This window comes from Aspergillus bombycis (genome assembly GCF_001792695.1).
Source record: "Aspergillus bombycis strain NRRL26010 chromosome Unknown contig00072, whole genome shotgun sequence".
NCBI classification, from domain to species: domain Eukaryota; kingdom Fungi; phylum Ascomycota; class Eurotiomycetes; order Eurotiales; family Aspergillaceae; genus Aspergillus; species Aspergillus bombycis.
Genome location: NW_019170074.1, coordinates 1 through 54,521, shown reverse-complemented (window position 1 = coordinate 54,521; position 54,521 = coordinate 1). Strand labels below are relative to the sequence as shown.

The window sequence follows — 54,521 nt, the reverse complement described above, 5'->3', positions numbered from 1 at the left end:
CCTCGTAACATAGTCCTACCATAAGCCTCGCATCTAGCATCCAGCATCCAACATCCGAATGAACTTTTAACTGGATCCACAGGAGGGGCACCAAGATTTGAGTGGAGGACACGTCAGCAGTCTTGGGTGAAGATTGGTGGGCTTCAGGGCTTCAAGTGCAGGGAAAGCGGCAACGGGTGCTAAATCCAGCAAGTCAGAAAGAGCGAGTAAACACGGACCTACAACAACCAACTGGGACTCGTCGATCACCATCTGCGACACAGTGGATACTGTCGGGGATATCGCTCTCCGAGCGAATCAATGTCAGGAAAACCGCAATACTGCTTCTTACCCTTGAAGGCGCGTGCTGAATATTCGGCTTCGTTGTGGTCGCATCTCTCCCATCGCACTTGATATTGGGGCTTTCCCCTGGGGATGCACAAAGCTACCCTTCTTTACATTTTCTATTCTAACGTACCACCGGGATCCACTACCTCAGGTACAGGATTAAAAGTCTTTTGGAGCCACATAGATAGGTGAAATGTGCTTAAAGGTTAGGTTTCATGGTCCAGATGCGTAGACGCTAAGCCTGATCCGGCTACGCTGGTGCCACCCGCAGAGCATTATATTTTGCGCAAAAGCAATGGAGCTACAAATTACCTCCGTACTTATTCTGCGTAATTGGATCCGTGGGCAGGGTCGATATTTAGAATAATGGTATTCATTCCTTGGGACTGCACCTCCTTCTGAAGTGTCCTGTTAGCCGCGCGCGGGCTGAAACTCGATATGTTGCGTCCAAATTCATTCATCGAGCAACGACGACCTATCAATCGGGAAAAGCAGGACTCTTGCAACGCGTCCATGCAGATCGAAGTGAAAGATCTATACTATCTTCTTTAGCCATTAAAAACGTGTTTTCTTGAAACATCGTGGTCATCATGTCTGTCGAAACAGTTACCTATAATGTTTACCGAGTTGCCTTTAGCCAGAGACGTGGCCCAGACCACGAGGGTATCGCTCTGGTCCCTGCACAAAACGAAAGCCAAGGTGCTGGTAGATCTTACCATGTCACAGGAGATGTTGGTGTTGGTATGGATTACAACTCAAGACCGGCATACCGTTTCAGCGACAGCAAATCCTACAAAAGCTCCACTCTGCAGTTTCAACTGCCAAAGGCCCAGCTTTCACGTTTTGAAGAGATATCGCGGAAACACCCTCCTCCCCACGATCCTAGAGTATTGACAGAAGCAAGCCCCGACCCACCGGCGCGGAATTGCTCTAACTGGGTGGATGATGTCTTGGCGGAGGCGAAAACACTGGCATAATCAAAAGACATGTTCAAGTCCAAGTTCGGGTCGATACATGAAAACGTTTGAATGATTGTTTTGACACAGATTGGGATAGGAATGTATTGAGAAATAACCATGCGTTGCGACACTAGTGTGAAGGATTGATGGCGGGCATGTGAATTACAATCACCAAAGTGTTTCAGTCAAAAAAGAATGGACTGCATATTCGGAATAGTAGGGTTGAAGAACCCGTACCAGGTAGTCAATCCAATCATTTTGCCACTTCCAAACATAAAGAGCTTTCGAGAACTCCCAGTATTCTGGATACCAGCCACTAAATTCCCAGTCCAAAATCCCACTGACATGTCCGTCGTGGACCATAATATTCTGAAGGCGTAGGTCTCCATGGGTAAACACAATTCTGTGACGCTTCTGTGAAAGCATACCGGCCAAGAAAGTCCTGATATGACGTTTTGGTGCCTTTGATTGATATGCCTCGATAATTGTATTATTAAAATCTTCTTCGTTATCAAACGGCCCTTGTCTGTATTAGCTTTATTGAATTTTCTGGTGTAGATACTACGAACCCTTAGTGTGATGACTTTCCAAAATTGGATCAGTAACGGGGCCAAGACCAGCCGAACCGATGTAGTTCCCGTCGTTAATTTGGCGAAGCTGGCTGAAGTACCCTTTCAGTTGACTAGTAATATAACTTTTCGTAAGATCATCATAAGTCTCCCAAACTTTATCTAGGCTTTGACCCTCGACATAGCTCATAAATATATAGGTATCGAACAGGCTGCCGTAGTCTTCGATATCCCGGTATAGTGGACCGTACGAGTAGCAGGCAAAGACTTTTGGTACCGGTATAGCTTCCGTGTTTTGCTCGACAAATATCATATTCTTCGCCTCGCTGGGTGTGACATGGGATCCGAATTTCACAACAACATCAGAAGATATCTTTGCTATCTTCACACCACCCCAGTTAAAGATCGTATTACTGGAGGTAACCTTTTCATTGACACGGTCTGGATCAGGCACCGCAAACCCTGGAACTGAGCAAAGAATATTTACTTGTGGCTCCGAATCCATAATGCGAGTGGTTTGCTTATCTTCTGTATCAAGCATCCTTTTAAGACGAATCGGGTAATAGATCTTAAGAGGGCGTATGCTGAAGACAAGCGAGAGCACGGAGAGTGGAGAGTGGAGATAACCGTATTCGACAATATAATGAAATGGTGCGGGATATGGAGGGGTAACAAGGAAAACTGAAAAAAAGAAAACAAAAAGAAACGAACAGCGAGATGTCCCTTAATATGTCTAGGTGTGTATAGGCTTCAAGGACGACGGGCCTATCGGAAGTGTCTTGGCACTGAAGTAATAATGCTAACCAAATTTGGCAATTCGAAGCTCGCCGCTTTACCAATTATGATATCTAAAAAAGGTGAGTTAGCTACAGACCGAATAGGTTCTAGCTGCTTGATATTCGTACAGACCTGAGATATAACAAGCAAGATAAAAACAGAGACACAGCTCTACACTTAGTATCTTTTAGAGTTACCCGATCGAAGTAAATAGAGTAGTAAGCTGTCGCTTTTTGTATTTGATGACGTTCATTCCTGAGGTAGCCAAGAAGGGTCGGGACTATTAGTAATCCTGGTCACGAGGCAAAAACTTAACTGTCATTGTGTAAGTGTGGCTAGTAATGTGGCTAGTAATGCATCCGCGGCAAATCCGCTAAATCACGTGTCTGTAGACTTCGTAAAGGGATGACAGCGTGCAATAAGGATACTTCACTTTCTTTTGGTGGATATTGTCTTCTATTATCTCTATCTTCCCGCATGTATTCCTGTGTCATGGTTAAACTGATTATTGTCTCTGCACATGTTATATCCATTGATCCACTAGTTTAGTCTCCCTTTCAGTAGCATTTCTACTTTGCATGGGATGTTATCTGTGCACTGAGTACCGATAATGATCTATCTCTCTCGGGCAGAAGTATCAAAAAAAACATCCCATAGGAGATGGATTGGATACCTTTCGACGCATCTTTGAGGAGTTTTGTGCTAAGTCTAATATTGTTAGGTCTTTCACCGCGGACGATCTGGAAGATAATAAAGGTAGGGAGCGTGGGGGGTGTCTCTCAGTATATATCTGATCTCCGTAGGGTTCAAGAATCAGCTTGTCGAATTAAATATAACTCTGCAAAGTCTTGCTGCAACATCGTATCTATTATCAGTTGCTGGGCGTGAAACCTTCCGAAATAATCGTCGCCAGTTTATATCAGTAGCCGACTCATTGAAATTTGAAGTCTCACGGCTTTTCGCTCTGCTAAACGCAATACTTGACCGACAGTCAGATGTAATTATCTGGGATAATGGCTACGCTGCTATTGCACAATCCACCCCTCCGCCTAAGTTGACTCCTTATCCTTTCCAAACGCCTCAATCTCTTAACACGAGCACTTTTGTCAACTCCTCTGAGAAGAGAAAATATGTCGATGCAGTGTTGGAAGAAGAGCTGGGATCAATATACGTTGGTATACATAACTTTGACGACGTATTTTTCTGTATTGAAGGCTTAAACGAAGCTACTGCGGCTGTGTTCCAACGATGTCAGGAAGGTGATAGCCCATTGTTTGCTGCAGATTGCGGGTGGCAGAACTGGCCCGAGAGCGCGAAGGAAAGGGAGGTTTTAGACTGGCTGTCTACTTGGATCGATAAAATCCGCAGTATGGCAAGCAGCGAAAACAATGCCCTAGAGTCGTCTCGTACAATTTTGACACAACCCAATCGGCCATTAGAGGAATCCACAGCGGGGCGCAAACTCGACATTGGTATTGTCACCAATTCAACAGATCAGGAAAAGTATGACTGGCCACGGGTCTTGGTTCTTGGAAAGCTAAAGAGCAATTCGAAAGAAGACATGGCGTGATCTTGGACGCTATGCGAGAGAGGTCTTTAAAACCCAAAGCACCCGTCGATTCTCACTTGGCTTCACGCTGTGTGGATCTATTATGCGACTCTGGGAGTTCGATCGACTTGGCGCCATTGCATCATTACCATTTGATATCAATAAGGACGCCCTTCGATTTATCACCGTGATGTTGGGTTTTTTTTTGCCATGAGCAATAGCCAGCTAGGGTATGATCCAACCTTCCTTACTTCGTCGGATGGGAAATATTTTATTGAGATCATGCGTGGTGGGCAAACAGAACGCCTGGTCATCGACGAAATTATGAAACGCGCTCCGTGTGTCGCTGGTAGGGCTACAACTTGTTGGAAGGCTCATAACAGCATAGGCGAGGCTTTTGTTGTCAAGGACTCCTGGCAATATCCGGAGCGGGAATTGGAAGGAAGTCTTCTCCGCGAGGCCACCAACAAAGGGGTGATCAATGTGGCCAGGCATTATATGATGAAATAGTTCAAGTTAATGGTAAGGCCGATGATGTCCGTAACAATATCCGAGTGAGGCATTGATATTACCCAAGCAACAAATTATAAATCGATACAATCCGGGTCGAATTTGGGCGCGGGCGCGGGCGGCACGTGCCGGCAGATACAACAAGAATGGGCCGCTCCAGAAGTCAGGCAAGTCGCAAAAGGTCCTCCAGTCGACTAGGGACGCCACTGCCTCCAAGCAAGCGTGCCTGTTCTGGCTCCCCGACAAAAAACAAGGGCGGCTCACAAACTAGAGAGCATCGTCGGGTTATTGTACGTGACTATGGGATCCCTATCTATGAGGTAGAGTCACGGGTCTCCTTATTATCTGCCCTTCAAAATTGCATCATAGGTATCTCTGATATGTCCTGCGCCTGAATTTCACTAAGAGAAAAGGTTATGAACCACTGCATTCAAAGACAGGTCTATTGCAAGGCGATATCTCTATCGGGAATCGTATTCTCAACAATTCCGACGCTGGACATTGGCCGGCCTTTCTCATCGATTTAGACCTTACCATCCGGGAACAGAGAGAAATGTCATCCGGAGCGACAGGGAAAACAGGGACAAGAGCATTCATGGCTATTGGATTGCTGTTTGGTGAGAAACACTAATTCACCCATGATTTAGAGTCTTTCTTCTGGGTTCTTTTCAAGATCTGTATGCATGGAGGCTCTGGCGAGGTAAACCCTAAGTGTGAAAGATGGGATGACCTCGATACGGAGGAACTGGCTTATCAGAAATTGGGAATCCTATCTGATGAAACCGTTTTTGAGCATCCAGGATAGTTTCTTGGACCACTATAAGCCATTGATCCCACGCATTTTGGATTTGCGGAAAGCAGTATTCCCAGGGCGGGAAATTCCGAAGGAAAGAAGACCAGGAACTTTACTCGCAAATACGTCAAATCATTGACAACGCACGGAAAGACCATAGAGTAATATGCTGAAAGTATAGTGCATGAAGGTTTCTGGCGCGGAAACGGACCGGGAAAGGGTTGTAGTTATTGTTCATCGCTCACAATGCAGCGACGTACTGTGAATGTCATCAATGCCGTGTCTGATGACCCGAATATGATCACAAACAACCCCTCTCTTTTGACGAAAGGAGAATCACGTGTACGATGACTCGACAAACCCCCTCAGCTTGTTTCGTGACGAGTCGCCCAGACGGGATATGCCGGTCAGCAACCCCGTCTAAACGGCACCCACGCCAAGGACGCTGGAGGGCGCGACATTGACCCCCAGCGACCTACTAGTAGTAGTGACCGCGCATAAGCCACACGCCGGGAGGTTGGTCGTAGTTGGGTGGGTGACCCCCAGCGAATCCCTCCTGTTGTCGTCTTACTAGACTCGCGGTTTAATAGCAAACATAAAATGCATTTTTCGTATAAGCACTAAAAATACAGACTCGCAATACACCATCAGATGCTGGCAGTGCGTACGAAACCATGTCTCTTGTAGGGTTCAACTTTTTTGCCCCTGCTCATACCAACTTCCGCAGTACTTTTGACAATTTTTAGGTGTTTTTCAACAACTGATAAGACTTTTGAGCCCAATGGAATACTCACAGAGCAATTACTATGATTTTAGAAACCTACACAGGAATTGCGAAGCCTTCATGTAGAACGACGCCTTCCTCCGAGGCAGGCATGATCAAGTCATCAGTGGCTTCAGCCTGGCCGCACCCGAATCTCTTCAAGTCCCACTTTTCCACCCCTTCCACTCCCTTGAGCTCATTTCCAAAGGCTTTGAAAATATCGGTATTCAGCGTTTCGTATTCCGAGTACTCCTTCGGCCAGTCTCCCAAGCGCTCGACAGCGAGTTTGAGCAGTCGTAGATGCTGTCGAACGTACTTGCCTTCGCTTTCTGCTGCATCGCCGGGGCTGCTGACACTCGAGCCACCGGGGCTACTCGTGTCTCCGAGGCTGGAAGAGAAGTACGATGAGTCAACGAAGGATCGTAGGGCGTTCTCATGTAGCACTGCAGCCTTCTTGTAGTACCGGAACGCCAGGTCGCGGTAGTCCTTCTGGTTTTGGTATCCCTGTGCCACGCTCGTGTACATCTGCGACAGGAGCACAGTCATCTCGACGGTACTGGGGTGTCGTGCGCCATGCACACGAGCACAGTTATATACAATGTCTTCGGCCAGACGGATGGCATCCACGTGGTGGTCAATCATGTAGCGCGTAATAACAAGCATCCGGCCAAGGGCAAGAGTGTAGCGGTGCTGTTGCTGCTCCGTGCTGCGGGTTTCGCGAGCATTCCAAAGGGAGGTAAGCACGCCAGCCAAGGTGGAATATTCCTTCTGTTCGTCCAGCAGCCCGATCAAGCGGTCCAAATTGACATTGTCCAACTGAGTTAGATCAAGTTTCAATTGCTTAAACTTGTCCAGAGCTCCCTTGACGATCTCGACCGATAAACCAAGCATCTCCTTTCGCACGGTGGGCTCCACAAAGGATTTGATGTCTCGGCTGGAAATCGCCAGGCATAATTTAAATGCCAGCTTAACAGCGGTCAATGAGGCAAAGCCGTGATGGGCCCGAAGGTACTTGAATGAGACCGACGCCAAGTCAAATGCTTTATGATACTCCTTGGAGGCCAGGAGTTGGGCTACGCCGTTGTAGCTGGCGATGGCGACAGAGCTGATATAATCGCGTGATGAATGAGATCTAAAGTACTCGAGAAGCGTGGTGACAAAGACCTTGCCCTGGACAAAGGTGACATCGACGGTATCGCTCTCGGCAGATATGAAATAGTGGGTGAACTTCTCGATGAGTCCGGTCGCGGTTGACTGACGACCTCGGGATAGCAGTACACCATGTAGGCGGTGGACGATAGACAACGTGCTCTGGAAGCTACTGGTCTTTGACTTCATTGCAGTTCGAAGTTGGTCAAAATAGACATATTCAGTCACCAATGACGTGTAAATCTCGTTCATGGTGATAGACGAGGCCTCCCGCTCCTGGAGACTGTACTCGAGCTGGGCTAGGAAAACAAGGGCTTGACGCTGGTCTGTGGACAAGTCAAAGCTGATAGAGCCAACTTCGATATCCCTTGCCACAATCTGCCGGTAGATCTCCTGTGCCATTCCTTTGCCGCGTTGGACCTGACACGAGGTGATAAAGCTGGAGGCAATACTCTGGGCTGCTAGGCACAGATTGACCGCCGAGGTCTCCTTCGAGAGAACTTGGGATGTTGCTTCTTGCAATAAGGAGAAGGCCGACTGGAATTCATTGCGTCGAGAATAGAGCGATACGAGCTTCTCCATCTGGGAGAGTGATTCCTGGTGAGCCCATCCGTGTTTGGATCGTGTGGCCTCGAGACGTCTCCTATGAAGAGACACCACCCTGTAGAACTCTACGGTTGTAATGGTCTCCATATTTGAAGTCAGTGTAGCCTCCTGTTCCTCGTACAACGCATCTAAGGTCGCTGCGATTCCATCATAGTCGAGATCAACATGGCTTGCTTTGAGCTTCAATAACTCCTCATAGAGTGCGATCGCCTCACTCTTGTATCCATAGCTTTCCTGGCAAATTTGTGCCAGTGTAGTCGTGGCTTGCACCGTGATGGTCGCGGTAACCCCGAAGAGGGATCGACATGCCTTCCGGTACTGCATCGTCACATCGTGAATAGTGACGGTGTCAGCGCGAGTCATCCGTAAGCAATGCACATAGCGCTCGTAGGTAAGCTTGACGAAGGCCTGATCTTTCAGCTTGGGGTTGATATGTCGATGCTGCAAGGTGCTGAACAAAGTCTGGCAAGGCTGCAATGCCTCAGCAAAGCGTCCTTGGCTGAGAAGCTCGGCGACCACGATAAGCAGCGGCTCAAAGGCGTCCGGGTGACAGGTAGTGGTATCCTTGTTCAGGATCTCCACAATCTGTCCATAGTAATCGACGCAGACAGGGCGCAGGTGGGTCAACGTGGCCAAAGCCCACAGCTCCTTGAGCACAGTCGGATGGGCCTGCCCATGCTGCTTCGTATAGTCGTCTAACACTTCCTGGTGGATACTGATGAGTTCGTCGGTTTTGGAGGACCGTTCATAGAAGCGCAAAATTGCGGTCGTGGCGCGATCACGGAGCTTGTCACCACAGGGTCGGTCACGTCGGGCAGCACGATAGACCCGAAGACGAACGTTTTCCTCTTTTACTGATCGCTGTCTGGCACGATAGCAGTTACTCAAGCGCTCAGCCAGCTGAACACAGTAGTCCACATTCTTCGATGGAAGGACAACCTCTTCGAGCGATGGGGCGAATAACGCTGGCCAGATACTCCGCAAGACCCGCTTCATGGCTTGTGTAGCGTCGTGCCATCTACGCTGAGACAGGTACATGTTGATCAGAGAAGTGGTGGCCTTGGTTGAGAATTGCTTTGTAGTAACGGTGCTAAACACAATCTCCTCAAGGGTTGATTCAGTCGCCGTGGACTCGTTCTCTATCACATACTCGGAGGTTGACTGTATAGCTTGCTTGAGCTCCGCGTAAATCGAGCTATGCTGATTGATGCTTTGAGCACAATGCTTCAGAACCTGCAGTGCCACGGTCTCCAGCTTGACGGATTTCATAAGTTTTGCAACTTGCATTAATTGCGATACAACTGCCTCTTCCAGAGTGGAGCCGGCCTGTTCATATTCTTGCCAGAAACCCCAGAGAACGGCTGCGACCTCACTCTCTCGCTTTTGCGAAATGAGGAACTTCGAGTAGGCCTGAGCAGCCTTCATCTTTCTTAGCTCCCACTCTAAGGAGCTGTGGAGTCGGGACTCCCAGCTGCTGCGCTGCCAGATTTCAAGGTAAATGAGCTCGGCTGCTTTATGGTCCTCAGCCTTTGCATACTGTTCTGCTTTGCTGAGAAGTGATTCAAACTCGAAAGACCTGCTAACCTCCATATCCATCTCAATCTCGTCCAGCTTGAGGTTTGCCCCTCCCTCTATGACTTGCGGCCGACCGATAAGGTGTATGTGCAGCGAGTGATCGGGCAATTGGGGTTTGATCGGATCTTGTGTACCTCCTGGATGACGAGTACCGATGGAGACTCTAATCTCCTCGGCTTTGCGCTCTTCCTTGATGTAATGATAATGTTCCGCAAGCTGGGTGGAAGTGGAAATGAACTTATCGCTTGCCGATCCATAAAGAACCTTATAGCTCTCCACAAGGAGGTGCAGTACTTCAATTCGCTTCACCATGGTCGTGGTCTTTGAGGTAGTCACTTGTCTAGTAGTTATGTCCAAGAAATATTGTGCCACCGTCATCGTGATACTGTGTTGAGCCGAGAGTAGCTCTTGGCAGATCTTGATGGCATTATAGAAGACCTGGTCAGCTTGAGTTGGGACCTTATGGATAGTCCAATAGAAAGTCACTTGACATAGTATTGTCTGAAGAGTGGCTGGCTGTTTGGAAGATAGGATCGACTGATAGAGGCGCGTCTGGGTATCGTGGAAAGACATCAGGACTGGAGCCTCTTTGTGCTGCCAAATAGCCATCTCCAGCCTGGAGAAGGTTGTGCTACTCGGAAGTATATTGCGAATTTCTTTCGCAGCTGCAGAGATTTCGTGGTCTGTATTGCAACCCATTGCCATCCTCAGGTGGTCCATCCAGTAACGGAGTGCAAAGTCCAACAAAGGGTGTCTTTCGATGAGGTCGCGGGTGAAATTCGATTCCAATGGCTCCAAGGCTAGCTCACGTCCATCCGGAACTACAAGCTTTGCATAGAGCAATAACCGCTGGGCTAGATCGAGGTTTGTGTTCTTGACTGTAGGAAGGATATTGCCATGGTTGAAGATCTCCAGGATCGAGTCGCGGATTTTGGCGTGCCGCAGGAACACCAAGTTGTTTTGAACAAAGACTAAAGACGCCACAGGCTTCAGAATATGAAGTGGACTTTCCCTGTCCTGCTCTATGATCTTTTGCTTTTCTTGCTGAACAGATAGCAGAGCAGACAATTCTTGGACCTGTAGCGGCCGACAAGCGGTGGCAAGCCAAACAACAAGTTTTATCGCTTCTTCGGTCATATTCGAATGTAGCGTGCGATGGATGATGTCTTTAATCGTGTGCTTTCTACTGACAAGATTGTCAACTGCCTTTATCAGAGCCTGCGTGTTGGACGGGGCCTCGTCCCGGAGTTGTTTCGAAGCGAGCTTAGCCCACAGGAAGGAGCCATTAGAAGCCTCAGCAATCCGAGTAACTTGAATTTCCCGTCGCTCTTCAGGAGATTTGGAGAAGCCGTCGCTACCCTGCAGGATACTCCGCACAACTGCCGAAATATCATCCAGAATAAGCTCTGGCGTAACGCGTACCGTATCCTGTCCCTCCTGGGAGGTCTTGGACTCCTGCTGCGAAGTGAGAAGGATCAGCCTGGTACTCTTTGCGTTATGGGTAGCATGCCGGAGCCTCTTCAGTAAAGCTGCTTCGCCACCGTTGGCTTCGTCCACGCCATCAATGATCAAGACTAGTTCCTTCGCGTCTTTCCGGCTAGCCTCAAGTGCGCTTTCGATCACTCCCCAGATAATGTCATCGTATGCTTCACTGTCGAAGGTCTCCAGGCACCGTCTGTATGTATCCGAAAGAACGCGGTAAAGGCGAATATTTCCAATTTGCTGGTCGAAGAGCTGGGATAGAATGGTCTTTGCAATAGCACGAGGCATGGTGTTTGCCAGGACCCTACTGTCTGCAGGCACGGTTAGCAGAAGGATTAATTAGTTGTCATGTCATGAGAGAACTCACTAATTGGCACAAAAATGGTTCTGTAACTGACATCTCCCACGGGATGCTGCAAGTGATCGTTGATCACAGTCGCAAGGATGGACTTTCCTGATCCAGGATTGCCAGAAATCGCGAATGTTCGCCGGTTTCCTTTCAAAAAGCGATTTAGATAGGACATCATCCACACACAGGTGGATTCTTCTCGCTCTTGGGCAAGCTGGGCCGTGGCCTCGACGACGTTGGCAAGGACAGGATCCTCCGGTTCGAGCCAGCGCTTGATTGTCTTCGTGTCAGTCACTGGTCCATTTGGATCAGTATTGTAGCTCTAGGTGGACAGAGAGGGTTATAGTACCTTTGGCACTGTCATACCCCTCGCGCTCCAGCTGGTATTTCCACATCAACCCGGAAATACGCTCACACCGACTGCGGAAGTTATGAATTTGGTCCGAAAACTCGCAGTAGATATCAATATGCAAGTACCCTACTGTCGGAAGGGTTTTACGGAAGTGCGTTGCAATCCCCACAATCAAGGTTACCAGGTCGGCAAGAGCCAGACTGAGCTGGTCCTTGATATCGCTAGAAACCTGGAAGAACTCGGCTAGATCGAGAACGCTCCCCAAGCCCGACGAGCAGCGATAGAAGAAGCCGAATAGACTCATTAGGGCACAAGAGTTCCCTTCTCCGAGCTAGAATACCGTATGGCACTACTTAGATTGCTTCTCCTTCTCGACTAGAGGGCAAACCCACCTCTAACAGACTGGCACAATGGACGTACGCAAGCTGAGCCGCCATGTGGCTGTCTCCCGCGAATTCTTCGATTGCCTTATCGAACGAATGCAGCCGCTCTACGAACAATGCTGCCCATATTAACATCTTGTCATAGCTGCTTCCTTCAGCGGGAAGCTTCTCCATTCTCTCTGATCGAATCCATTGTAGAACTGTTGCGTAGTCGGTTTCCAGGATTTTTGTCGATATCATCGCATCACTGCTGCGACGAGCGAGCATGTCAACAACATCAGCCAGCATTGAGTTTTCCCCGTCAGACTTAATAGAGCTCTTGGAGATAGTGCTCTGTCTGAATACACTGTTGGAAACACTCCCGTTGTCTGTCCCAAGACTCGTGTTGGTGTATAGAGAGGACCCAAAGGGGTGAGAGACATCAGGTTTCGTAAAAGTGGTCATTGTGGTATGAATTACTCAAAAGGAAAAGAAATGCAAGTATGATGAATGGTGAAGGTGGCTCATATGATGTAACGATTAAATATTAACAATATGTATGCGCAAATGAATGATAAAGAAAAGAAAGCAGAGGCTCTGTGCCAGATGCATTGCATCTTATATATCCAAGCTCGCAGGATCCTCGACTCCAGGCTATCATAGAGTAACCCCACATCATGAAGCGCATGATCAAATAGAGGAACTTGCATGTCATCTTGTTCAGGCAACATGCTACGAACACTCATGTGATGACGAAATATACCATCTTCCTACCCAATTGACGGCGTGCATTCGAGTCGGCGTTACCGACGAGTCGTGACAAAGAGGGCCTTGCCTACATGAATTTCAGCTACAGCTATTCCATATTCGTACTCTTAGCATCTAGGTATAGTCACTATGCACAATATCCGAGTTCCTATTCAATTGAATACTCACTGATGTCGGGGTCACCGAAGTCGTGAGGAACACAACCTACTTGAGCAAAGAGCAGTATTGTACTACTATCGTCGGCGTCGCCGAAGTAGTGATGGACCTTCTAGTATTCATAGTGGGCCGGCAAAAACCTAGACACAAAGAGTACCTATCTCCCAAAGATCGGTTCTTGAAGGAATAGTGGGTACATGCATCCATGGACAGGGGTCTGGATAGACGCGAAGATGAAAATATCGACTAACTAACTGTGATGTCGATCCGAGAGTTTAAGTGACAAGATCGACATCCACGGTGGGTAGCGGTAGATGGTTGATAATCAAATCGGCATCACGCGGAAAAGTTATCAAGTTAGGGTTTCCGCATGCGGCCTGTTCTGAAGCTGCGGGTCTGCCATGAGGCCCAACATGAACTTTGGTACGCCCACAAGACCTCTGTCTGTTTCGTCTGTTTTTTGTTTTGAGGGTGGACAATGTTTCCGATAATAACTCCAGTTCAGCTCGAGTATGGAGGGCATTCGGAGCCGATAAAGCTTGTTGCATAATCGACTACATTCCAGCCTATCCAAAAAGTCTCCACTCCCAACGCAGCGACTGGTTGCCTTGCCAATGATTACCAAATCCCCAATCAAATTCCTCGATATGTGGGTCTGCATCCGCTTGAGGAAACAGCCTGGCCGAGCATCTCGACCTTTGGAGCCTAAACTTACTCGTGTACCCATTTCTGCCAGTTTCATAGGAGCCATTTAGTTTGTCTACTTTCGAGGGGCTTTGGCCGCTCGGCCTCTATAATCGAGTTCACTATGGTCGAGCAAGGTCCTCTCAAATATTCAAGTGTGCAGCCGGGCGGGGAGAGGGAGATGAGGACATGGACTGCGAATATATCCTCTTGCTCAGACCCGAAGAGCAAGCATTACATTCCGTCATCCCCACCGAGCCATTTGGAGCCTGCACGTAGCCATGAAGGTATGCACTATGATACGGCCAATGGACCGCAATCCCCGGCCTGGAACCGCAACGAACGCCCGATTAACTCAGATCAATCGATAGGCCTGGGTGTCCACCCCACTGAATGCAAATTGTCCCATGAGGCTGCTCTCGAAGCGAGTGGGCCAGAGGCAGGACCCGCACCCAGCGCCGAGAAGGCCTCGTTGAAGGCATTGTTAGAAAAGATCCGACAAGAAAATGGGACTGATCAAGTGGATTTACTCACCTTGAGCTTCGGAGAACCTGGGGTCGACCTTAATGTACACATTCAAGGCGATTTTACCGTGACTTTATTGTAGGCCTTTTTCCTTATCTTTTCGGACCTTTTGCCCTCCACTCCTATTGCAGGCGAACAGTAAAACTATATGCTAATGAACGAATAGGATTTGATACGAAGTTTAATCCACCAAGGGTATGTCGTTGGGTGATTCCTCGGTACACTGCGTTGTGTAGCTTCACTATATTCCGTTCTGCCCTGCCACATTCATTTCAGCTAGGAGGCAATCCACCGTTCCCTTCAACAGAGTGTAGGCAGAGTGAAGTACACAAACCGGTTAGAGTCAAATAGGCTTTGTCAAACCTAGCGAAACCAACAATATGATGAGAGATTTTGACCATGGATACGTCATGTCTGTACTGGGCTACAGAAGTTCCAAATTACACCATTGATCGAACACCCCCTTGGATTTTCACTATGGTTCTATCCTTCATTGAGGTCTTTAGCCATCTGGAACTCTAGGATGTCATCGCTACCCGTTCCGTACTACGTATCTACTTATTAGAAGAATTGCTTGTGCATGTACCAGTAGATGTAAACATAGTTATATATATATCCACAGACTCCTGTCATTATTCAATCTGTCTTCGCAATCCAGGAGATTATAGCAACAGTCTTACCATAGGAATACCGAACCATCTATGGACACCAAGGGGACCTATCCATTAATTGAGTGCTCTTTCTCTAATGTAGCTGAGAATCATTTGAACATTATTTACCTCTGCGAGCCGAGGCGTCCTACCTACTGCATAACTGGCTCTGTATTGCTTATTAAAAGCTTACTCAGTAAACAACGTTCTTTGATTACAGCCTATGGAACAATATACTTAATAGATCGAGGTCTAGCTTCATAACTATCGATTAGGAATGGTGTTCCCATACACTAGAGAATTACGCTCCTCTCCAGAGTCTGAGCTTGCTTGCTTCTTGGGGTAGAATTCGCTCCGACTGTGGTGGTGGCCGGCAATATCCACACCGCCTACTAAACAAGGCTGACTGCGCCACACTTTCAAGCGGGAAACAACATAGCTTTGGTTATTTTACGGTATCGAACAGTAATCCAAGAATACAACTTGCAGCATCTCGGAAAAGGTGCAACTAACCGAAGAAAGATCTTGTTTTGCATCCTGTCAACTTGCGATATACCTTGTGAATTTCATATATAGGAACTCCAGACTCGCACCCCAATAGGTCCCAATTCCAACACACCAACTAGGCACCCCACGTAGTCAGCTCATCTCATCCACATCTCGGGGCTCGTCGCTTCCCGAGTAGTCCGAAAATCGCGAGACATATTCGGGCAAGCCGAATCTTGAAGGATATTTAGGGAAGGCACTATGCTAAAACCACGATGCTGTCAGTCCATGTACATACATCGAGCGTATCAAACATGAATAGCTACGGTGATCTCAACATGGCATGCACTTCGCGCTCCACTATGGAAGAATTGACCAGAAGTCTGGTGAACGACGTCGAGGTACTGAACAACCACCTTGTTTCTACTGGCCATCCCCGGCCTTCGTTCAATCGCCATACACCCACAGTCGTGCTACCCGCTGGCGCTTCGCCGGATGCTCATGCTGCAAGGGAGCGAATCCTGGACAATGCCTTGCGCCTCTTCCAACTTGCCGCAGGACCGAGTGCGTATTTGTTGAACTTGCAGACAGGGGTAAGATAGCAGCACCTGATATAAAAAACATTATTGTATTAAGTCATAACTAGTACCACTATGCGTCTTGCTTGCGATGGCTATGTCACTTTCGGATCTTCCACCTAGTGCCTTTAGAGGGCTCCATTGCTTACGCTGACCTTGCCATCCTTGCCAAGGCACCTGAGCCTCAACTCAGAAGCGTCGTTCGCATGGCCATGACTAATGGTCTTTTCCTTGAAAGCCCATCGCATCATCTCACACACTCCGCCACATCTGCTTTGCTGCGCAATGATGCTGATTTCCATGATTGGGCTGTCATCATGAGTGATCTATCCGTACCTACGGCTTTTGCAATGGTGGAAGCACATGAACGGTGGCCAGATAGTGTTGAAGGGAATCAGACGGCATATAATATCGCGATTGACACCGAGTTGTCCTTCTTCAACCATTTGGCTGAACAGCCAGATCGACAACGCCAATTTGCCGGCTTTATGCGCAGCATGTCGCGCATCCAAGGGACAGATGCCGAGAAGCTCGCGCAGGGATGGGATTGGGCCGCCCTTGGACAAGCTTGTGTAGTTGATGTAAGTGTTGTTACACTCTCCCCGGGACATTAGATTCTGATGAGGATAGGTGGGTGGGTCCACCGGCCACACTTCAGTTGCGCTGGCCCGCAAGTTTCCTGACTTGAACTTCGTTGTGGAGGACTTACCCAAGGTAGTGGCTGAGGGTCCCGAATATCTCTCCTCCTTGGATGATGCCCAAGACCTGAAGCCACGTATTGGCTATCGAGCACACAGCTTCTTTGATCCACAGCCCGTGCAAGATGCTGACGTATACATGCTGCGGATGATACTGCACAATTGGTCGTTCGATGACTGTGTGCGGATACTGTCACGTCTCGTCCAGACTCTGAAGCCTGGTGCACGTATCATTATCGTCGACGTTGTGTTGCCGGATCCGGGTGTGATTCCAGCATCCAAGGAAAGACTGCTGCGCGCCCAAGACCTGATAATGCAACAGGTGTTCAACGGCATGGAAAGACAGCTGGAGGAGTGGATGGATATCTTCAAAAAGGTTGATGAACGGCTGAAAGTGAAGATCGAGGAGCCTGACGGAAGTTTAATGTCAGTGATTGAGTTGAGTATGGATGTATAGAAACGGATATTATCTTCATCTAAGTGCTTGATACTCCGTATATAGATCTAGAATATGAAGGGAAATGTACAGATGTTGTAATTCTTAGATATCTTCACAATATTCATTGCGAGCATGTCCCTGTAAACCCCGCTATGCTAATCCTAACTGACATGGATGCATGGAAAAGCTGTGTACAATTTCGTTTGGATATCTACAATGGCCTGTAGAAACGTGGTACCCCATCCTATGTCGGCAAAGATTCTGTAATGCTCCTCCTTTTGACAAACACCATTTCCCACTTCTTCTCCATGGGATCGTGCTATTCGGGAAGCCTGGCAATGAGTGGACCAAATGATCTACTTGTATATAGGCTGTGTTATACATCTACTCCCAGCTCGGCTTCTAGAAGGTAGACTTGCGAATCCAGCAAAACTATATGAGCATTAACAGCAATGGCAAGGGTGTCGGGCCGCATTCTTGTCTATGGGTGGCCGTAAAACAAAACGATGACAATTAGGCAGTCCATAGGAACTACCCCGAGACACTTCGCTGGTCACTGTTGGGGCCACGTCTCGCTATCATCGGATTCACGGGGCCCATCGGAGTACGTCGGACGTTTCGGTATCTTTTTGGAGGATTGGGTGGATTCCCGAACGATGCCAACACGGCACAGCCTCACAGAGCCCCGGTGATGAGTATGTTGCTTTACCTACTATAGATTTATATACAACAATGCGAACTGTTATTCCAAATGTGGCTCAGTATTCACCACCTATGAACACTAGCAAATATGGTCGCTATTTACCTTTTCGGAGATCAAACTGTCCGCGTAGACGATGCTCTCTACAAGCTATTATATGTGAAGAATAACCCGACATTAAAGTCCTTTCTCGATGACGCCTTTGCTGCTTTAAGGAAGGAGATATCCTCATTACCGGCAAATGAGAGAGCCTCGTTGCCAGACGCACACACACTCCCCCTTCTGCTAGGTGCCGTCAGAAACGGACGACGCCATGTTGCCCTGGACAGTGCATTGGTTTGCCTCTACGAGATAGGACAATACATTCAGTGAGTGGTGTTATATATGTATCGATCCTTCTCATACTCATCTATACGCAGACTCTTGCAGACTACGGATCTTTGCCATCCACCAACCGGCTCCGTCCTAGTTGGGTTTTGCACCGGGTCACTCGCAGCCGCTGCCGTTTCTTGCGCACGAACCAGCATTGACTTGCTTGTCCTTGGCATTGAGGCCGTGGTGGTTGCATTTCGGGTTGGCATGCATGTAGCTCGACGGGCTAATGCTTTGGCCGGAGAAGACGGTTTACAGTGGAGACCATGGTCACTCGCAGTGGCAGACATGTCAGAATCAGCGGCTGAAAAGATGCTCGAGGCATTTATTGGTGATAAGGTAAGTAGCGGACACACAGACAATACACATAACACTCATACGGTAGCATAGGGCGTCCCGACGATTATGAAGCCGTACGTCAGCGCTGCTGGAAGCAATACCGTTACGATCAGCGGTACCCCAAAAGTGCTTGAGGCATTAAAGAACTCTCTCCACTTTCGAGGTGCAAAATCATTGCCGGTGTCAATCTATGCACCGTATCACGCGGCACATCTATACAGCGAGGCCGACGTAGACAGTATCCTCTGGCGCAAACCAACTGAACGATCTCTGTTTTGTCGTGAATCGAACACATCCCTCATATCCTGCGCCACGGGCGTGGTCCTGAAGGAGAAGACATTTGGCGACTTGCTTCGAGCACTGATCATGGAGATCTTGACCTGCCAGATAAGATTTGACAAGGTTGAGGAGAGTATTGTTCAGCATAGCCCTGATGCCACCGCTCAAATTGTCCCTATACATACGAATATCACGTCCAGAATGAAAACATCATTAACTCAGGTCGGCATCGAGGTGGAGTGCCTGAAAGTGACGGCAACCCAGGGACCAGAAGCCGAGACTTTGCCAGACTCGCCAGGCAATGAATCATCCAAGATCGCCATTATTGGCTTTAGTGGTCGATTTCCGGAGGCAGACGGCCTGGACGAGTTCTGGGAACTATTGCAGCAAGGGCTGGATGTCCATAAGCCTATTCCCGCCGACCGGTTCGACCGTGAGGCTCATTACGATGCTACACTGCGACAGAAAAACACTAGTCGCATCAAACACGGTTGCTGGATACGAAATCCTGGCTCATTTGACGCGCGCTTCTTCCAGATGTCCCCACGCGAGGCATGCCAGACGGACCCTGCCCAACGCCTGGCTCTGCTCACGGCTTACGAAGCCATGGAAATGGCTGGATTTGTCCCGGATCGCACCCCAGCAAGCCAGCGGGATCGTGTGGGTGTATACTACGGCATGACGAGCGATGACTGGCGCGAAGTCAACAGTAGCCAAGACATTGATACCTATTTCATCCCAGGAGGTATCAGAGCTTTTGTTCCCGGCCGCCTCAATTACTTCTTCAAATTCAGCGGACCGAGCGTGACGGTGGATACAGCATGCTCGTCCAGCCTAGCAGCTATTCATACTGCCTGCAGCGCTCTACTCAACGGTGATTGTGATACCGCCGTGGCCGGTGGCACAAATATTTTAACGAACCCTGACAACTTTGCCGGCCTTGACCGGGGGCATTTCCTCTCCTCAACTGGGAATTGTAAAACCTTCGATGACGCTGCGGACGGATATTGTCGTGCGGATGGTGTAGGCACCGTGATTCTCAAGCGCCTACCGGATGCAATAGCCGATAACGATCCGATATTTGGCGTGATCCTAGGAGCACGAACTTCGCATTCGGCGGAGGCAGTCTCAATAACCCGTCCGTTAGCTGATGCGCAGGCACATCTATTCCAACAATTACTGGCAGAATCTGGCATCCATCCACACGAGATCAGCTACATCGAAATGCATGGCACGGGAACACAGGCGGGCGACGCAGTTGAGATGAAATCGGTGCTGGACAGCTTCGCCTGGGATGATAGTCGGAGCCTGCATAGGCCGTTACATCTGGGATCTGTCAAGGCGAATGTTGGCCATGGCGAGTCGGCGTCTGGTGTGACAGCATTGATTAAGGTGCTGCTGATGATGCAGAAAAGCAGAATTCCACCCCATTGTGGCATCAAGGGAAGAATAAACCGCCACTTCCCTACAGATTTGGAGCAGCGCAATGTTCATATTGCGCTCAAGGAAACTGATTGGATGCGTCCCGGGGAAGGAAAGCGCCGCTCATTTATTAATAATTTCTCTGCAGCCGGAGGCAATACAGCAGTGTTGGTTGAAGATGCGCCGTCGTTAGAGGACTTTCGGGCTGGTCTTTCGTCCGACCCACGGAAATACCATGTGGTCACCCTCTCCGCTCGGTCATCCAGGAGTCTGTCAGAGAATATGCGTGCTTTGGCCGAGTTTATTGGCCCAGAAACCTCCGCAGCGCTCTTAGCACGCATCGGATACACGACTACCGCTAGGCGCATGCACCACTCCTACCGTGTAGCCTTTGTAGGGGATGACCTGCAAGAGATTAAACGAAGGTTGCTGGACACAGATGTGACACAGGATACCAAGCCTTGTCCATCCAAGTCACCTGGAGTAGGCTTCCTATTTACGGGCCAAGGTGCACAGCAGACAGCTATGGCACGGGAACTATACGATAGCTTCACCTCCTTTCGCGCGGACATAGCCGAGTTTGAGGCTATCAGTCGCGGGCATGGGTTTCCCTCAATACTTCCTCTGATCACAGGAGCGGTTGATGTTGCAGAACTGTCCCCGATTGTAGTGCAAGTTGGTACTGTGGTGGTTCAAATAGCAATGGCACGATTATGGCAGAACTGGGGCCTGGTACCACAATATGCGCTCGGGCACAGTCTTGGTGAGTATGCAGCCCTGCAGCTGGCAGGGGTGCTCAGCATCAGCGACACGATCTACTTAGTTGGGTCGCGGGCTGCCTTGCTAGAGAAAAGATGCACATCCGGGTCACATGGGATGTTGGCAGTCAAAGCGTCGATTTCTGACATAGAGAAGGTTCTCCACGGCGTACAGGTGGAGGTATCGTGCAGAAATGGCCTGGATGATACGGTTTTGAGTGGTACGACTGATGAGATTGACCGAGCCTCGAAGATATTATCCGACCTTCAAGTGACTTCCAAGAAACTGATTCTACCATTCGCGTTTCATTCGTCACAGGTTGACCCGATTTTGGACGAGTTGGAATATATTGCCAGCCAAGTGACGTATCAACCACCGAGGATTCCAATCGTGTCGCCCACTTTAGGCCATACTATCACGGATGAAGGAGCTATTGGGGCCCAGTACATTCGTCGACATTGTCGCGAGCCCGTAAACTTTGTCGGTGCCGTACAGGCAGCTCAGGCCTCTGGTACCTTTGACTCTGCAGGTCTAGCAGTCGAGATTGGTACCCATCCCATCCTCATGCGCATGATGAAGGCTGAGGTGGGCTCAAGTGTTAGGGTGTGCCCAACGTTATCCCACCGAGAGGATACGTTCAAAACCCTCGCGGGATCATTGTCAGTATTCCACTTGGCAGGCGTGCGGCTAAACTGGGACGAATACCAACGTGACTTCAAGAGCAGCAGCCAGGTCATCACGCTCCCTGGATATAGTTGGGACTATCAGAACCACTGGATTCAATACCAGAATAACTTTTGCCTAACCAAGGGGTGTCCTGAAAAGGCAATGAGTGCCAATGCTATTCAACCGATATCTACTCGGTTGAGCCCTTCCGTTCAGAAGATTGTTGAAGAGGTGGTAGATGCCGCACGGGCAATGATTATTATTGAATCTGATATTAGTGACCCGGAGCTACTGCCAGTAGCACTGGATCATAAGGTCAACGGTGTAACGCTTTGTCCATCGGTAAGTGCACAGTGCAGACTCTGGCTTTTTCGGTATACTGACAAGAAGCTCCATAGTCTTTATATGCGGATATTGCCCACACATTAGGCACATATCTGTTAGGCAAAAAGGAGGATGTACCAGATTATAACATAGACGTTTGTGACATGGTCGTCGAGAAGGCGCTAGTCGTCAAAGGAACTGGACCACAGCTCTTCCGTGCGTCTCTTGACATGGACTGGAACATGCTGCGTGGGGTGATAAAGGTGTACAGCGTTGACAACACGGGCAATCTCACCGTGCAGCACGCACAATGTGTCATAGAGCTCCGGCAAGCTACCAACTGGCAGGAGGGCTGGGACCGCCAGTTGTACCTAATTCAACGCAGCATTGAGCAGCTCAAAAGGGGTGTTGAAGAAGGGTGGACGCACAAAATGCGCCGAGGTGTGGCGTACAGACTCTTCTCGTCAATGATGCAATACGGGCCCTCATATCAAGCCATGGAGGAAGTGATATTCGACAGTTCTGGGCTGGAAGCCACGGCCCAAGTGCGTTTACAGTCGACCACAGGTCAGTATTCGTTGAATCCTGTCTGGTCTGACAGCTTCGGCCATCTGACTGGCTTCGTCATGAACTGCAACGATTCTATTGATCTAACCGAGCACTCGTTTGTGAACCACGGTTGGGGGTTCATGCGCTGTGTCGAGCCTTTCTCCCCAGACACGGTTTACCAAACTCACGTCAAAATGCAACCTGTCCATCACAATAAGGGCCTTTATGTGGGGGATGTTTATATTCTCAATGAAAACCGCATAATCGCTCATTATGGAGCAGTCACCTTTCAGAAAGTGGCTCGGCGGGTCATGGAAATGTTACTGCCCGCCACGAGACCCAAAGGCGGCCCTTCAAACACAGGACCAAAGGCTGTTTGTACTTCCCGGACTGCTGCTAGGACCCAGAGTAGTAGCCAAACTCAGCTTCCCCAGGTTGAGGATCCATGGCAGCGAGTGCTTGAGATTATTGCCCCAGAGATTGGGGTGGACCCTGGGCAGCTCACCGAGGATGTGAACTTTACTAACATGGGAGTTGATTCGCTTATGTCCTTGACTATCATCGGTAAGTTTCGGGAGTTTCTGGGGCTCGACGTACCATGGTCACTTTTTGAAGACTGTCCATCTGTGCAGTCACTTCGCGTCTACCTCAATATGCCATCATCGTCCGAATCTGATAGTGGCGAGACAAGCTCTTATCCAACCCCTGATGGATCTACGACAGCCAGTATCACATCGCCTAGTGGAAGTGACAGGGATGTTGTGGAAAACACGGTATTAGATGGTGTGGAAACTACGGTGGGCTTGGTCTCGTCCATACTAGCCGAGGAGATGGGTGTGTATCTCACAGATCTCACCAATGCGGATGACCTGAGCGAACTTGGCCTAGATTCCCTCCTGTCACTCACAACTCTTGGAAGAGTGCGTGATGAGACGGACCTGGAACTCCCGAATGACTTCTTTCTGGAGCACACTAGCGTTGCTTCAATTACAGCGGCGCTGCGAACAATGTTTCAATCCACGAAGCAAGGTACCGAGCAGAGTTTAGTGGCCACTCATCCACCCGCGACGTCGATAAACCTCCAGGGCAACGAAAGTTGTTCACAAACCCTTTTTCTCTTTCCTGATGGGTCTGGGTCCTCCACATCCTATTCAACGCTACCCGCTATTTCCAGGGATGTACGCGTATATGCCATGGACTGCCCATACTTGAAGCGGCCGAATGAGCTTGCGAAATGTCGAGTTCAAGACCTTACCCCAGTCTACGTGGCTGAGATCCGTCGACGTCAGCCGCGCGGTCCATACAACCTCGGGGGTTGGTCTGCAGGTGGGATTGCTGCATATGAAGTGGCACAGTATCTCGTTGATCAAGGGGAAAAGGTTGAGCGACTACTACTGATAGACTCTCCGAATCCTATGGGCTTAGGGAAGTGTCCACCACACTTCTACCGCTTTCTTGAGGAAGCAGGGGTCTTTGGTATTCACGGCGGGCGGAAGCCGCCGGCATGGCTCTTGCAGCATTTCCAAGCCGTCAATGATGTTCTAGACCAGTATACACCTGCACCCTTCCGCCCGGCTGATGCGGCCCCTCGCACTACCATCATCTACGCACAGGATGGCGTATGCAAGTCGCCAGGGGACCCTCTCCCGGAACGATATCCGGATGACCCAGAGGTCATCTCCTGGTTGCTAGAACGCCGGGAGAACATGTCATCCAACGGATGGGATCAACTGCTTGGGGGAGCTAACATTCGGTTAGAAACAATACCTGATGCTAATCATTTCACCATTGTTCGAAACCCAGCAGTCAGTCGCCTGGCTGGATTAGTGCGGACAGCGATGTTACAATGAATGTTAATAGATATGTTTGATTGTCTTTTCAAAACTAAATGTTTTGTTTGCTACTCAGAGTCCTACGTATGGCGCATATGTGTTTGTCTCCACTGTAATGAGATGCGGATTTGTACATGATATTGGACCCAGTTCCACAGGGCTAGAAGTCAGCCCAATCCACCATAGAGCCGACTTTGAGCACAGAATACTAGTATGAACCCTACATATCCAATGCAGATTGTATCGTCCATGTAAAACGCCTTTCACTCATAACACCAATCGAAGTTTACAACCCCAAACATCTACTAAGAAGTGACCTACGGCGTTCATAGATCGGTTGGTATACGGGCTGTGAAGAGGCGCAGTCCCAACTGATTAGGGCTGCCCAGAACCAACAAAAGAGAGTCCGAACAATCCCGTGGCGTTAGTGTAGGTTGGCCAATTGATATACCCCATGGTGCGGGCCTCAGTGGGGCCACACATGGAATCGAGATCGACACCGTCGGGAATAAAAGCACCACAGCCAGGACATGTCACAGAGGATATCACTCCAAGGGCACTATTTATTTGCCACAGGCCTTATCCGCAGAGATAAAGATAATTAATACTGCAGGAACACTTCCTCGTGCACCTATGAGGAGCGGGCCTGAAGGTATTCACCCTCCAATGACAGATGCAGTATGCATCAAAGGTATTTTTGGACTGAGACTTGATATGATCCCCTAAGCATAATCAGTCGCCGTCGGGGGGCTTCCATGGTTGACGCAGGATTGGGACCCTTGGGGGATCCATGGTCAATTCAGCCCTGTACCTTGACTTACAATCGATCCAATAGATATGTCGTGACGCGAAGGGTGAAGTTATTCAGCTGGGACAGGTTAAATACAATCCCTTAACTGTTAGCTCATGCTCCTCTGACCCTCATACTTGCCTCTCTTCTCTCATACTTTCACTATTCGTCTCTAACCGCGACTATCTACCCTGACGTTGAAATCGATCATACACCCTCGAGGTTGGCCCAAGACAACATATTCAGCTACTGTTTGACAATGAGTACCACAAGGACGCCGAGCCAGCGATCGGGAAAGCCTGTCAAGCTAAGGGCTAGCTGTGATTTCTGCGCCCTATCGAAGGTCAAATGCGACCGCGGTCAGCCGCATTGCGTACGGTGCATCAAGAGCGGTATTGCCTGCAACTATAGCGAGTCTCGTCGCATCGGCAAAGCCTGGCACCACTGCGCATCTTCGAGGTCTAATAGTTTTACCACTCAAGACACACGGCGAAAGCAGGAGGCAATATCTCAGCATCCACAAAAGGGGGGAACCTACCAAGATTGTCGAACCCCGAGCACCTCTGACAATGCTATGTCGCCATATGACCCTTACCAGTCATCTAACTATGCGACACCCTTCAGCATGTTCCATACCCTGCCTTCCCCAGCTTCCGAGTCAGCTATAGGATCTCAAACTCACATTGGACCTTACCCTTGTCTCGACGGAACGGCGGCACCGTTTCGAAGCCCTGAGTCAGCTGACATGTCTCTTCCTGATCTCCTACACGTGGCACGACTACAAACGAATGAGATGGGAGGGGAATGCCCTGCAGACCCACGCGGCAATCCCTCGTGGGATGCGATTATGGCAGAACATGCTATTGGTGTCGGCGAGAGTGGCGACTGCATTACACGCGCAGCCTCAGTCTTGCAGAGCATGCGTGGCCCGCGGATATCCTGCATGCGATCGAGAACTCCCCCGCTGAATCATCCACAATCGTTGGATGCGACCCTCGATGACGGTCGTACGGCAATGGAAACAGTGAAGGAGATCTTGGCTTGCCCTTGTGCTCAGGGACTACGCATCGCTCTCTTGTTGGTGCTTATCATACAGCAGGTTTTGGAATCCTACCAAACCCTCCTGACACAGCAACATGAAACATCACAAGATGAGTCACCCCTTAGCATGGGCCTGTCTACCTATGATACCCCGATGGCTATTGGCAGTTACCTCCTGGACAATGAGCTACGCTCAAAAATTATTGCCCAGGTTCTTTTGTCTGAGCTGGAGAAGATCGGATCAATTCTGAACGTGTTGGCCCGGCATGCACAAGGCATGGCTCATCAGTCCGATCAGCTAATCTTAAGGACCTATATTGACTCATTGCAAATGTCCCGAGAAAAGGTTTTCGAGTCGATTCACCAGGAGGATGACTTTTAGCAGACGCATACAATTTAAGTTTTACGTGGTTCCCTCTGGTATAAATTCTCGATTTTGTTTTCTTCGTTGTTTCTATTGTTTCCTGTATATTATTCCGGTACAATTGTTATCCAGGGAAAGCTGGAGACTTCACCTGAGCCATACGGAGCACCGTAAGTCGCGCTAGATCAGGCCGTCTCACATGCACTGGAATTGATGGTTTTTGGGTCTCATCAGCCATGGTGCAGAAGGATTTTGTCTCGCAAGCCACTGGTTTCCTGACGTAAACGACAATATCTAGCGAAACGCTACTCGTGGATCATTCAGCCTCAATTGTGGGACCGAGGTGAGCTTATGCTGCCACCCAATGAGAATGACTGAAGGCAACTATAATGTAACCATACTACTATGGTCCCAAATCACAGATACCAATCAACGTTTGCCCAGTAGTGGAGTATACGACATGGCTGCCGTAAGGCCTGCCAACGTCCACCGGATCGACCTTGCAATATGCTTATAATAGAACAGTGGTACTTACAGCCTTGACCTGCGCGAATCATAATATTCTTCCTGTACCGGCGCTTGAACAAAGCCTCCTGCCAGTTCTGTCATTCTGAAACAATGGCACGCCTATTTGGATCGAGAGCGAGCGCGTAGACGTCAAGTCAGACTGCTTTGGGGGCACTCTAGAATCCCTGAAAGATTGATGCAAAGGGCTCATGGCACGTTGGTGTACTGTAACACGTAGTTAGTTTCCTAGAACCGCGGTATGTGGGCCGGCCCGCGAAGAGAAAACGGTGAAGAGTAGCAATTTGTGCACAGCCATCTAGGGCTGTAACACTTCAGGGTATATCGGGAGCTGGACTCATCCTTCTCTTGTTAACCCATCCAATACCCACGATACTAGGATAAGCAGGTGAAGAGCAGGAACAATCTCAGGAAGGTATATCTCCTCTCTCCGGTGGAGGAATTTTGCATTGTCCACTAATTATAATGGAACCGTTCTCAGTAGGATTCAATATTCAACCTCAGAGTTATGGAGATGTTAATAAAACTCAGGTGTCTGGCTGTCAACTCTCGATCTTCTCATACATCACATCGGACCGCATGGTATACTTCACACCCCGAAACACATCATCCCCAGCATGGCAAAGCCCTCGCTGCTGAAAGACCAGCACCGAGCCTGCCTTTGGAAACACCCGTACCACCCGCTCCCCAGCGAAAGACTCCAGTCTAAACGAGGTCGCACCTCCGAGCAGGGTTTGCTCTTTTCCATCCTCAAGATTTGTGTCCTCTTCCTCTGACTCCATATCCTCATCCCCATCTCCATCTCCAAATACCACTCCCCAGTCAGAATTGCCATCACTACCACCAGCATCGACTCGTTCCCGTCTCGCGATCGCGCTCTGGAGCGCACCCTCATTCTGCTCTCCCTCGCCATTCAAATACAAATGAACTGTGAGCAGTGACCTCTCTCGTTCATCCGGGGTGACATAACACCCATCAGTATGGGCACGAAAATACTCCCCACCCGTGTATCTCAAGAACCGTAACTTCTCGTTCAGCCGTGTCAGCTGAAAAGTCTCGCCGCGAGTCGCCGGTCCAGCCCCCGTCACCAGGGGCTGGTTGAAGATTTGCACGACATCGCACTCGCGCAGAAACGGTAATAGTCGATTGAGTAATCTATCTGCGATTTCTGGCGAGTCGTATAGGATACGTCCGCAGTTGCGGAAGCCGGGGGCGCTGATCTGTTGCCCGTTACCGACATTCAGCAGGGCGCGGTCCCAGGGAATTCTCCCTGGGTGTGCATTATTTGTATTTTGGGATGTTATGGATTGCTCGGCGAGTTGAAGGAGCGATTGCACTCGGCTGGGGTCAGGACGTTTTCGATTATGGCGGCGAAATGGTTCTTGTACGCGGGGATGGGAGGAGTCGTTTTGGTGAAGTCGAGCTTCTTGATAGTCGCGGTCGGAGGGGCAGGAGCTTGGAGGAAGTCTTCTGGAATATCCATTGTATGTGGTTATATCTTTGGTATCTTTGGGCTCTTTGTTAATGATGTGGTTATCTACAACATGAGAGTTGAGGATGCTTTTGGAGGACGAGTGACTCATTCAGCCTTGCGAGGCTGTGCTCAAATACCATACAACACGACGTATCATAGGAGTGAGCCTTGGCTGATTTATACTCGTACTGGATGATGTAGCTGTCTATCCGATACAGATGGGTACCTACGCAGGGGTCCAGGATCACGAACGTCAGTTCGGACCCTATCCAAAGCATAGAGCAATGTAATGCTAACAAGGACCAGGCAACGAACATACACAGGTCCAACTCCACATTGGACCTGCACCCAATCAGACGCAAGGGATCTTCCAGATAACGGGCTGATTGTGTCGGTAAGTCCGAAATGCTAAACCTCGAAATAGGTGGGTCCGTTGGTACTCTACACAGTATCGGATATCCTTGGGAGATAACGGACAAGTCAGACTACGCGGATAATCAAACATGAGCCTATTTGTATGCCTACGTGTGTTGGTACTGTTATGATCTTTTTCTGGCGTGGGATCTTGGTCCTCTTCACTGTCCAGCTAGAACAAATCACTGCATGGTCGTACCTTCAGTCGAGGGTTAAAGGTGATTATCTCCGAGATGAAGAACCGGTGGGGAAGAATGCGGCAATAACTTCTACCGGATCAAGCTACTCCTATGAAAGTCGAAGAATGAATCCTATTGCTCCACCTCGATTGCCCCGGTCTTGTTATATCAACTGGTTCGCATCCAAGAACCTCCTACTCTGCAAACAACACCTTAATCCAACACAATATCAGCCCATCCATAGTCAATCATGTCGCCAACTCTCCCTGGCGGAGGCAAGACGTTAGTCTATTCAACCGTAGATGGACATGAGATTAAGCTAGACTATTACTTGCCCCCTAGAGAAGAAGGATGTCTACCAGCTGTGATCTATTACCACGGCGGTGGAATGACAGCTGGCTCGCGGCGGGGTATGGGTTTCCCACACTGGTTATATGGTGAGTAGATCTGCATGCGACCCGAAGGACTTTCGCACGACTAACGTGGAGCGTGACAGGCGACTGCCAAGCAAAAGGCTACATCTTCATTGCAGCCGATTACCGACTCTGCCACCCATGCACCGCCCTCGATCAGATCGAGGATGCAAAAGCTCTTTTCAGGTTCCTCGCAGGTGAGAGCTTCCAAATGGCGCTACCAAAGCTCGTCTCGCTCGACACAAGTCGGATAGCCGTGACTGGCTTCTCCGCCGGCGCCTATTCCGCCCGTGCGGCGTGTGTGTACGCCACTCCGAAGCCAACAGTTCTTCTGACGGGCTATGGATCGGCGGGCGACTGGCTGTTGGATCACTGGACGACTGGCCGGCCACCCACGTCTATCGCCAAGTTCGTTGATCTCCACGAGGTCCCCAGGTTACTTGCGGACAAGACAGTTGTGAGCGAGGATTCGCCAGAGAGGGGCTTCATGTCTAACCGCTTTGCTCTGACCGTCCGGTGGGAACTGGACGGTACGTTCCTCGATGGCTGCCTCGGCCGCCCTGGCCTGGGTGCAGAGCTGAATAAGCTGGACTATGCACAGCGAGCTGCAGCGATTCCGGAGGACTTGAAACCGGCGTTTCTCCAGTTGTTTGTGACGGAAAACTACCCTCCATCCGTGTTGGTGCATGGAACTGCCGATGAGGTCGTCCCGGATCAGGAGAGCAAGCATCACCATGAGCAGTTAAAGCAACTTGGAGTCAAGACCGAACTACTGCTTGTAGAGAATGGACCGCACGGCTTGGTGGACTTTCAATCGGGAATGCCGCCGGGTCCCGCGAAGGGGTCAGTGCAGGCATATGACAGAGCTGTGGAGTTTGTTGCGGAGGTGTTTGATGCTGTCCAATAAGACTGTATGCCTGACCTTGAATTATTCTTGTGCCTCGTGAATATTTGATCGATATTGCGAAAGGCCACGTATGTCCAGCTCTATCTCAGCTGCATTGCCTGGCGACGGAGGGCTAGCGCGATCACATGAAAAACGCAGATAGGGCAATCCATGCAACGTGGTAATATTTGTACCGAAGCATAGAGCATGAGCATTTGTTAAGAAAAAACATCTACGCCAATGGAAGCTTTCAGCAAGTGCTTAGTTTAAAATCTCTTCTTATATTCGCACCCTTCGACATGCCTCACCGACCATGACTCACAAACTCTATCCGACTACACACTATTATGAGTATATCAAACCAAAAGTAAGCAACGTGGTATCTAGGACTTCCTCGCCGACCGTTCTAATTAAGCCATTCTCCGACTTGCGTATTATCAATCGTTCCCTGAAATGAGCTCCGCCTACTCCACGCTTCAGGTACAAAAGTACCTGTCGTATCTCTCCCTCCCGTCCAAGTACCATGCCTACGTAGAAACACCTCACCTCTTCCCCAAAGATGAAGCAGCGCTCACCGTCCTATTCCGATGTCAAATCACACGGTTTCCTTTTGAGAATCTATCTGTCCACTACTCCGCTACCCGGCAGGCAGATATCCACCCTGACACCCTCTATTCCAAAATGATGGGAACTGGGGAAGCCGGTCCCACTGGCCGGGGAGGCTATTGTCTGGAAGTCAACATCTTCTTCCACCACATCCTCCGCGGTCTGGGATTCTGTGTGTACACGGTAGGGGCAAGAAACCGAGACCGGGTAAATGGGATCCCGCAGGGTGATTATGGGGGATGGTAGGCACTGAACGCAGAGCAACCGTGACTCTTTTCATTGACTATGTTTAGGGTCCACATGGCCAATATCGTCCGGCTCCCCTCTGGAGTCCGATATCATCTCGATGTTGGATTTGGTGGCGACGGCCCAACCAGCCCAATCCCGCTCGTGTCTGGAGAAGCAATCAAAAACCTTGGGACTCAAGAAGCCCGCTTGCTGTACGACCACATCTCCAAAGAGTCACAGAGAAAGCAAAAGCATTGGATTTACCAGTGCCGCAACGATATGGACAAGGAATGGAGCTCGTTTTACTGTCATCCCGACCTGGAGTTTTTCCAGGAGGACTTTGAGGTGATCAATCGATTTGCAGCCTGGGAGTTTCTTAAGAGGGAGCTCGTTGTCGCGGTGAAATTTATTAGGCACGGTGAAGAAGGAGGAATCCTCCAGAATCAAGAGACCCCTGTTCCAATTCTAGCTGGACCAGACGAAGTGCACATCGCAGGGAAGATCATGTTAGTCAATAACGAGGTGAAGCTGAATATGGGCGGAAGGACCAGAGTGATTGAATCGCTGGGCACTGAAGCTGATAGAATGAGGGCTCTCAGAAAATGGTTCTCAATTTGTCTAGATTAGATATAAGCTCCTCGGGCGTCAGGGAATCTTCCATTTTGCCAACATAATAGCCCATTGGGTCAATCATAGACATACATATTGCTGAATGCAGAGGCCTTTCTGGTCATACCGTCATTCTAGAGCCATCTTTGATGTGCTTCATATTGGAAACGGGGAAGATTACTGTCTTACGTGGTCATCGGCGGGCTACGTCAAACCTATGAATGCTTATATTATGCCGCTCTGTAGCTGAATGAGAGTCACTGTCAGAGAGTACCGCCTTAGTGGTTGGCCATAAGTTTACGATATCTGTTCTCTCCGAATAGAATCAAATGTTACCTCAAAAGCCAATCTCTCAAGGCTTGCCTTCTCCCCGTCCCACAGCTGTACCTTTTTGACCCCCAGTTGTAAGGATGATCATCCTTGAGAATGGTATCGATCGACAGGATATTTTGATTGGGTGCATCGTCTATCAATGTGGAGCTGTGGGGAATTCGATCCTACAATCATTGGCACAGATACGAGGTGGGTTTGTCGGTTATGATGGCAGTGTTCTCGGAAATTCGTGGATTGGTTTAAAACACCTTCCATAACACAATAGGAAGGCCTTCTGACTATTCAATCCGTTAACTGTGGTGGCATTACGGCTCATCTTTTGACGGGGCTTTTTAGAGCAAGCCCTCCATCTTATCTAAAGCAACTCATTCAGACCAGTCCAAGATTACTCTCTCATCGACGCCGAGGATTACCGATCAACCATGGCGGGCTCGGCTCGAGCCTTCGTGGTTCTCATTCTAGCCATCACCATCGGACTCTACAAGGTCTACCTACACGATGCCGTCGTCCTCGTGCTCGGTATCGGTCGAGTGATTCAGCCTCTCGAAGACTTCCCAGGTTATCGCTGCCAGCGCATTCAGCACCCACTTTTGGAGAGTTGTGAGGACCTCTGGCTCGACTCCACCAACCGCAAGCTCTATGCTGCCTGCTCCAACCCAGCCGCTCGTAAGGCCTGGAGCCCCGGTGGTAACACGTACGACCTCTCTGGGCTGGCAGCAGCCGGCGGCTCCGATCACATCAGTGTGCTGGACATCGATCGGCCGGGCCCCGACGGCTTGTACGGGGTACATGCACTCGGCTTCCGTGAGGGAGGCAACAACCAACGATTGCACTTGCATGGGTTCGACGTGAGGCGAATTGACCACGGTCGCCGACTTCGATTCTGGTTGATCAACCATCGGCCTCCCATGGACACTGCCACGGGGGAGACACTGCTGGACGCAACCCACGTGGGAGCCAACTCAACCATCGACGTCTACGATCTGGACCTCGGCAATGCCCGCAAGGCTAATCATTTAGCGCACGTTAAGACGATCGTCAGCGACGCCATCATCTCCCCGAACAATCTGGTGGTAATAGATGGCGACAAGGGAGATTTCCTGGTGACCAACGATCACAGCACCAAGGTCGGCGCTCTCCGAGACCTGGGCTTGATCTTCGGTGATGGCAGCATCGCCTACTGCCGTACTGATACTGGGAAATGCCACATCGCCACGACGGAAAACTGCTACATGCCCAATGGGATCACAAGGGACCCTTCATCGGGCCGTATTTATGTTGCGCATTCTGCTAAAGGTACTCTCGGAGTCAACAGGCTCACAGACGATAACCGGCTCGTCCAAATCGATGAGGTTCCGCTTACGATGAGCGTTGACAACTTGTCTATCGATGCGGAGGGAAATGTATTCGCGGGGGGGTTCCCAGATGCAGCCAAGTTTTGGAAGGCATGGGATGACCCGTATGGTACCATGGCACCATCAACGGTGCTCATGATCTGGAAGAAACGGGATGGCCACGCACCAGGGGACACGTACGAAGTCGTCAAGGTCGTCGAGGACGGTGAAGCAAGGGTCCTGCCAACTACAACAACGGCGGTACATGATCCGATCTCTGGCCGATTATTCCTTGGTGGAGTAACGTCGCCATTTATCGGAGTTTGCGATAGGGTTGGGTAGAATAGAGTAGCCATGATGCAGCCAGTTCCGTTGCCGGTAGTTCCTATAATTGGCCGATAAATGTTCCTGCGAAAGAGTCATGATATGACTTAACCCGGTCCTGTGGGTGTTCCAGATCCAAGAAAGCGAGCGCCTACATATTTTCAAAAAGTTTCCTTCATTTGTGTGATACTCAGACTTTTACAAATATTCACCCTAATATGTCCAATGCATGATATGTTCCTCTATCGTATTAGCTTAACCGGTGCCTACAACCGCACTTCTACAGAAACAGAAGTGCGACTGAGGTCCATCCCATCGGGAGACTATGTTCAGTCAACGGCATTTTCTGAAGGCGCAACCATCACAGACACCCCAATAGGAGACATGTGTCGAAATTCACTATTGGCCATTCGGGCCTTTTGCAGTAAGGAAATTGAAATCTGCGCCTTCATGTGCCTGGTTGACCTCCCGCTCGTAGAGACCCCGATATCCTCGCCTAGTCCGCCTCTCGTTCCAGGTCGAAGACTCATCCTCCGACATTAATCGCCGGCGCTGTGCAATCCGGTTCTGCAGCTCTTCGTCGGAGATCTCCAAACGAATAGCGCGATTTTCAACATCACACACGATCGTATCGCCGGTCTCAATAACACCAAAGGGTGAGTCTGGAACCGCGGATTCGGGCGAGACATGTAGAACAATCGTCCCTCCCGCTGTCCCTGACATCCGGCCGTCTGAAATCCGAAGCATATCTGTCACTCCCTGGGCCGCTAGCTTACGTGGGATAGGAATCATCCCCGCCTCAGGCATTCCAGGGTTTCCGATTGGACCGATGCCTTTCAGCACCAGTACCGAGTCGGCTGTCACGTCGAGTTCCGGACTATCAAGACGTAGGGAAAGATCGCGAGGATTCTCAAAAACGACTGCAGGCCCTGTATGGTGGAGAAGACGCTTGTCTTTAGATGCGGACGCTTTGATCACGGCCCCGTGTGGTGCGATGTTGCCCTCAACAACCACTAAGGACGAGCAAGGGTGCAACGGGTTGGACAATGTACGGATAATAGTCCGAGAGTACTCAAAGTCCCGGAAAGGGCTGCGATCCAATACGTCCCCCAGGGTTTCCCCCGTGATGGTCTTTGCTGAAAGGCGAAGGAGCGGTCGTAGACGATGCAGAAGGCACAGCATGCCCCCAGCGTTGTGAAAATCGGTCATATAGTTGTCCCCGCTCGGCTTCAAGTCGACAAGAAGCGGAGTGGTACGGCCGATCTCGTCCAACATTTGGAGAGTTATAGACCCACTAATGTCGGGATGCCGGTTGATTATCGCCATCAGGTGGACCATGGCGTTTGTGGAGCCTCCGATGGCTTGGAGCACAACTGCGGCGTTATAGAACGAGTCAGCCGAGAGAACTGTCTGCGGCGACCGTCGACATTCCGCCGCAGCCACCGCATTAGCACCTGTTTGCTCTGCGATGCGAAGCCTCGCCGCAGACACGGCAGGGGCAGAGGCTCCCTGGAGGGGAATCAAGCCTAGCGCGGCCGTGATGCAAGCCATAGTGCTGGCAGTACCCATCACACCGCAGGTGCCAATCTATTCCACGACATGTCAGTTTAGTCCATCAGTGATCGGCCGATGAAGACCAACCGTTGGTGCCAGTTCTTCATTGACAGCCGCAATCTCTTCCATGTCAATAGTGCCGGCACGGTATGATGCCCAATTGTTTCTGCAATCAGTGCATGCGCCAATCCGCTGTCCTCGGTGACTTCCGGGCATCATAGGCCCGGTCAAGAGAGGCAGCACTGGCTTGTTGGCGGAGATACCTCCCATAATCTGGGCGGGAACTGTCTTGTCGCAACCTATCTGGGTATCAGCATGAACGGACTTGAATGGGTGGCGCACGTAGTTCCTACCTCCGATCATAATGCACGCATCAACGGGCTGCGCACGAATCATCTCTTCGGTGTCCATGCTCATCAAATTGCGGAGAAACATGCTCGTCGGATGTGAAAACGACTCGTGCAAACTGATGGTGGGAAAGTCGATGGCGATGCCACCCTTTAGATGGATCCCTCGTTTGGCGGCTTCAATTAGCTGTGGCGTGTTTCCATGACAGGGATTGAAGCCGGAGCCAGTATTTATGATGCCAATAATTGGACGGGAGAGGGCATCTTCCGAATATCCCAGGGCCTTGATAAACACCTTGCGCAAGAAGAGTGAAAAGTGGGCATCTCCATAGGAGGTCAGCCCTTGTCGCAAACCCGCAGTGGAAACAACGGGTTGCTGAAGATTGTAGTCTTCATTCACGGTGCCGTGAGCCTCCATGGTAGTCTTTCATGTAAGAAGAATAGTAATTATCATTCATTTCCGGTGTATCTGGAAAGACATCATCCAGCCATTAATAACGTGCTCGGGCCGCCGTTGCCGTTCTCTCGGATGTTCCCCGCCGCAGGAACACGGAAGAGATCCGACTTTCTGGAGATTTCCCCAGCCACTGCTAACTAATGTCTGGGCTCTCCTTGATCCAAACACGGACTATCCCACGGTACCTTCGACTATCGGAATACCGCGATTGGCGGCGCATAGACCAGAAAGCTAGAAAGTGACGGAAGTGGTCTTTATTCCCCTCAGCTCCCCCTCCCACCTTCGCTACGATTATTCTGAGCTCTGATCCCAATTGCATCTTAAAAAGGATTACACAGAATAAACAACACTGGATCAAGTCTTTATATTCCTAGGCTAGATAAAGGAAACTGGCATATATATTCATCTTCTTCGTCAACTTCAAAATCAAACCGGACCAAATCCTCTTTGTAAGGAAACAGGTACGTAGAGGTTACCCTACAAGGGAGGTCAGCTTCTAGTCGTCAATTTCTCAGCAGAACCTTGAGTGGATACATACCGGTGGTGCTCATCGCTCGCCTGGTATTCCGCCAGCGCTTCCCGGTTCTCGTGGTAGCTCACCAGAGCGATCTGGAAACCCTTGCTGCGTTCAATGGGGTCGGTGACGCTGGGGCCTCCAACAAGTAGGCGTCCAGCTTTGACGCAGGATAGATGTTTTAATTTCTTCAACTCGGTAACAAAGGTCTGCTTGTGCTCCTCGCTGACATCGGAGCGGAATTGAAAGAGGACTACGTGCAGTATGTTAGGGGCAGGGACCGTGGGAATCAGGCGCCTAACTCACCGATGTGAACGAGCGTCATCGTTGTGAAATTGAATAGATACTTTCTCTAGACTTTGGCGATGGTACAAAGTGGCCTATTCTTGGTTATAACTTTCGTTCTAAGAGGTTATAAATGCTTCAGCATACATGCGCTTCGGAGGCAGACCGACGGTTCTAATCCGAGCGGATGCTCTCCGCAGACCCACTTGATGGTTCGTGGTCCTTTAGATACTGTAGAGCTAGAATAGACCCTATTCCTTGCGCTGAGTCTTTACCTGTCGTGCTCTGGTCAGTTAGCTTAATATCAGCAAGTGAGCTATGAGTGGGCTACATAGGTTGAAGCTTCGGCAAGGGCAAAAAAACAATTGTGGCTCGACATATCATTGGTCATAGGATTTACGCTGCTCGAAATATTCCAGATACAAATCAAGGCCAATTGCAAAGTCACTAGCTATATATACCCAACTAGAGATTTTAAAATGGGTTACGTTCTCCCTGTAGACGATGTGATTCCACCGTCCACCACAACCTCCTGTCCTGTTATATACCGTGCCTCATCAGAGACCAAGAAAAGGGCGGCGTTAGCCACATCCCAAGCGTCACCCATCCGTCCCATGGGGACCTGTGCATCACGCATCTTCATATATTCCTCCTCATTGCCTCCTGGAGCATATCGTTTGGCGAGCGCTTGAGTATATGGCGTATAGATCAGCCCGGGCACTACCGTGTTCAGTCGGACGTTCTTTGGCGCATAGATCACGGCCGTGGCCTTGGTGAATTGCATGATGGCAGCCTTGGTAGCCGAGTAGGCGACTTGGGGTTTTCCGATATATCGTAGCCCTGCAATGCTGGAAATATTGACAACTGAACCGCCCGTCTCTTGCTTTTCCATGATGGGTAGGACATAGTGACATGTCAAGTATATGCTTTTCAAATTCAAATTGACTTGCTGATCCCAGACTTCTTCACTCATGTCTGCGGGACACCCAGGCTCCGACTTGCCCACGTTGTTGACCAGGATATCAATGCGGCCATGTCGCTGTAGACAGCCGTCTACCAAAGCCTTCACGGATGCCGAATCGGTAACGTCGGTTTCCTGGACATCACACACGCCGCCCTCTCTTTCAATCCGCGCTTTGGTTCTTTCAGCCGAGGCTAACGTGCGATTGCCACCGAAGACCACGGCCCCCTGTTGGGCGAGTTTCATTGCAATCGCTGCTCCAATTCCCCATCCATCGTCGGTGGTTTGGCCAAGCCCAGTGATGAGCACAACCTTTCCGTCGAGCCTCAGCATTTTTGATATTATTGAAAGATATAGTAAAAGAACAAGAACAAGCAATTGGCAGAAACTAATCAACGAAAATAAATGTCAAGTGCTCACGAAACTGTCCAAGTTTAATACTATTCATCTCTACTCTCGGAGATGTACATTTGTCGCGGATCCACTCCGTTCGCGGAACGGAACATCCGCATACCCTCCCAGCTCCTACTAGATCTCGAGAGACTGTCAACCATGATAGTGAACCATGTTCGTGTTTATTCACTATGAATGTGAGCCGAGGCCGAAGCCTTTACTCCCCTTCTATGTTATTTTAGGTTTACAGTAAAGTGGACGGCTCAGGAAGAAACCCGGGACGTATCCGCTCTGGTCGGCACAGCGCCGCCCCGGTCGAGCGAGATGTAAGTGTCTCTGCCATGTCCCTCGGCTAGAGTAACGCTAATATAGGGGTTCTGATACTGTGCCTGTCGCATTGTCAGGGGTTCTATTTGTGAAATCTCATGTAACACCAGGCGGTCCACCTGTTGAGGCCCTAGTCAGGGCGTCTAAGGGGAAGGACCAGGGCTGTATGTGAGGAAACCCCAATAGTAGGAGTTCACAGCCTGTGCGCGGCAGTCCAATTGTCGTAAGCATATTCTCACAATGGCACGGGATCTCGGGCACCCCTGTGTCATGTTCTCGAGTGTGGGCTGGACATCTCAACATGCCCTAGAGCGACAAAGAAGTTCAGGAGTCTGCTGCGCCCGACGGGATTTGTCTTATGCTCATGGCTAACCATCCAGGCATAGTCATACAAAGAAGGTTATGGGCAAAGGAGAATATATGGACCTTTACAGACCTTCAAGAAGGATAACTACTATCAACCCTGAAGGCTAAGATACATAAAGAGCTTTTTCCTCTCGCATAATATTAGCTTTCCTAACGAGACCAGGCTCATCATTGCTATTATTTTCTGGCCTGTAATCCTTAGGTCCCGGTCGGAACAACATGCAGACTACTACGCTCTCTATCATTCCTCTTACCCTGCTTCTTTTCGGCTTTGGAGTTGCAGTGCAACCCGCCTATCCCGACAGGAAACTGCCAGCATTGCAAGGCGATCCTCATAATGGCGTTGACCCTATGCACATGATTGATACAGGGGTTAGTCAGCCACCAAGGACACATTTTAAATCATTTTGAATCCGGCTAACTAGATCAAGCACTGCAAAATGGGTAAGAAAGCCGACCAATGCCTTGTGAAGCGACGGGGTATGAACAGAGATCTTTGGGAGATATGTGATAAGGACAAGCCGGTAAGAGGACCATTGAGTCTAGGATATCATGTTCTTGATATTAAACCTGGTATCTAGTGTAAAAGGGATGGAGATCCATGCAGTGTCCGATGGGGACCAGGAGGTGATCAGAAGCCCCGCGTGATCAACGTGAATTGCCATTTATACTAGCCAGAGCCAGGCTTCTGCAATGGACGAGAAAGCTAGACTTCCACCTTGCATGGTCATATTTGAGGGTGTCTGGGAAACAGGACACCGTCAGGGCATTCTGGCGATGTTGATAGAACACTAAGTTTGATTATCTCCCAAGTACTCTGTTCGCATGCCATACGACAGTGTAAAGCCCGTCTATGATAATCAAAGGTAAGATGGATAAGGATACTTGATGTTAATATAGTCCTCCTTCTTGTGCCTCGACCTGAAGGTACTAGTTCAGCTTGAATCAAGATTCAACACAAGATTTAGCATGGTATAACTATGAGATTACCCGACTCTCTTTGAGATCATACCCTACCTTGGTCGGATATGTTTCTAAATAGACCTCTTGAAAAATAGCTCTTAAAAAGGCCACTACACGATGTGAACCATACCGCGATTGCCTTAAGGGCTCACCAGATCAGAGTTGATACCCAGTTTCTTTACTAAATGACTGTTATGTTATTTTATCATTGAACATGCAATATATTGGCACCGCATATATGGAACAGCTCATCTCCACAATATCCCGTGGCTATCTTCAAGAGAGATATTCTGAATGGCACGATGTGTCTTCTTTAAGGTTACTTGTAGCCTTTCTGGGGAAGGGGAAAAGGAGAGTGGGTGCTAGAGAATCGGTGAATAGGATGTATTCTTGACCTGGTGCCAGATAAAGAAGAAGTTCCTGAAAGGGCTATGCGGACAACGTGATGTCAGTGACCCATCCAATCTTTCATTCACTTCACTTGACTTCTCTTCCCCCTCCCATTTCACTTTGTTCTCCCATCTTCTGCTTTCTCTTTCTTTCCACCTGCGACCTCATCTTCATCCGCACTTGCCAGACGGAATAGCGTCATGGCCTCTGTTCCTCCTTCCTCTTCCAGCCTCATGGAGCTGGCGAACTTCATTTCCCAGTCAGTCCCTATGCTGCAGGATGAGTCTTCAAAGCATACATGCAACGCGCGTGTAAATGTAATCGAGGCCTGTCGGAGGATGCTGGCTCTCGTTACGAGTCCTGCTGAGATGCTCAAAGAGATGGCACTGATTGTAAGAAGCCGTAATCTCACCCTATGAATGGTTGCTGGCTAACCGAATGTACAAAGGACAGACAGAATCTTGCATCCCTGCAGGTCATCAACCATTACCAGATTGCGACCATCGTTCCTCTCAGTGGAAGTATTGCTATATCTGAACTCGCGCAGAAGTGCGGGTTACCTGTGGACATTCTCCGCCGGATCTTGCGACAGGCCATGACCTACGGTGTATTCAGCGAACCGGAGCCAGACTGTGTTACGCAGACAGACGTCTCCATGGAGATACCCCGGCTGTCACCGCTGCTTACTTACCAGCTTGACGTTTGTTTACCGTCCATGGTCCGGCTTCTGGACTGGTTGAAAGACGGTGACAGAGAACACAAGTGCGCATATCAGATAGCTCATAACACTATGGATACGTGGTGGACTTCTGCCTCCAAAAGACCGGAACTGATCGAAAACTACGGAAAGTATATGGCATTAATTACCAGTGGTGGGGCCCATGATGTGAGTTACATTCTAAAGGGCTTCGCCTGGGAGAAGCTGGGAAAAGCCATTGTCGTCGATGTGAGTGTTGATGTATCCAGTCAAAAGCTGTCATAGGATTCTCATGATTATAGGTTGGCGGGGCAGATGGATTCGTCGGGATAAGGCTCGCAGAAGAGTATCCTACTTTAGCCGTCATCGTGGAGGACAATCTCAAGCTGAAGGATAGTGCCGATGACAATATCCCTCGCCACTTGAAGTCAAGGGTCATCTTCTTGCCTCACTCCTTTTTCAGGCCACAGTCGGCATTAGGTCGCGAGGCAGATGTGTTCCTCTTGCGACACATTCTACACGACTGGAATGACAATGATTGCCGGGCCATCCTGCAGGCTCTTGCTGATAGCATGAAGTCAGGAGCATCCATCCTCGTGGCAGAGCAAATTCTTCAAAGCCCTGGAACTGCGTCTTGGCAGCGCGAGCGAGTCATGAGAGCGTTAGACATGCAGATGATGATTCAGTTCGGAAGCAAGGAAAGATCCTACGAGGACTGGGACGCATTGTTTATGTCCATCGATCCACCCTTGGAAATTGTGGGTTGCGTGCACCCAGCCGGCAGCGCGGACTCCTTTATGGAACTGAAGAAGAGAGCATAATTGTCGTGGCCGTAACCCCAAAGCAACCGTCGCCATGTGTGAATGGTGCCGAGGGTCTACAGCGCTACATTATTTTGCATACAACCACCATTTTGCGGAAGTGACATAAATATGTTAGGGTTCCAAAATATACATGGAGTTAGCTTAGCTTAAACAAATGTATATCTCCAGGTGGTGTATATCTCTTTTTTTCTGCTTCAAGAGCTGTGCCTATACCACTCGAAAGTGAATCCAAGTTGCTCAGGTTCGGCTGAAGAAAGTAGGACGACCATCCCCGAAGGCTGTCCCGTAGCCCACGAACGATGTTACCTATAGCCACGTACGGGACGGTCGCTGAAACTGTTTCGGCATTGGCTCCTCTCTCGTTTATTCCTTTGTTAAACAGCCACTCTGTCTTTGTAGCTCATTGCGCGACTGTGGCATACTCGTTATACCAGCATTTGTCGATAATATCGTCATTCAGCAGATCACCCTCGACCTCGTACACGAAAGATATACATTACCACCACCCCAGATCTAATGCACATCAGGAAATCAGCGTTGAATATCCATTGAATCAGCAGGACGTGAGAAGCGGTTGTTGGAATGGCAGGATCAAAAGCCACACGGTGGGTTCGAGGAGAACGCTGGACAAGGAAAAGCGACCGGAGGGTGGTTGGGGTCTGTGAGTCTATACACAAATCTTTCCTGCCGTTATGTATATGCTTCCCATGAGCAAAGAATGAGATATTCTACTTGTAATCATCTCTAAGAGGATTATAAACAAGATTCCAGGCTAGCTTGTCACAAATTGAAAGGCGATTTAGTCTGAGTATAATGATCTTTCCGGCTAGTTGGCGTTCTTACAGATCGTCCTACACAGGTAGGATCAGAAATTAGGGAAATCCTATGGGGATAAAATGTCAAGAATTATTCTCTTATCTTAACAGTATCTACTCTTCATCTTTATCATTCCGTGCCAAAGGATCCTTACCTCCAGCGGACCGATGGTAAAGGGCTGATATCACTTCCACGTCTGGGGAGCACCAACCCTATCCAGCATCCTCCAACAGTTCAAAACGTAGGTAGGACGTCGGAATCAACATGTCCGCCTCCCTTCACTACAAGCAGTCCAATCAATCTAATCTCCGATCGACCCAATAGACCTCAAACCAGCCAAGCAACCTGCTTCATCCATGTTGATCCAACTATCTACTCCAACAAATTCCACCTGAACCAGTATCTAGTGTCATCAGTAGAGGCAGTCCATAGTACGTGGATATCAAGTATATGGCCACGAACCCAAAAGCCCAATACCATCCCCCTCACATCACAAGAACAAATCAAAACAAGAAGAGGCGAGCGGCCAACTAATCATACATCACGTCCTTGCATATGCAAAGCCAATCTTAACTCTGGTGACTGTCCTATAACACTTTGAGTTCAAGACTTCCAAGAGAACAGCGGCCGTGGATACGGTAAAGGGTTACATTATGGCAGTTCACGAGCCTAGTTAGAGGGCTGTTGTGGCGAAGGTCCTATGATGAGCCATCTTGATCCATAGCGATAGCATAAGTACATACATACACTGGAAGCAAGACCACGGTTCAGACCAGTTCAGCAATCCCTCGTATGCAGGACTACGTAGCCACCTTTGCGGGGTTGCGTCTTGCTGCAAGGGAGTCGCTAGTCCTTCCTTGTGACTCGTTGTAATTAGAAACTAGACCACTCAATGTTCTTATCATGCCGGGCAGAACAAGGTTCATGTCGGTTGTCGATCACTCTGAAGCCTAATTAAGGTTGCGAGGAGTCTTGGTGTGAGTGGAGATGTGGATGTGGAATTATGCGTTGTTAATTAATGCTATCTATGGAGGGATGTCGTGGTGACGTGGTAAATGGCAAATGGTAATCCATGTTATGCGAATCTGTTCTATGCAAGGGAGATGCAGCATTGTACATGACAGGCGGAGGACGAACAATATGGAGACGCTGAAAGGAGAAAAGACCTCGTATATAGGTGTGATATTGAGTCCAAGTACCAGACTTGAAGTCATACATATGTTTTCATAGTAATCAAACAAACAAACAATGCAAGGCAGTACGTTGTTGTAATCATGCAGTGCAAACATCATTCGTGGAATATAAAACTGAACAGGAGATCAACCGAAAGAAAGGAAATATACAAAGGAAACTTCGGTGAAGGTCATCGCTCAAAACACAATCCCCAACGCCAGTCATGATAGTTCTAAAGTCAAAGAAAGCCGATATCATGGTCAATCTGTGTGGCTGGATCACAAACGTGTGTTGATACATCTTAAATGAGCATCAATAGGACGAAGATAGAAAAGGAAAGCATAGAAACGGTCAAGTCAGAGTACCGATCATCTGCTGTGTCAAACGGGAAATCGAACACCGCCACGTTCCGTGCTCCGTGGCTGAGAGAGGATGCGAGGAAGAGTCCGGGCCTTGGGATCCTGGTTGAAACGAAGGCGGTCGCGCTTCAGGTTAAACAATTTGATCATGCAGGCCATCGCCTGCTCGTCGGTCAGACGGACCTCGGGAAGAGTCATGCCGTCCAGCGGCATATCCTTGACAGCGACGGACACCATCCACCGAGCAAGAAGCCCAATATCTCGGGCGTTACCCCAGCAGGGGAACATGGAGAGGATCTGAATGGCTCGGGTGAACTCCCGGTGAGTTACCTCGCGCGGGTCGGTCAGGAACAGGCGAGGGCCCCGGACACCTTCCTCCTCGAGTCGTCGGTCCAACAGGCGGAGACATTCACGAGGAGTTGGATTACGGAAGGGAATTTCTTCTTGGAAGAGGCTTGCCAGGCGAGGTCGATTGGCGAGCAGGTGGTCTAATTCCTGAGAAGGTCCTGCGAGAACGACAACCATCTCTTGGGAGAGCTTAGGCAGCAGGTAGATGAGCTCATCCATCGCCTGCATGGTGTATTCGTTGTCTCCCAATCGATGAGCATCCTCGACATACAGCAGCTTGCCGCGTCCGCGCTCCAACTGCGACCGAGTCCGGATCGATGTGTGACTGACACTCGTGGTAACGAGATCAGACACCGAGCATTCAACCATGGCAGAAGTCTTCAAGACCCCCATCTTATAGTACAAGGCGCTTAGATGGCGGGCGACGGTCTTCTTTCCAGTTCCTGTGACGGTCAGTCAATAATCGTCTTCCACTAGAAGCACTAGAAATAACTTACCACTGGCGCCCTTGAAAACCAGTGTGCACGGGACTCGTGCTCTGGGATCATGGCCCTGGAACCAGGCGATCTTCATCTCATTGTGATACCGTTTCAGCACAGAGATGATGTCGTCGGGGACGATCGAGTGACGCAATTCCTCCCGGAATGCTAGAGCGGCCTTGCCGCCCACCAATTCGGCGTTGAAGTACTCGGGCCCGAGCACACGTTGTGACAAAGGCGTGTCGGGTGCACGAGAACGTCTCTGGTCGAAATTGCGGTTGGCAGCCGTCAGGAGACGCTCAATCCCGCGTGCATTGTCGAAATCTTTGCGCATCCGGGCGCTCTCGAGGATATCCATGGCTGCTTGGAAGGCTTCGGGAGTGGCGTCCACATCTTGCTCTTGCAGTTTCGCCTGGAAGAGCTCCTCCATCTGCTCTCGGGTGAGTGGCTGGAATCGAACGACTTGGTGTTCGAGCATCCTTGACGCCTCCTTAAGTTCTGGGAGCAGTGTGTCAACGGCATGGTCGGAGCCGACAAGAATGGTGCAGCGATTCTCCCTGTTCGCAGACAGCTCTTTTATGAGCATATCCAGCACACTATCGGAGACTTGGAAATCATTGTCGTCGGTCTCTGGGGTGTCCATGTCGATGATCAGAGCTTTTCCGACCGTTGAAGAGAGGATGCCGTCGGTATCAGAGATGTTATTAAACGCGGAGAGGGGCTTGACAGTCACTGCCGCACAGTCAGCTACTGGTAATGTCTAAGGGGGTTCAACTTTACTCACCTTCGCCATTGCTGAGGAGACCGAGATCCGCCAGGATCTGCGCGTACAGCTTTGCTGCAGTGGTCTTGCCCGTGCCCGGTGGGCCAGCGAAGACACGGTTCACTCGCACCAACAACCGCTTCTGATTTTTAACCTCCCGCCAGTAGTTCTCCTCCACCGTGCCGAAAACCTCGCGGACGGAGGCCTTGACGAGCTCCTGCCCCACGAACGACTGGAGAGATGTCCATGCGGCGCTCTGGGACCGGATGTCGGACGGGTTGGGTCCCAGAATATCGTCCTTGGAAAAGAAGAAGTAATCTACATCCTCCATTCCGATGTCCTGCTGCTCCATCAGACACTCAGCTTGACGGTGTGCGATGGTCTCCACAAGTTGCCGCACGGCATAGATGTTGGTGAATCCTTCACCGCGACTGCGGGCAAGTCGGCGAGCTGCAGCCTGCATGTACTGGCCGTCGAGCCCGCCTTCGGCCTGCATTTTTCCGCCGTATTCCTCCGTGATGCGGCGTCCTAAGAGTCGAAGAAGCTCATGGCGGTCGAAGTCCGCAAAATTCACGGTGCTACACATCCGGCGCTGCACTCGGGGGTTCTCGTGGAGGAAGGTGTCCATATCGGGGCCATGGCCAATGAAGACGACGATGATCCGCCCGGTCTTCCGTTCCATCGCCTGAAGGAGACAGTCAAGGATCTCCTTATGTGATTCGAGCTTGGAGGGCATCAAGGTGTGAGGGTTGTCGACGATCAAGACACCGGCTGTCGGTGCGGAGGGAGATTCGGAGTTGGCCATCTCTTTGATTAATTTCTGAGCGCCCTGAGGGCCCTTGATGGCGAGGTCTCGGCCAGATGTTTCTTTGATGGTGTTGGAGTCGGAGATGCCGATGGCGTAGAGCATCTTGGCGTAAATTCGGGCAACGGTAGACTTGCCTACGAAATCAATGTGATTAGTATCGGAACTCGCCAGTGACCGATGTAGACAAACTCACCTGTTCCTGGGTTCCCTTGGAACACTATATTGTACCACTCATTGCGGGGTTCTCGACCATGTCGACGGCAGATCTGCACCCAGTTCTGCACCCCAAGCAGCTGGCGCTTGACGTTCTCCAGTCCCACCAGATTCTCAATCTCGCCCACCAACTCTTTTTGAGCGGTCTCACGGCTCACTCGATCTTGTTCGGCGGACCGTTTCTTCTGTAATGTAGATGCGATATCAATCTTTGGTGCCGGCGCGCGCGGGGTTTGTGTCTGAGTCTGTGTCGATGTGGAAACAGAGAGGGACTGTTGCGACCGTCGAGGGCCCCATAAGCTCGACAAGAGCGAGGGGAAGCGGGAAGTATTTTGCCTGCACTCCATCTTGCGGCACGGACACAACTGCGAGAGGAAGCCTCGTAACGTTGACAGCATAAAGCAGTATAAGGGAGGTATGGTAAAGGTAAAGATCTTGCGAACTGTCGCTCTCAACATTCAAGTGTCTTTGTAGAGAGGATAGAATAGGATAATAGTAGAAGATATGGTTCTAGTTCCCCCTCGCAGCCCATGGCTGCTGGGCCCCCTTTTATCAGACACATCTCTTGTGATCATTGTCTTTGGGAAAGAAAATCTCCGGTTGATCCACGATAATTGCCATGCGTGCACGAGAATAGCAGACGCGGTAAGGCATGAGAGGCAGGCGAACAAGCGACAGTGGCAATAGACCTATGATGAGATGACAGATCAGAGATGAAGCGAATTCACCGCTCTTTGGCAGCACCACGCCTCACACTAAAGGGTAACTAAAAGATCTCTGGAAGTGGAGATCGACTTTGTCGAGTGGGTCTCCATTTCATATGAAATGCACCCAGTCCAGTTATCGTTCGCGTACCGCGTCAAAGCGTCTGAGTTGTCCGGGGTTCAGATCATGTCAGGTTCTTAGGGCAGGCATCATTGAAGAAACTAAGCCCTGAGACCTGAAACAATGCTGAAACGCTCCCCTGAACGCTCTATTCTGATTCCCCTGAGGCGTTGGACTGCTCAGATCAGACAACCTATGACAGCATGAGCAAGGAACCAGACCATGGATAAGGTGCATAAACCTGCCTGTACGTTTTCGTTCTTAGGCACCGTCAATCATTAGGCATGCTTTAGTTCCAGATTGAATGGACGAGGATGGAACTGCTGGTCGCCCAGAATAGTATAGTCCGCAGTCAGGTGCTTCGTGTCCAATGAACGCACACCACATCGTCCGGCTTAATAATCCCGCGGCCCGTGACCACTCACGGAATTTCTAGAATTTTAGGATTATTTTTCGCCTATCTGACTAAACCCATGAACAACAAACATCCGAACAACCATAACGAAAGGAAGTGGCTGGTTAGGTAGAAAAAAAAATATTGCCTACCTCCCCACCAATAAGAGACGTCAGATTCGACAGCAGTGACTCACTTGCTGAGGGACTTTGGGTTGCTGTGGCAGACAGTCAGAGACTACGACCACGCACACTGGCACTATCCTATACAAACTATACTACTCCCGGAACATACCATGCAACCCACCAGAGCATGGTCCACTACAACCCCTCCTTCTCAGGGGTACTGGTGCAGTGTAGCTGGCCTGTGTTGGTACCATCTGCAGAAAATATTTTCCTTGTTATGAACAGGCCCCAATTCAGGAAACAAAGCGTGTGACTCACAGAAGCCCACCATTCACCTGCAGCGTTGACCGGCATTTGGGCTCCACCAATATCACTTCTTCCCTTTTTTCTCCTTCTCAGTGGAGTTTCGAATCTGCTGGGGATTACTTTCCCGACATCCGAATGTCCTATTATGACGATGTCATCAGCATAGACCTCGGACATGTTTGTCACCGCATCACTCCGGACGGACAACCACGTTGCCTCATCCCCTCTCTTTGGTCGTGCCTGACAATCGAACGAGGGGTATCCAATATCTAAGGCGATAACCTCGGGCCGCTGGGAAAATTTCGGGCCGTTTGTTGGGTGATACTACCCATCTTTCACCAAAGTGCATACCCAGTCGGTGTACGCTTTACGACACCAACGCATATTAGCCAACGACAAAGATAATGCCATAGCCCAGGCGACTACATCATAGTTAAAATCGTCATAGATAGTCCTCTTACTCCGGTCAATGTTTCCCGGAGACTTCCTGATTTCCTCGAGTTAACAGCGCATCGGCTTTTGCCTTCGAAGCTATTTGGGCAGCTTCGCGATTGCCGCGGTACGTCCCAGCTGTTTGATAGATAACCGCTTCTCAACGATTAGTGCCGTAAGAGTAAGCGTCTCTTCACTACTGCTCAATTCCTTTGAATTAATCTAAGCTGCGGTAATATGTCAGTATGAACTGGTTTCGTGATACTGATACGATGCGACCTATGACCAAGCTGGTCTCCTCATCTCTTAAAGTTCCTATGCTGTCGACCGATGCCGAGAACTCAATCGAGCAGCTTTTTTCCACTCCATAGCCCCCATCGAGTAATCACCCGTGGATATGTATGCTGCATCGGTCGTATCTCCTGGATGTTGTTGTCAGCTTCCAGGTTCTCAGGAGATATCCTAAAATAACATCGTTCGGTCCGCAATGAATCATGATTGGCTGCAAAATTTCAACCACCTGCACCAATCATGGCGTGTGGATCACGAGGCGGACGAGGAGCACAGCCTCACCTGCACTCAGCAACCAAATTGGATACGCTTGTTCTCTCCCACTTCACCTTCCAAATTGATTGATTTCAACGACGGGGGCTATGCTATGTCCGGACTAGAAGTCATCGGTGTTGCTGCCAGCATTCTCCAGGTCGTAGAGCTTGGCACCCATCTCTCGATTAAGCTCTATACGTTCTGCCGCAGGCTCAAAGACACAGACCAACGCATCCAAAGCCTGTCCAGTGATGTTGCCTTGACGTGTAATGTTCTACGTCAATTAGGCGACAGCCTCCAACAGGACGAGGATGCTAAACTCTATTCTATGGAGGCATTTTCTACAGCCCAACAAGTGCTGGGAGAATGTAGAAAGGTGTTCCAACGAATCAGCGATGCGGTGGATTATCCTGACCAGAAAGCCACGAAAGGCCTTCTCCAGAAGGCAGCAAGAAAGGTCGGATTCCTGTGTATTGAGGAAGACCTGGAGGTTCTCAGAGTCAACTTGGAGCGCTTAAAATCAACCATGCTTTTGATGCTCAATGTAATCATGTATGCTGGCCAGCTGCGTAGGTAAGAATTTCCTTGGTCGAAGTCCGACGAGCTTGGCATAATAATGGACCAATTTGGCTAGTCGAGCAGAATTGAGCGTCCTCGAGGAGCAGCGAGAGCTGATTCGCACACTTGTCGGGGAGAAGAAAACGAACGAAACTCAATTTGAACGATTGAAGAAGGCCTTGGAGTCTGCCAAGATTACGGACAACCAGCCGAACGAATCCCAGCTATCGACCTGTCTTACCATGACATTTGCATACAATGATGCTCCATTGGCGAACGAATTACTTCCGTCGGAGCTGCGAGAGTACGACGCCTTAGTGAAGAAAGTCCTGTCCGATATTGACACCTATCAGTCTAGAATTGATTATGATCAGTATCGTCGAATGAGAGACGACATTCTACAATGTTATTACTCGGAGATTAGCCACTGCGAAACTCGTCACGGTCAGCGAGTTGCACAGTGGTTCCGGGAGCAATATTCTGCGCTCTGCAAGGAGTATGCCGTATGCACCTCTTCCAAACTGGATCAGGGGGCAATAAGAAGCAGGCGTACAAATGTGGATTACGTTGCCTCAACTTCAGAAAGTGGCAGTAAACGGGGCACTATTAACCCGCTGAGGTTACGGAGCTTTGAAGATGAGATGACGAAGCGAAAGAAGCAGTATATCGAGCCTGCGCCACTCCAACGGCCATCCAACTCATTGGGCCATGTGCAACAACCGGCCATAGCCCATGAAATGGCTGCAGGAATACTCCCATTAACACCCTACTCCCCTGGACCCCCCTTCTCGGAAACGTCAAGCCCGATCATCCAGCACCAGTACGGGATAGGGAATCCGGCAGTTGAAGTATACCCGAAACAGCCAGTTGCTTCTCACGAGGGGGGCTATGTAAAGACGGAAGATGCACATGACGTGGAGGCGTTTTTGATGAAGTGGACAACTTTGGATGAGAGTGAAGTCGGTGCCTATTGACATATCTCATGAATTGACTTTTTACCTGATCAATGACGTCATTCGCACTTCGCGTTCCAGTTTGCGCATTCTGTCCCACCGCCTGCTCAAGTCATTTTGTTTTTGCCGGCCAAAACGAATCCTGGAGGTAGGCGGTCTGCGCACTGAGCAAGCATCGCATCGCCAGGAATTAGAACGAGTAGTGTCTCTCGACGTTTCAGTATAGTAGATGGCATCTAATATTGATGTAAGAATTTTTCTGCTTCCATTGATAATCCTCAATGATGTAATGTAGAAAACATCTTCTTGTTGAGTGCCAACCACTAGTCTCCAGTTCACCCAACTATTCACCCATCCTTCCCTGCCAATATATATTCCGCTACTGGGGACATTCTGCAGGTTGACAAAACTTCGGGAAATATCTACAGACATGTATGGATACTAGCGTGATTATGACGACTTCTACACAATAAAGGTCTTGGGCCTTCAAGAGACGTCCGGTACTCCGTAAGAGAATATAATATCACACCCTCATGGCGCAAATTAAGGAAAAGTAAAAAGAAAAAAAATATGGAGATGCGGGGAATTGAACCCCGGACCTTTCACATGCTAAGCGAACATTATACCACTAAACCACATCCCCAATTCGATATACGTGGGGGAAACTTTACACATCATAATGCAGCCCAAACCTTTTCGCCCGAACTTTGGACTTCTTTGTCAATGTCGTCGTTACAGCAGTAGCTTGAACTTGAAACATCCAATAAGTTCTTGAAACAGTATTCATCGACAATATATACAACAGTATGATCATGAATGGAAATATCAGCAAACCCTCAAGGCTTAATTGAACAAGAACCGGACGGCTTTGGTGACATGTTTTACCGCGCCCGTTTTCCCCCCCACGGACTCTTCATCGTCAGTCTTGACGTAGAACCGTCGGAGACCGTCAAGATCAACCGTCCGGGCATCCACCCAGAAAGGCCCGCGATAGTAGATCTTGGCCCCGATATACAGGACAACAATAGCAACGACACTGACATAGTTGGCAAAGAAATTCTTCGCCGTGGTCTGTCCTTTAAGTGGCCAGACACTCAGATAGAACTCTGCGATGATGAGCAAGATACACCATACCAACCCCCAGATCGCAGCGTAGGGGAATGTCCAGCTTTTCCACGGCAGGTCGGATACATCGCGGCCCTGAACTTTCCAGGCATAACGCATCCGCAGGTGCGATAGGCAGATCATCGCCCAGCCAAACAGAGTGAAAAGCGATGTGAGATTGGAGAACCAGGTGAAGACCTCCTCGCCGCTGTTGCTCACGTTGAGGTAGGCCAGGCCACCTCCGATGAGAAGTGTAATAAAGAGTCCGGCTAGAGGACGTCCAACCCGATCTGCTTTGCCGAAGATCTACGCAATGCGAGGCGCAGTGCATATTAGCCATCTGCGTCTAACCAGCATTTGTAGGGCGTATGGTACTCACCTTAGGCGCCATCTTCACATGTGCCAGCCCCATGAGAGCACGGGACCCGGCATATCCAGAAATACTACCCGTGGACACCACCGAGATGAAGACCACGGCGTTCATTATGTGGGCCAAAGGCTCGAGACCCGCATTGCGATAGGCAATGACAAATGGCGAGGCGTTGACTCCCGAAGCGCCGAACAGATTGTTGTCCTTTGGGTCAACCGTGATGGTGATCATGAGAGAGCCTAGAATATAGAACAAAGAAAGGCGTAGCCAGATCGACCCCACCGCCTTGGGGACAGCTCTTCGAGGGTTGGAGGTCTCGGCCGCAACTAGGGCGCAGTTCTCAGATCCAGACATGGCAAAGATACAAGTCGGCATGACGCTGAGGAAGCCCTTGAATCCATTCGTGAAGGCGTACGAGTTCCAATACCGGAAGCCGATGGGGCCCTCAGCAGGGGCGCCTCCTGCAGATACGACTGTGACATGTCAGTCGAGGGGAAAAGGAAGATCTTTGTGCCAGTTTCTCACCAATCAGAGAGATAATGACAATGATAATCCACCCGAATTTGATGGACGATGAAACGACTTCCACCTCGCCAAAGAACTTCACAGCCCACACGTTGATGAGAATAATCACTACCCAGAAGATGGTAATCCACGCTGCCGTGGGCACCTTGTCGGTCCAGAAACTGAGAACCGTCACGACACCCTATGACGGGTCAGGCTCTGAGAGCTCGAGAGGCATCTATGGCTAACATACCTGTAACTCGTTGGCGATGGTGATCCAGTAGGAGAACCAGTATGCCCATCCCAGGGCAAATGCCGCAGCCGGGTCAACAAAAATCGACGTCCACTGAATAAATGCCGAAGGCAGAGGATACATTACGGCCATTTCACCGATGGAATGGCTGACCGACCAGATCATGGTACCGCTCAAGAGATAGCCGATAAAGATGGCCGCTGGGCCACCATTTGCGAGCGATGTTCCACTGCCTAGCCATAATCCCATACCAATCGATGACCCCAGGGCAATCATGGTGATGTGGCGGGTGGATAGCGTCCGCTGGAGGTCGGTTTCGGCGCCATGATCGATGTCAACCTCCCAGTCGGTGGCGGGCTGGGCGGTCTTTTTCATACTTCCCGACGAACTCCGCGGGGGAATGATGGATTCGTTCATAGTGAAGGGAGGGAAAACAAGGTAGGTTCGGGCGGGAAGTACCGAGCGAGAAAGACAAGGAATCCAGGGGGTATTAATATAGAGATTGGACAGCAACTAGTGGCTAATGCTACCGTACCCTTCGCACGAACCCCAAATAGCAGTTCAGCTAGGACAGATAAGCCCCCAGCTTTATCTTTGCCTGGGCTACTTGATGATAGCCTTTCTCGGCCCAAGTCCTACTGCGACCGCAATGCAACCTGCATAAGGGTGATACACTAGGTTGAGAAGGTTTGTGGAAAGGGTATCACCGCGTGGTCAGACCGTTTCGCTGCTGGTTGATAAGTACCCTTCCGCCAATTGCACACCTGCCAGTAAGTAGCCTTATCAGTAGCCTCTAAGACATCAACTGATATCGAATGTACCACTGCGCTATCTCTCATGATATAGAGTGCCAGTGCCACCTGCGAGGTAATTCAAGCAGCGACGAGTATTGAACGACCGATGGGAAGTGGCTTGGGTGGTGGCCACCGCTCTGATCAAGGTTACATGCTCTGGGAATCTTTTGCGTATTTTGCTGGCCCGATGGCGAGTAATTCGGGGAATAAGTCGCCAAGGGAGCAATGGCGTTCGGCGTAGCCATGGATTATAAGACTCCCGTAGTATCCCTTGCGTCAACTCGGCCACATGGTCTGCGATCACGACCCACGAGAAGGACACATCACCATGCGCGCATGTTAAAGTTTCTAGCATCGCGGGGAATCCTGGACTTGAGATCTGCAAACGGAACCTGAAACCATACGAATCTGTCGAACCTAGATGTAGGACGAAGGAACCATGGAAATTGACA

At 49.7% G+C, this 54,521-nt stretch overlaps 19 protein-coding genes across 19 annotated transcripts; 11 read left to right on the top strand and 8 right to left on the bottom strand.

The window, feature by feature from the left end:
* Positions 1 to 917: 917 nt before the first annotated feature.
* ABOM_008693 (uncharacterized protein) lies at positions 918 to 1,304 on the top strand (the record flags this gene model as incomplete). Its single annotated transcript, XM_022535822.1, has 1 exon — positions 918 to 1,304. One exon carries the CDS (start codon positions 918 to 920, stop codon positions 1,302 to 1,304), a length of 387 nt encoding a protein of 128 aa, XP_022387066.1.
* A 150-nt stretch (positions 1,305 to 1,454) lies between these two features.
* Positions 1,455 to 2,360, bottom strand: ABOM_008692 (uncharacterized protein; the record flags this gene model as incomplete). The annotated part of the gene is made up of 2 exons (XM_022535821.1): positions 1,455 to 1,807; positions 1,856 to 2,360. The coding sequence occupies 2 exons, from the start codon at positions 2,358 to 2,360 to the stop codon at positions 1,455 to 1,457; spliced, it is 858 nt and encodes a 285-aa protein (XP_022387065.1).
* Positions 2,361 to 2,651: 291 nt separating this feature from the next.
* Positions 2,652 to 4,202, top strand: ABOM_008691 (uncharacterized protein; the record flags this gene model as incomplete). Its single annotated transcript, XM_022535820.1, has 3 exons — positions 2,652 to 2,712; positions 3,290 to 3,388; positions 3,436 to 4,202. 3 exons carry the CDS (start codon positions 2,652 to 2,654, stop codon positions 4,200 to 4,202), a joined length of 927 nt encoding a protein of 308 aa, XP_022387068.1.
* A 2,102-nt stretch (positions 4,203 to 6,304) lies between these two features.
* Positions 6,305 to 12,587, bottom strand: ABOM_008690 (NACHT domain protein; the record flags this gene model as incomplete). The annotated part of the gene is made up of 4 exons (XM_022535819.1): positions 6,305 to 11,370; positions 11,427 to 11,702; positions 11,758 to 12,091; positions 12,153 to 12,587. The coding sequence occupies 4 exons, from the start codon at positions 12,585 to 12,587 to the stop codon at positions 6,305 to 6,307; spliced, it is 6,111 nt and encodes a 2,036-aa protein (XP_022387067.1).
* Positions 12,588 to 13,854: 1,267 nt separating this feature from the next.
* Positions 13,855 to 14,337, top strand: ABOM_008689 (uncharacterized protein; the record flags this gene model as incomplete). The annotated part of the gene is made up of 1 exon (XM_022535818.1): positions 13,855 to 14,337. One exon carries the CDS (start codon positions 13,855 to 13,857, stop codon positions 14,335 to 14,337), a length of 483 nt encoding a protein of 160 aa, XP_022387026.1.
* A 1,392-nt stretch (positions 14,338 to 15,729) lies between these two features.
* ABOM_008688 (putative O-methyltransferase) lies at positions 15,730 to 17,124 on the top strand (the record flags this gene model as incomplete). The annotated part of the gene is made up of 3 exons (XM_022535817.1): positions 15,730 to 15,984; positions 16,038 to 16,550; positions 16,600 to 17,124. 3 exons carry the CDS (start codon positions 15,730 to 15,732, stop codon positions 17,122 to 17,124), a joined length of 1,293 nt encoding a protein of 430 aa, XP_022387027.1.
* Positions 17,125 to 17,896: 772 nt separating this feature from the next.
* ABOM_008687 (type I polyketide synthase) lies at positions 17,897 to 24,366 on the top strand (the record flags this gene model as incomplete). The annotated part of the gene is made up of 4 exons (XM_022535816.1): positions 17,897 to 18,174; positions 18,226 to 18,517; positions 18,569 to 21,985; positions 22,042 to 24,366. The coding sequence occupies 4 exons, from the start codon at positions 17,897 to 17,899 to the stop codon at positions 24,364 to 24,366; spliced, it is 6,312 nt and encodes a 2,103-aa protein (XP_022387057.1).
* Positions 24,367 to 25,397: 1,031 nt separating this feature from the next.
* ABOM_008686 (uncharacterized protein) lies at positions 25,398 to 26,561 on the top strand (the record flags this gene model as incomplete). The annotated part of the gene is made up of 1 exon (XM_022535815.1): positions 25,398 to 26,561. One exon carries the CDS (start codon positions 25,398 to 25,400, stop codon positions 26,559 to 26,561), a length of 1,164 nt encoding a protein of 387 aa, XP_022387058.1.
* A 1,049-nt stretch (positions 26,562 to 27,610) lies between these two features.
* Positions 27,611 to 28,551, bottom strand: ABOM_008685 (2OG-Fe(II) oxygenase family protein; the record flags this gene model as incomplete). The annotated part of the gene is made up of 2 exons (XM_022535814.1): positions 27,611 to 28,409; positions 28,457 to 28,551. 2 exons carry the CDS (start codon positions 28,549 to 28,551, stop codon positions 27,611 to 27,613), a joined length of 894 nt encoding a protein of 297 aa, XP_022387056.1.
* An 834-nt stretch (positions 28,552 to 29,385) lies between these two features.
* Positions 29,386 to 30,455, top strand: ABOM_008684 (uncharacterized protein; the record flags this gene model as incomplete). The annotated part of the gene is made up of 2 exons (XM_022535813.1): positions 29,386 to 29,572; positions 29,632 to 30,455. 2 exons carry the CDS (start codon positions 29,386 to 29,388, stop codon positions 30,453 to 30,455), a joined length of 1,011 nt encoding a protein of 336 aa, XP_022387032.1.
* Positions 30,456 to 30,887: 432 nt separating this feature from the next.
* Positions 30,888 to 31,895, top strand: ABOM_008683 (arylamine N-acetyltransferase 2; the record flags this gene model as incomplete). The annotated part of the gene is made up of 2 exons (XM_022535812.1): positions 30,888 to 31,282; positions 31,334 to 31,895. The coding sequence occupies 2 exons, from the start codon at positions 30,888 to 30,890 to the stop codon at positions 31,893 to 31,895; spliced, it is 957 nt and encodes a 318-aa protein (XP_022387030.1).
* A 737-nt stretch (positions 31,896 to 32,632) lies between these two features.
* ABOM_008682 (paraoxonase) lies at positions 32,633 to 33,886 on the top strand (the record flags this gene model as incomplete). The annotated part of the gene is made up of 1 exon (XM_022535811.1): positions 32,633 to 33,886. One exon carries the CDS (start codon positions 32,633 to 32,635, stop codon positions 33,884 to 33,886), a length of 1,254 nt encoding a protein of 417 aa, XP_022387031.1.
* Positions 33,887 to 34,267: 381 nt separating this feature from the next.
* ilv3C (putative dihydroxy-acid dehydratase) lies at positions 34,268 to 36,187 on the bottom strand (the record flags this gene model as incomplete). Its single annotated transcript, XM_022535810.1, has 3 exons — positions 34,268 to 35,455; positions 35,510 to 35,721; positions 35,776 to 36,187. The coding sequence occupies 3 exons, from the start codon at positions 36,185 to 36,187 to the stop codon at positions 34,268 to 34,270; spliced, it is 1,812 nt and encodes a 603-aa protein (XP_022387028.1).
* Positions 36,188 to 36,588: 401 nt separating this feature from the next.
* On the bottom strand, positions 36,589 to 37,065 carry ABOM_008680 (Dabb family protein; the record flags this gene model as incomplete). The annotated part of the gene is made up of 3 exons (XM_022535809.1): positions 36,589 to 36,703; positions 36,765 to 36,993; positions 37,047 to 37,065. The coding sequence occupies 3 exons, from the start codon at positions 37,063 to 37,065 to the stop codon at positions 36,589 to 36,591; spliced, it is 363 nt and encodes a 120-aa protein (XP_022387029.1).
* Positions 37,066 to 37,509: 444 nt separating this feature from the next.
* ABOM_008679 (SDR family NAD(P)-dependent oxidoreductase) lies at positions 37,510 to 38,319 on the bottom strand (the record flags this gene model as incomplete). Its single annotated transcript, XM_022535808.1, has 1 exon — positions 37,510 to 38,319. The coding sequence occupies one exon, from the start codon at positions 38,317 to 38,319 to the stop codon at positions 37,510 to 37,512; it is 810 nt and encodes a 269-aa protein (XP_022387070.1).
* A 2,306-nt stretch (positions 38,320 to 40,625) lies between these two features.
* ABOM_008678 (O-methyltransferase) lies at positions 40,626 to 41,943 on the top strand (the record flags this gene model as incomplete). Its single annotated transcript, XM_022535807.1, has 3 exons — positions 40,626 to 40,817; positions 40,874 to 41,371; positions 41,425 to 41,943. 3 exons carry the CDS (start codon positions 40,626 to 40,628, stop codon positions 41,941 to 41,943), a joined length of 1,209 nt encoding a protein of 402 aa, XP_022387069.1.
* A 2,372-nt stretch (positions 41,944 to 44,315) lies between these two features.
* Positions 44,316 to 47,363, bottom strand: GbpA (the record flags this gene model as incomplete). The annotated part of the gene is made up of 4 exons (XM_022535806.1): positions 44,316 to 45,085; positions 45,140 to 45,853; positions 45,906 to 46,826; positions 46,886 to 47,363. The coding sequence occupies 4 exons, from the start codon at positions 47,361 to 47,363 to the stop codon at positions 44,316 to 44,318; spliced, it is 2,883 nt and encodes a 960-aa protein (XP_022387072.1).
* A 2,111-nt stretch (positions 47,364 to 49,474) lies between these two features.
* Positions 49,475 to 51,065, top strand: ABOM_008676 (uncharacterized protein; the record flags this gene model as incomplete). The annotated part of the gene is made up of 2 exons (XM_022535805.1): positions 49,475 to 50,106; positions 50,168 to 51,065. The coding sequence occupies 2 exons, from the start codon at positions 49,475 to 49,477 to the stop codon at positions 51,063 to 51,065; spliced, it is 1,530 nt and encodes a 509-aa protein (XP_022387071.1).
* Positions 51,066 to 51,887: 822 nt separating this feature from the next.
* On the bottom strand, positions 51,888 to 53,692 carry ABOM_008675 (putative amino acid transporter; the record flags this gene model as incomplete). The annotated part of the gene is made up of 4 exons (XM_022535804.1): positions 51,888 to 52,454; positions 52,528 to 52,991; positions 53,044 to 53,224; positions 53,276 to 53,692. The coding sequence occupies 4 exons, from the start codon at positions 53,690 to 53,692 to the stop codon at positions 51,888 to 51,890; spliced, it is 1,629 nt and encodes a 542-aa protein (XP_022387073.1).
* Positions 53,693 to 54,521: the final 829 nt, after the last annotated feature.